The 71,864-nt window shown below is 36.6% G+C and overlaps 5 protein-coding genes across 8 annotated transcripts; all 5 read left to right on the forward strand.

The window, feature by feature from the left end:
- Positions 1–20,589: 20,589 nt before the first annotated feature.
- LOC149400819 (basic helix-loop-helix (bHLH) DNA-binding superfamily protein) lies at positions 20,590–25,192 on the forward strand. The gene is made up of 9 exons (XM_089611760.1): positions 20,590–21,224; positions 21,533–21,884; positions 22,279–22,356; positions 22,788–22,853; positions 23,243–23,308; positions 23,694–23,753; positions 23,946–23,990; positions 24,343–24,390; positions 24,634–25,192. The coding sequence occupies exons 1-9, from the start codon at positions 20,911–20,913 to the stop codon at positions 24,766–24,768; spliced, it is 1,164 nt and encodes a 387-aa protein (XP_089467886.1). The 5' UTR covers positions 20,590–20,910; the 3' UTR covers positions 24,769–25,192.
- Positions 25,193–33,661: 8,469 nt separating this feature from the next.
- LOC149400820 (uncharacterized) lies at positions 33,662–36,736 on the forward strand. Its single transcript, XM_089610517.1, has 7 exons — positions 33,662–33,926; positions 34,669–34,731; positions 35,085–35,182; positions 35,810–35,927; positions 36,046–36,159; positions 36,267–36,486; positions 36,598–36,736. Exons 1-6 carry the CDS (start codon positions 33,662–33,664, stop codon positions 36,428–36,430), a joined length of 822 nt encoding a protein of 273 aa, XP_089466643.1. The 3' UTR covers positions 36,431–36,486; positions 36,598–36,736.
- Positions 36,737–42,999: 6,263 nt separating this feature from the next.
- Positions 43,000–50,212, forward strand: LOC149400821 (Phosphorylase superfamily protein). The gene is made up of 5 exons (XM_089612254.1): positions 43,000–43,273; positions 43,383–43,450; positions 43,564–43,719; positions 43,798–44,037; positions 49,705–50,212. Exons 1-5 carry the CDS (start codon positions 43,048–43,050, stop codon positions 50,056–50,058), a joined length of 1,044 nt encoding a protein of 347 aa, XP_089468380.1. The 5' UTR covers positions 43,000–43,047; the 3' UTR covers positions 50,059–50,212.
- Positions 50,213–52,130: 1,918 nt separating this feature from the next.
- LOC149400822 (putative E3 ubiquitin-protein ligase LIN) lies at positions 52,131–57,849 on the forward strand. Of its 4 annotated transcripts, none has more exons than XM_089612920.1 (15): positions 52,132–52,705; positions 53,229–53,393; positions 53,512–53,597; positions 53,680–54,768; positions 54,882–55,026; positions 55,119–55,376; positions 55,569–55,878; positions 56,010–56,134; positions 56,225–56,341; positions 56,411–56,542; positions 56,631–56,753; positions 56,840–56,950; positions 57,033–57,179; positions 57,257–57,502; positions 57,655–57,849. In XM_089612920.1, exons 3-15 carry the CDS (start codon positions 53,527–53,529, stop codon positions 57,670–57,672), a joined length of 2,892 nt encoding a protein of 963 aa, XP_089469046.1. In that variant the 5' UTR covers positions 52,132–52,705; positions 53,229–53,393; positions 53,512–53,526; the 3' UTR covers positions 57,673–57,849. The 4 variants fall into 4 exon arrangements, 3 of the variants coding, with proteins under 3 accessions (XP_089469046.1, XP_089469048.1, XP_089469045.1); XM_089612922.1 differs by having other exon boundaries at positions 53,276–53,393; XM_089612919.1 differs by having other exon boundaries at positions 52,132–52,700.
- A 9,215-nt stretch (positions 57,850–67,064) lies between these two features.
- Positions 67,065–68,020, forward strand: LOC149400823 (uncharacterized). Its single transcript, XM_089610518.1, has 3 exons — positions 67,065–67,070; positions 67,112–67,156; positions 67,240–68,020. Exons 1-3 carry the CDS (start codon positions 67,065–67,067, stop codon positions 67,804–67,806), a joined length of 618 nt encoding a protein of 205 aa, XP_089466644.1. The 3' UTR covers positions 67,807–68,020.
- The last annotated feature ends 3,844 nt before the right edge of the window (positions 68,021–71,864 follow it).

Raw genomic sequence — 71,864 nt, forward strand, 5'->3', positions numbered from 1 at the left:
CACTATATTGTTATGTTTATTGATAATCATGTGGCTAAACACATATGAGGGATTTGATGTAGTTGAGGGATTTGATGTAGTTGGGTGATTTGATTCGGTTAGTATATTAGTCTAGGTTTGTGCTTGAATGTGGTTTATTTTTGGTTATCAAGAGAACTTGGGGTAGTTAATATCATTGCCTGGCTTGACAAACGTAATGAATCTCTAGACTTGTTGAGACATAAGAGGTGGTAATCGAGTGTGCTCAACTTGTTCTCTCTCATCCGCCTACCTAGATCTATAGAAAGACTAAGATGTTTGTGTAGTTGTTTGAATTCCTGTAGCATATTCTATTGTTTTTAATAGGACTCAAGCCGAGAGGTGTAAATTCGTCAACCAATTAGGCATGTTTCTACTTGACAGAGATTAATGATATTCAAGAGGGAATTAGATTAGGTTTGTCCAAACAATAACTGTTCATAAAATCCTTAGTACCGACCAAATCGAAGAACCCAACGAAGTCATACTCCTTCACTCTATTTGTCAAATCTTTATTTTATTGCTTTTGTTCAATTTTGCATTTTAAGTTCATTTCACTCAAAACCATCAAAAACTCCCACATTTTGCATTTTCATAACTCATTTAGATTTCTTAACTAATTAATATAAAAATTAGACAAGTTCCTAGTGGGATCGATATCAGTGCTCTAAACACATCTACTACTTGACGATACGTACGCTTGCGTCGTGTGAGATTTTCCTAGTTAAGGAAATCTACCATCAGTGGTACGATTAGTCTGGGAGTAGGTGAGGGTAATGGTGATGGATGAGAAGGTTATGTTGGAGGTGGTTTGTGGTTTAATGGATTGATATGGGGTATAGTGGAAAGGATGAGGGCTTTGAGATTGACCTTCGTGGCTGTATGTGAAGGTGACAAAAATAGAGATGTGTAGAGAATTGACTTTAATCAAATAGAACATTCCTAGAAATAATGATCTTGCCATCAGAGTTAAGGCACTTTTAGCCTTTATGGTTGATACTATAACACATGAATATACATAAATGGCCACATGCTTGGGAAGCATGCGCAACAATAAAATCTCAGAGTGAAGTAGTCCGGTGAAGGTTTGTATAGCACTTACATTGGACACTTTCCATGTAGAACATGTGTTGCAACCTGTTGATAAGAAACACAACTGTTCTAAATGCTTCATCCCATAAGTCAATAGGCATCGATGCACGTGCAAGTAGAGTGAGCCATGTCTCCACTATGTGCATGTGCTTGCACTCAACGAGTCCATTTTGTTGATGTGCATGAGGACATGAGACTCGATACTCAATTCCTGATAAGCGAGATAGGAAGTGAATGCTCACCACCCAATCCGTCTGTATAGCTTTGACTTTGTGTCCAGTTTGTAGCTCTACTTTGGTCTTAAAGTTGAGGAATGTTTGAAACGCCTCTGACTTGTTGTGGAGCAAGTATATCCAAGTGGACCTGGAATGATGATCAATGAAAGGGATATAGTAGCAATATCCATTTAATGACTCATTAGGAGAAGGGCCCATGAATTAGAGTGGATCAATTCTAGGAGATTGTTGTAGAGCTGTAGTAAGGTAAATTGTGAATTTTGCATTGACAACAAGCTACATAAAACATAGAGTCATCTTTATTGATTTTCTAAGTGCGTTTATTATAACTAGCCAAAACATATTTTACAATAGAGATAGCAAGGTGGCCAAGTATATCATGCCACATAGACAGAATGTTGATGTCGGTTGCAGTTTGTTGTGTATCTGTAGAGAAAGTTGGCGTAGCTGACTTATAATGTGTACATTGTGTAGAGAAAGCTGATGACTGAACTTGTAGAGGCTTGACAGCTCCAATGGGGAGTGCATAGAGGCCATTACTGAGCTTTCCTTCAAGAAGAACCTGTTTGGTGGCCTGATCCTTGACATAACACATAATTGGATGAAATTCAAAAAACACATAATTGTCATTTGTGAATCGAGAGACATTGAGTAAGATCTTTTTTATTAGAGGCACGCATAAGATATCGTCTAGTCTCAGCAATGTATTTGATCGTAGAGAATGTAAACAAGGGTTGCCGATAATAGAGATAGGAAGAGCAGCTCCACTACCGACAATCACTTTGTCTGAGCCTATTTATGTCACGTGGTTGCTGAGATTGGACGCACCAGGTGTGATGTAGGCAGTGACACCAGAGTCAGGGTACCACATTAGATTGTAGACCATCTCTGGCGTAGCGAGGTATGTATGAGGCATGGATGATGTGATCACAACATCTCTAGGTGTTGTGGAAGCTTGGACTTGGCCATAATACGCATGTGGAATGTTGCCTCGAAAAACACCAACTTGAGTACCAAGTGTTTGCGAAAATGGCTATGAGGCGTCGGTGAAACTCTGATCAAAACGATGTCAGCATTATGGAGCAATATGACCTGTTAGGCCACAGATTTGGCACTGAGGACGATTGTTGGAGTTCCACCTACGTCTACGGCCTCGACCGTTACGACCACCACGGGATTGACATATGTTGCCGGATAAATTAGGCGATGAGTTATTTAGGTGTGGACTCTGCAATCTGTTCTGAGAGTAATCAGTTGAGGCGAGATTTTCCATCTGTTGATTTGTTGTATCCAATTCGTTGTGGGGTTTGACAATTCTTCTTTCTTGACTGAGAGGCAAGGCTTCAACTTCTGCAACACTGTAGGAATCTTTTCTTGTTTCAATTGACGTGACAAAAGAATTGTAATCAGGCCCTAAACCTTCGAAGATTGCATCAACGTGACCATCTTCTTTGATTTCTTTGCCACTTGAGGCAAGGAGATCAATTGTGGTCTTGATCTGAAGAAGGTAATTGTTAATCGATTTTGAGTCTTTCTTTGTTGCAGATAGATCGCCACGAAGTTGCTTGATTCGCGCCTTTGTTGTGGCAGTGAAGTATTGATTCAATTTGGACCACACTTTGTGCGATTTATTGCCACCGATTATTCTTGCGAGGAGGCTCTCAGGCATGGATGAAAGAAGCCAGGAAAGCAACAATTGATCTTGTTGTTCATGCTCCATAAATTCGGCGTTCACAAATCCGTTTCTCCGATGAGCTTCAGAAAGAAATTCAGGAGGCTTGGACGAGCTCTTGATGAAGTGAAGGAGCGTGTGTCCTTTGATGGCAGCGAGGATTTGGTGACTCCATAGTAAAAAAAATGTCCTTGATGAGCTTGATTGAGAGCAAGTGTGAGAACACAACTAGTCCTGATCTTGTTGATGATGATCCGATCATCGCCGACGAGAAATTGTCCATTACCGGTGAGGAAAGCTTTGATACCATATTATAATCTCGGTGTGCGATCTAGAGAGAAAGAATCATTGAGAGAAGACATTACAGAGTATAAATACCGATTGACTCTAAAATAATTTCTAATTGACTAAGCCACATGGCATTACATGCTTGATATTATAAACATAATAATTTAGGCTTAGTGGACTATTAGTTGAGCTCTCTCATACTCTATGCAAGGTTGTGCCTTCCTACGCGCGTGTTATACCGTCATTTTTCTTATGGTAAAACGACATCTCAATTGCTAAAACGACGTTAAAAGGACAATTTAGTCAAACGGGCTAAAAATATGCTTGTTTAAAACCAAGCAACAAGCGACAAGCGACAAGCAAATTTGTAACAAGCGACAAGCGAATTTGAGACAAGCGACAAGCGAATTGAGACAAGCGACAAACGGATTTGCGATAAGCGACAAGCGGTATGTTTTCTCTATAAATAGCTCACTCACACAAATCAAAATAAATTGACTCGCAACTCAAAATCCTCTGAACTCAGAATCCTCTTAACTCTCATTTCCTCTCTCTACCCTGTAGAAACGAGATGAGAGCCCCCACCTCTGTTAATGTTGAGCGTCGGAGCGCGCGTCGGGAGAAAACCCTCTCCACGCCCCCTAGTTCATGTTTCTTGATTCTCAGGTTGAAGAACGCGAAGAACACGAAGGCCGACTAGTGACGAAGTGACGAGGAGCCGGAAACCACTTTCCGGCGAGGTAATGACGACGAGAATAAAATAACTTCACCACACCTAACCTACATGCGGTCATAGGGTCCAACCCTAGATCGAACCACGGACGGTTCTGAATGCTAATTCAAAAACGCGATTAACAGCACGTAATCGATGTACCTTGTCAAGTTCTAAAAAATCAGATATTGCCGCATCAAATTTAATTGAAACTGTTAGGTGATCAACGAAGATCATTTTATAGTTCAGAGAGGTGAAATTTTTAGTTTCTGTCCCAGTGCAAATTGAATTATATATTTATTATGTTTGTAAATTCTCCTCCATGAGACTTTATATATACTAATACACACGCAAACACAAGTCGTTTCTCTGTCCGTTTGAATCATTTGGTGTTTCAAGTAATTTAAATTAGTACTGAGTATCTTTTGTTTATTTTATTTTATATACTCAATAAGCTTACTATATATACTCACTACTTAGTCATGCACGTCTCCTTTTTTTTTTTTTTTTTTTTTTTTTTAATGTATCTAAATATATAATCATGCTCTCTTTTTAATTTTCCCTCTGATTTCTGTTATTGTGCCCTTAGAGTATATCATTCATGGATTTTTGTATTGTATCCTCAAAAGAGGAGAGAAAAAAAAAGCTTGAGGTGGGGTTGTATACTTGAAAAAAATATTATGGTTTGGTACAAACTCAAATGATTAATGGAACTCGTACGTGTGGATGAAGATGGACTATATATACACACAGAAGAGCTCCGTTCATATTGAACTTTCGCATTCAATATTATAAACAAACAAAGTGCAAATGCATGGCTATATATATATATATATATATATATATATATATATATATATATCACTACTACAAATACAGTTTTTCGGTGCAGATGACTTTTGGGTGCGACTTTTCGCACCTAAAAGTCGCACCAAAAAAGACTTTCAGGTGCAAAAAAAACGCATTCAAAAGACATTGAAGCAACTAAAAAATTTCGCTGATTTTTTTAAATTTGGGTGCGACTTGTTCATTAATACCTTTGGGTGCGACAAAGTCGCACCTAAAAATCAAGGTTAACTTTTGGGTGCGACTTTGTTGCACCCAAATTCTAGGTCTTCTTTAGGTGATTTATATCACTCAGCCGACTAAGGAAAACGCAAACCAGAAAAAAAAAAAAAAAAAAAAAAAAAAAAAAAAAAAAGAGAAGAAAGAAAGAAAGAAAGTAGAAGAAGAAAGGGGACGGGAGAGAGAGAGAGAGAGAGAGAGAGAGAGAGAGAGAGAGAGAGAGTGTGCGACGGAGCTTGAGCTCGCGGAGGCACGAGGAAGCCGAAGGGAAAAAAGAGGACGACCAGGGATCTCAGACCGAGACCCACCTCGCACGCGTGTTTCAGCCGAGAAGACGAGCACCACCGTGAGCCGCCGAGGACGCCGGACCGAGGGGAGAGAGCGCGGAGGCACGAGGAAGCCGAATGGAAAAAAGAGGACGACCAGGGATCTCAGACCGAGACCCACCTCGCGCGCGTGTTTCAGCCGAGAAGACGAGCACCACCGTGAGCCGCCGAGGACGCCGGACCGAGGGGAGAGAGCGCGGAGGCACAAGGAAGCCGAAGGGAAAAAGATGACGGCCAGGGATCTCAGACCGAGACCCACCTCGCGTGCGTGTTTCAGCCGAGAAGTCGAGCACCACCGTGAGCCGCCGAGGACGCCGGACCGAGGGGAGAGAGCGCCGAGGAGATGTGATTTCACAAACAAGGAGAGATATGATTTTTTCGATGATGATTTTAGGTGATTGAAATGAAGTGATTTGTTGCTGGGTTTAGTTGATGATGGATTATTTTCGGATTTGTGGATGATTTGGTTTCGGTTTTGGATTTGGCCGTGTGTGTAAATTCTGGCCGTGTGGCTGTGGATAATTGTCGCCATTTTTTTTTGTGACTTTTTAGATGCTACTTTAGGTGCTGAAAGTCGCACCTAAATGTCGCACCCGAAAGTCAAGACTTTTGGGTGTGACTTTTCGCACCCAAGACTTTTAGGTCCGGACTTTCGGGTGCGGAAAAGTCGCACCCAAAGTCACACCTAAAGGTATTATTGGGTGCGACTTTTGACTTTTAGGTGCGAAAAAAGTCGCACCCAATGCTATTTTTTGTACTAGTGTATCCCATGATTAATATGTTAGATAATATAACATGTATATAAAAAAAAAAAAAAAAAAAAAACGCATGCAATTATCATTGTTATGGTGTCACATCTAAAGACGTACTATATACACCATAATTAACTTTAAGCTGCAAAGAGAGTTAAAAGTTGAATAACAAGTAACGGTCTTACAGTAATAGCACAAGCATATTTACAATGTATACGTAAGCGCGCGCGCACACATATATAATTAAATTCATATAGACAATAATTTTTATTGTTCATATATGCTTGTCTGTGTTTATGTCCTTGTTTTTATCTGGCATGAGAATGACTTGGATTGATACAATTCCATAATGTAGCTAGTTTATAGTATGATACTAGGACAAAATATCTTCTTTTTTTGTAGATTAATTTAGGGGGAAAAACCCGGGTTTTTGGTCTTAGGGTTAAACGATCTAAAAAGCTGAATAGTTAGTGATTTTATTAATAAAAAACCATATTGGGATCATAAAGAGAGGTGGTAAAAAGGATAAATTTAGGGATATTTATTGAGGCATGTGATGGGGGAATCCAATGTTATTTTCAAGCATGACATTAATGAAACAAAAGAACACATCCTTTTAGGGTTATCTTTAATATTTTGAGTTAATCAAGAAAACTACGGGCCAAGTTTCAAAGTTGTTGATTATTTATTAAAGTAATTGTAAATAATGTTTATGCATTACATGCAGACATGAAAAGAGGTTTTAATAAAGTTTTTTTTTTTAATTGAAAAGGTATATATTGATACAAGTAAATAGCATGGGTAACTAGAAAATGTATTAACTTAATTTTTTTTTCTTAGAGAGATTAACTCAATTATTAAGACACCCATGAGATGATGGTGATACCGAGTTTGGTCTAATGGTATTTTCACACCATTTCAAAAATAGAGGTCGTAAGTTCAATCTTCACTGTCAACAAACGCTCATTAAAAAAAAAATAACAACGAGATGAAGGAAATGCATGCGATGGGTTGGACAATTACTATAGTTGCCGAAGAAGGTTGATTGATGAACTGATCATAACAATTGATCGTGTGGCTTAATACTCAAGAGGACTAAGCACATTCTATGAAATTGAGAGGCCATTTTTTAGTCTTACAAATTATGAGATTGTAAATTATTCAAATTGGATATCTTACAAATTTTTCAGTGACTTTTTTCCAAAGCTCCTTTTAATGTTCTTATAGGCTTTAAATATATTTGTGTTTGTAATTTTTCATTTTCTTGTATTCCGTTTACTTCTAGTAATAATGGTTACAATAGAACTAATTACGTTAGAATTTGTATCGATTGAATATCCCATGATGCGAATGATCCCTCCGCTATCTCGTGCCCTTGGCCATATTGCTGCTATAAGTATCATGGTTGAGATCTTTCTTAAAAAAAAATCATATCTAATATAATTCACTTATTGTACCGGTTGTATGGTGTGACAAAAACATTCAAGCTTCTCCGCTCAACCACTCTATTGCATCATTCGGTGATCAAACACGTAGAGATAGACGCGCATTTCATATGGGACATGGGGATGAGGAGTGAGCTCAAAATTTGGTACGTACCGACTGACGAGAAAATTTTTGTGGTCAACTTGATAACATTAATTTGTGTTCGTTGATGCACGTTACCAAGTGTATGATCGTCGAACCGTGGTCATCATATGGTCACAAAGCAAAGGAAGGTGTCTACCTATGACCAAAAGTCGTGTTTGATATACCAAATGAGGTGATGCGTTTTTTTACGTTTTTTTATTTTGTGAAGAATACGCTACTTGAGCGAGTGAGTTTGGCATTTATATAAGAAGAAAAATAATATAATACGTTTAGAGGGTCCTTTAACATTTTAGTAAATGAAAAAAAAATATTAATACTAATTGTACTCCTAATAATGAAATGGCGGGTGACACTAATGTGTGTGTGTGTGTGTGTGTGTGTGTGTGTGTGTGTGTGTGTGTGTGTGTGTGTGTGTGTGAGAGAGAGAGAGAGAGAGAGAGAGAGAGAGAGAGAGAATTTGTCATGATATTGTTGAAATATTATGCAGATGGCTGAAGAACAAAATTGTTGACTGGAATTATGTACTTGGCAGTTTCCGCAGAAAAGAAAATCTACATATGATGATGGAAGCTCCTACACAAAATTGCGCTCAATTTAAGTATAGTTACATACACCAATATATTATTAACTATATTTTGGTTGCTAGCATCTGTATTTATCATCTAACTATATATAAATAAAAGTTCTTTCCCTTTCGTAAAAAGTCCCGGTGGTAAGCAATTTAAAATAAATGACCATCACTTCTGTTTTTATAATACGACTGGACTGGAATAATAAACTGAAATACATGCAAATCATCTATCAGTATATTCTTTTAACCTTATATAGATATGTTCTTGTATGTGTATTAGCGCATATATTTATAAATTCATAAACAAACAAATTTGGACCACACGGTCATTATGCTCAAGATATAGTACTTTGTTTTTTTATACTGGACCAGTGAGGTATAACAAGAACTCATTCCCAACAAAAATAATTCTCATAAAATATTTTCCCAAAATTTTAGACATAGAGAGAAAGAATATGATGAACGAAGGTGAGGACAAGAGAGAAAATTTTGGGTTTTTCTTGTTTGTTTAATGACAAAGGCATGGGAGAGATCCATATATATATATATATATATATATATATATATATATATTATAAGAGAGTGAATGTGATCAGCGGAAAATTTAATTTAAAAAGTAAGGGTGTGCCAGAAAAGACACAGCGACCCAGACAAAGATATTGAATGTACGGACTATATATGCCATTATTATATATCTTTATGAATTAACGTGCCCAGAAAATAATAAGGTTATGTTTGGTAAGTTGAAGACACAGAATAAGGGTCAGGGAATTAGCTTGTTCGAGATTTAAGGCTTTTTACGTTTGTTTGTTTGCGGCTTTGAAATGCGGTTTAAGGAATGTGTGTCGTGATATAGGGAATATTAGCATTTGCTATTTTGTTTCTATATTATAAATAACATGCTTATGTGTTAACGATTTTCCATGAACACATTTTGTTGAAGTCATTGCCACGTCAAAGACTCAGGACCCACTGCTCTAGTCAGCCGAGGTCAAAAATGCTGACTAGGCGTGCAAGTGAACGAGTCGTTGAAGAAAGTTATTAGACGAATAATTAGGCGGTTAATATATTAGCATGAGTATACGTAATTAACCAATTGAACAAACTAATGAGAAAGAAATCGAATTTCAAATTCAAAAAAATTCATTCGTTTGATCTGTTTTCTCTTTCCCTAAATTTTCCAAATTTCGAAGGATCAGCCCAAGCCACAATTGAGTCTTTGAAGAAAGTTGTTAGACGGATGGTTAGGTAGTTAATATATTAGCATGAGTATAAATATAAAATTAACCAATTGAACAAACTAATGAGAAAGAAATCGAATTTCAAATTCAGAAAATTCATTCGTTTGATCTGTTTTCTCTTTCCCTAAATTCTCCAGATTTCGAAGGATCAGCCCAAGCCACAATTTAAACTTTCTCCAATCATCTTTCTGCAAACCATGAAATTCTTCATTGAAGTTTTGAATCCTTAAATTTGGAATTAAAGCTTTAAAATACCTTTGTTTTCTTGCTCTAGGGATCATATCACTTTTAGGCCTATAGTCAAACCTTGCACTTTGCGAATTGTGCTTACCTTGGTTGTGCATAATGGCTGGAGGATTCGAAAATCTCGACGTGAATAACGCCTTCCTCAATGGCGTCCTCTATGAAGCCGTGTTTATGTGGAAACCTGATGGTTTTGCAAGTGCACGTTATCCGAATCACATCCGTAAAATGAAGAAGGCTCTTTATGGCCTAAAACAGGCACCGGGGGCCTGGTTCGAACACCTCCGACTTGCTCCGGTCCACTAGGAGTTTCAAAGCTCAAAGGCAAACACATCCCTGTTCATCTACTCTAAGAATGGAATCTTCATTCTATTCTAAGTGTATGTTGATGATATTTTAGTTATCAGAAACAATGATGGTGCGATTTCGAAGTTGATATCTGACTTACATACTCAGTTTAGCCTAAAGCAACTTGGTGACCTCCATTACTTCCTAGGTGTTGAGGCTTTTCGTGACTCAACTGCCTTATACATGTCTCAATCAAATTACTTGGTGGATTTACTTACACGTTTCAACATGGGTAGCATCAAGCCCTACAACTCACCCTTGACACATTCGCAGATGTTGTCCAAGCTCGAGGGGGAAGCATTTGAAGATCCAACTCTGTACAAACGTGTGATCAGAGCGCTACATGATATCACCCTTACTCGACTAGATATCTCATATATCGTAAACAAGCTAAGCCAGTTTTTACAGTACCATACTACTATTCAATGGCTGGTTTGTAAAAGGGTATTGAGATGCCTAAAGCACACCGTCACTCGTGGTCTAAGCTTGAAATCAACACCACAGCTATCTTTGAATTGTTTTGCTGACGCGGAGTAGGCGAGTTATCCAGATGATAGATGTTCCACAAGCGCAAATTGTGTCTTCTTTGGTGGTTGTCTAGTGTCTTGGAGCTCGCGCAAGTAAGATGTCGTGCACGTTCAAGTACAGAAGCCGAGTATCGAGCCGTAGCACACATGGTTGCTGAAGTTGCATGGGTGAAGTCTGAAGTCATTGCTCAGCGATATGAAGATCAAGATTGCCACACTTCCAGTGATCTGGTGTGACAACCTTGGAGCAGTTGCTCTTGCTACAAATCCAGTTTATCATGCACGAATAAAGCACATTGAGATAGACGTGCACTTTGTTCGATACATGGTGTTGCGCAAGGAACTGGAAATACGATACCTCCTCTAGAAGAACGTACAGCTGATGTGATGAAAAATAGCCTTTCAACCACTCGTTTTCTCAACTCAGAGACAAGCTCAAAGTCACTGAGTCGTCGTTTTGCTTGAGGAAAAATGTTGAAATCATTTCCACGTTAAAGAGTCAGGACCCACTGCTCAAGTCAGCTGAGGTCAAAGATGCTGATTAGGCGTGCGAGTGGACGAGTCAAGTTGAAGAAAGTTGTTAGACGAGTGGTTAGGCACTTAATGTATTAGCATCAGTATAAATATGTAAATAACCAATTGAATAAACTAATGAGAAAGAAATCGAATATGAGATTAACCAATTGAATAAACTTTGAATATGTAAATAGAGATTATCAAAAAGAATATTTGCATTGTATTTGTAGTTTTGTACATGTTCTTAAGTTGGTCTTCGTGGGGGTCTCGTCGCAAGTTTTTATTTTTTATTTTTTATATCATTGATCAAGTATTGGCTAGATCGAAGTGTTTTAATTTGGTATTATTTGTTGGTTTAGTTGTGAACTCAAAAGAATATGATATACAATGATCATATTTTGGTACAACAATCACAAATAATTATTATTCTCGAGCGCCCATAATTGTGCAGAAAAAAGGTGTGAAAACCTATAGCATAATACATATAATATATTATATATATACATAAGATAAAAAAAATGTAAATAGACTTTGAGACACATCTTTAGTTAAGCGATGATCGAAAGGTTATTACATATTTTAAAAAACGGTATACTTATATGTAATAATCTTTGGACACTCCGACCACATTTTAAAAAAAATTCAAAGGTAATACATATTTTTTAGAAACTATGAAAAATTCCACGATTACACCACATTTTTTGTAATTCTTCGACCTGCTATATATTACTTTTTTTAGCATTGTTAATTTTTTAGTAGTCTCGATACTCAAATATGCTAACGACGACATTTAGACACGAAATTATGGTGAACACCCAGAAATCCCCTTTTAAAAAGACCAACGCCATAAAAAAGGAACGTTACAAAATCAGCTCTCGAGCTCGTTAAAAAGTGGATCTTGACGTGTAATCGGGTTGCTAGTGGAAGGGCTAGACCTCATTGCCCTTCCGAATAGGAGCATTGGGCCGATTTAACGTTCATGACCTAACCCGCATTAATCCTTGACTCAAGGGAAGATTAGTTGTGACTAGAGTCTCCAGCTGAGCTTGCATGGCATGCTAGAATTCTTCTTGTTGGTCGACATTCACGAAAATATAGTTCAATATCTCTTCCGACTTGGAGGGACTTTCGAGTTCGGTTTAGCTAGATCAGCAGAGGTAGTCGTTTTTCTCTTTGATTCGAGCTTAAGTCAATTTTCTAGATTTGGGAATATTTATATTTTCTCACAGACAGCTAAATTGCTGATGCAAAATCATTCTTAAAACGTTGTGATCTAGTTTGAGGACGTCGTTTTATATTTTTATGTGGATCTCAAGATTTCTATAAAATATATGAGAAGAAACTATGAAATGTAAATTATGAAGATGGGCGATGCGATATAAATAATAAATTCGATCTATTGATTGGGAAAAAAGTATAAATTAGTCAAGCTCTACAACTTGATAACGAAGAAGTCGAACTAAATGAATAAATATTGATGTGCTTATATAAAAATAATGTCCAATTTTATCTAAAATGAGTTGAATTTGTAGGCAACTGAGATCATTCTTCCTCTCGATGTTTTTGCGTGGCTAAATTGCCTTCTTTGATGGAGCATTAAAAAATGTAAGGTCGACAATTTTTATGGCTAATGTCGCGGCTAAAAACTAATTAGCCATGGGGGTTTCAACCTCTACATATTTCGCGGATGAAATCATTGTTTATTTTAGTATCATTTGGGTACACACCCAAATGGGAAGAGCCTTAAACGGCGTGAGTTTTTTCTTTTGGTCAACATGAAGCTCTACATTGGTCAAGATGCACCATTGTGTCGTCAACGAAAGGCCAACTTTTACGCTAGGGCTGTCAGACCTAACCAAAGTCAAGCCTTGACCTCATGGGCTTTTAGTCAAACTTGGGCCTTTGTCCTAATTGTTCTAGTTGAAGTAGAGAGGTTGATTCCCGCACCCACAACATTCACACTAGTTAGTGGTATAAGAATAATAGAGAATTTATCGTATAACAATATTTGATTTATTATATATAAACGTATCACTATTAAAAAAAATGGTGTTTTAATTTGGGTTTCTGGGCAATAAAAAGTGAACTATTATTTTTAATTTTTTTTATACAAATTAATATAAAACTGATAAGTACGTTTTATACATACTAATCTCTTTTCTGAGTGCGAATCTAGCAATTTCTCTAGTGCATTTGAGGTTATTTGGTGTTTTTAGAGTGAATTTCATGTTTTGGGTGCTTAATTGAGCTTCGAGACGTCGTGAGAGTCATTTAGAAGAAAATGGAAGCAAATCGGAGCTATACGACAATTTTTATGCAAAGTCAATGCTAGTCAAAGCATCAACGCGCTGCACTGAACAACCCGCCACAGATCGCGTAGAGCTTTATCAGAAAGATTTCCGCCATGGCGCGCCGTGCCATTCAAGTGAGCCCCTACACGCTCACTGAAGGCTCCGCTAGCTTCAGAATTACCTGATTTTACACGTTTTGGACATTTGGATCTAATCCAAAGGCTCATATTGCTCCGAAAATCACCCTAGACCTATTTTAGAAGTCATTAATACCTCAAAACACATCTTAGCTTCTGTTTTCGTTTCTCATATTGTGTTTGACTACTTTGGAGAGATTTTTTAATAGAGAAAAAATGCTCTTTGTTGGAATCGACGCCTCCAACGAATCTCTAGAACTCAAATCCAATTGTTCTTCTTTCTTCCTTTCTTTTTATCGTTAGTTGTTTTTAAATATTGTTGGGCATCGTTTAGATTAATATGAATTCTTTTTTCATTTCAGTATTTATTTTAATCCTTTCAATTATTCTACTATGTTTAGCGATAATCATGAACAACATTAGAGGCTAGGTTTCTTATGGGGTAGCGATATAGCCGAGATTGATAATAGTTGGAGGATTTGTTAGGGCCAGATAGTACTTGTTTGCTTCATTATTATGAATTTCTTGATATAAATTATGCTTAATTTTTTCTAGTGCTTGATCACCATTAGAACCATTATCTAGGATTGTTTACTGCTTGAGAAAGAGCGCGCGGAGAATCGTGCTTTTATTCATGTCTTCATCGTTGACCTAAGTTAGTGGAAAACTCTAGGCGATTGGTTAATCGATTGAACTCTTGTCGCATTGTGTGTAGTTGTTTCAATAGGACTAGAGTCCGAGAGGATAACAATTCGTCAACTACATAGGTTTGCTAGAACACTCGAAAGAGGCTAGTATACATAGGAGTAGATTTGGTTGTTCGAACCCGAAACCTCCAACGTAGTTAGTTCTGGTGAAATCGTGACCTCTACTTTTCCTTTATTGAAAACTCATGATTATTCTTACTTTTTTTTATTTAATTTTGTTATTTGTTTCAAAGCATCACCCGTTTACTTGAAATCAATTTGCAACAAATATGATTAAAACGTTAACTTTTCTAGTCCTCGTGGAATCGACACTTGTTTTTACATTCACTATATTACATGGGTTAGACGTATGCTTGCGTGAGTGATTTTATCACGGCAGAAACATATTTAAATCAATTTCAAATACTTTACAAATTATTTGATAGTATACCATGTTACTTGTAAATCATTCATGCTTAGCTGAAATAATTATTAGTGATAATTAACTCTGTAACATGATTAATATATAAGTTAATATCACTTTGCTAATTAATAAGCTAGGCATTTACCGAACCAAAGTCTTATAGTCTTCCAATTTTTCTCTCATGTTTTCATTATATTAGAGCTCACAATAGACTCTTAAATAGTGTCTCAGATTCAAGTCCTTATTCATCTCACTTCATTGTCTTCATTATACACTTGAGAAACTGCAATTTTGTTCAATCATTCACATCATCGTATGTCCGTCAAGCTCTCCAAGGATCTATCTAATTTGATATCAACATATAAATGTTGTGATTCGCGAATACATGCAAAGGCTTCATCAATGGATCAATCGTGTGTTCTTAAAAATGATTCATTCTAAATTATATAACACAAAAACATGAAAAATAAGTGTGAAATATAGAGTATGTCTTGTCGAGACTGGCTTCTTATTTGTTGGTTTATTTAATCATTGCAAGTGGAAGTTCTAACACAACGATTGATGCTTCGCATCTAGGAATGATAATTTTACCTATATATCCACCTATTCCCAAGATCCTATCCATCATGATTAGGGTCTTATATTGGCATTAATGGATAATGAATAGGGTATGGCTATTAGCTATTAAAATTTATATGAGTATCAATATGGTCCGGTTCTTAAGTACACTAATCAATACATTACTCATATCATAGCCGTTTAAAATAATTGCTATACGAAGACATATGTGCAATATATTGTTTTTATATATTATTGAGACTTTGAGTATACTTATTTTCAATTCTTACAAAAGATCACAAATTTATGAAATTTTAACAAATTTAGCGTACATGAATAGTTGTTCTAATCAGATAGTGGAATAATTTGTAGTGAGTATATGGAACATTGAGCACTATTTAGTTCGCTTAAACGAACCACAATAATAATACACATTCAAACTTCAGTTTGTTATAAGGAAAAAATCGCCTTATATACGATGATTTTATATTTTTAACAAAATATATACTCTGAAATAGAAATTTAAGTATTACCTACTACCCATTTACTCGCCCATTACTCGATCTAAGCACGTACTTATATCCGTTTAAAATGGTAACATATTGTAACGGGTATGTATATGTGTACATGGAATGCAGCTAACCCTAAATCCCTTAGCTTATTAATCCGACGTTAAAACCTTTTTATTTATTTAAATTTTTGACATAGATACATTCCTAATTTAATAAAATTATTTGTGTGTCGTAACTATTAATTCCAATTTACTTTAGTATTTTTTATTCTAACAGGATTTTGTTGCAACTAACTATTTCAATAATTTATTTTAAGATTTTAGTTCAAGTTTCATTTTATTAAAAAAATAGCCTAGCAGCCTGCAGTAAATTAAATTAACAAAAGAGTTAATTAATTAATGTTTTAGTTAATTTAATTTATTGTGGACAAGTAGGATTTTTTTTTTATAAAATAAAGCTTGAGCTAATTTTTAAAAGGACTATGAGCTATTGGGTCATTGCCCCTTATTTTAAAGGTTGGTGTAGCTAAATAGCCAATTTAAAATTATGAATTTGCAAAATAGCCAAGCTTTGTCTTAATTTAGTGAAATGGCCAAAATGTGCATTTTATCGTCAAAATACCACTGGTTTCAAATATTTTTTGACCCAAAGATTTTTTTTTTAAAAGTGATAAATTGCTTATAATAATCGTCAAGAAAATTAATCTTGGCTTTCTAAAATTTTTTGAAAACGTAAATTTGGCTATTTTGCTGAAAAGTTGAAACTTTGGCTATTTTACTAATCAATAAGTTTCAAACGGATATTTTGTACAATTTTTCCTATCTTAAATTGCATTAGCACTTTAAATTTGTAACTTTAATTGATATTTAGACATATTGATTGATTAATTTTGTTTCTTTATTTTTTTATTTAATATGTGAACAGGTTAACGAGTAGCATATACACAAATTATACACCTGCTACTTGATGGGTGTATCCGTTATCTAACCCGTTAAAGAAAACGGGTTAACATGTATTGTATTGATTACGGATATCATAATACCCGTAGAGTACCTGTACCTGTTCCCATTTGTACTTCGAATTACCTGCTCATAAATCTTAAAGGACCAAATGTATGTTATTACTCCAACTAAAATGTTTCAATATATATGTATATATGTACATGTATATATATATATATATATATATATATATATATATATATATATGTGTGTATATACATGATAAATAGAAGAATCAAAATTTATGTGAAATTTGTTATAACCAGCCAAGTTTACCATTTTTATTGGATGAATAGCCCAAGTTTCATTTTATCAAGAAAATAACTCATATTTTCGGCTCAGACCATAATGCCCTTGGTAAATTCGCGATAAGTTAATTGAATTAACCTACTGGAGTGAGTTAGGTTAATTAATTAACTGATTCATTTGAAATTCTAAAAAAATTTACAAAAATCATAACTTAAGTCAATTGATATTCAAAGCATTCAATTAATTAACCTAATTCCTAATTCAATCATTTAGTAAATTAAAATTACTCACAAAAAAGTTCAGAACCTAATCTAATTTTTTCAACCAATAAGTTAATTTAATTAACCTAACTCACTCCAATAGGTTAATTAAATTAACTTATCGCGAATTTGGGGGTTCTAGGGTTCGTTCCTGACAATTTCAACGCAGACCAAGTCAACCATGGCCAGAAAATCCCTAATGACGACGAAAAGCTGAAACGGCTGATTATTCGCCGCTGACGAAGCCTGGTAATTAACCTACTAAGTTTGGATCTTGTTTACGACTTTAGAGGAGAAAAAAAATGGAATCACGAAAGCTCGCGCTGATCGTCGTTTCAATGGCGATCATCGCTCTGTCGTCAGCTCAGAAGACGTCGCCGCCTCCGTCGCTGACTCCGACATCTCCGACGCCGACGTAGGAGTTCGTGAACTACGGAGCTCCTCAGCGTGGCCGGACCGTTCAAGATGTTCCTCGGCCACCTGATCTCGACGAAGGTCATCGAAACGCTACAGAACCAGGCCAACGACACGGAGGAGGGAGTGGCGATCTTCATCCCGAAGGACTCGGCGTTCTCGTCGCAGAAGAATATGCCGAAGAGAGAGAGAGAGAGAGAGAGAGAGAGAGAGAGAGAGAGTTTTGTGGAAGGGTAATTTAGGTAGTTTAGAAATAGTTGGGCTATTCTCTTAATTAAATGAAACTTTGGCTATTCTCTTAATATTAGTAGGTTGATTTGACTAGTTAGCAAAATAGTCCAAAATTTATTATATAGAAAAATATTTTTAAATGTATACAGAGAAAAAAACATGAAAAAGTTACGATATGCAAAGTTTCCGAATTAATTGTGTATCTTAAGGTAATTATGTACGTCTAAAATACACATATGTGACACGAACTACGTGAAGCATATATTAAGTATAAAGTATGGCGTACGATTTAAAACTTTCCCATTGTAGAGGATGATAAAACCCCGCAAGTTATGTAGAAGTACAGAAAATTAATAAGTCAAGCCATTTATATTTGATGACCAATTTCTCAGTCATCATGGCTTAATAGGGAACTTCATTTGTACACTTAATACTTGTTATGATTTCTTGGCTAATTAATACATTGCTAGAAATATAATGCATGTTTTTCTTTATCTTAATTTTTTTTAACTTAAAAATGAAAAGAGTTGATACTGTAGACTCTTGATCAATAAATACAAAATTAAATTGATCTTTATTTCACATAACCTAGAAAAGCTTTGAAAGCAATACAGAAACGGTTAAAAGGAATAGTACTAATTATCGTATCCTTACAGATATGTATTGTACTATTTAATTATGAGCAATATAGTAGATAAAATGAAATGAACAGTAGTATTTAATTATTTAATTAAAAAATACTGACATTAATATAAATAAAAGTAAATTGCTAAAAAAAAAAAAGAAATCGAATACTTTAAAATATAACCTTGTTTGGAATGTTGATTGCATTAAACATCGTAATCTAATTTGGAATATATAGTTTGTGAAATCCAATGGGTGTAAATTCCAATTTTTTTTCTATCTAAAAACATAGTACAGCATGACTTTTATGCTAAATAAATCAATATGTACGTGATCATAGCTATTTATAAGCTAGTACATTTCAAATAATATTAGCTTATCAGCGAATAAATATATATACACACACAAACATATAATTTGTTTCTATGTGGCATGAATTAATCTTGATTAACCTTTGTTTCAAATTCTTCTCATTTTTTTTTCTTTGGCCAATTAATTCCCTTGTTTAATTATTCTTAAGAATCCACTTATTTTCTTAATAATTTTAAATAAGCAATCATACCTAGTACATATGCACAAAGAGTACTGACAAAATAAATTGAATTATTGGGAGGTAGGCCATACATTTTATTTTACAATAGAATTTGAACTAACCCAATATATACTTCCACCTTTTTTATGGCAAAAAGCAAAAACTAACTAGCGGTCTAGGCACTATTACTGCCCGTATCGCCAATAATTTTATTTTTGTTCAGGTGATAAGAAGGAAAGTTATCTTTTAGTGGTCTAGTAATCGATGAATGGAAAATATCAACAGTATCTCTTTAATTCTCAATTTTCAAAAATATCAGATCATCAATTAATATAATGACATATATCTCTCCTAAATATATAATATATTGTAAATACCACTATTTTCGTTTATTTTTTACAAATTTTTTTTTCATTTTTCCAAATTATCCTTAATGAAATAACTTTTTATTTTATATCTTATATATAAAAAAATAAAATTAAAAATCTTCTTTATAAAAATTTAATGATTTTTATTTATAAAGAGAAGTTTTGATTTTTTTAATACATCAGTACATAAATATTTATTTTATTAAGGGTATTTGGAAAATTCAAATTATTTTTTGTAAAAAAATAAACGAATAGAGTAATATTTGCAATATAACATATTTTTAAGGGAGATATATGTCATTTATATTAAACTGAAAAATATGTATGATATTTTTAAAAATTGGAGGATATCGTGCATTTCGATTAAACTAAAAGAATACCTTTGATATTTTCTCATTAATGAATAAAGATAATAACCATATGACGGTGACGATTCAATATAATTGATTAGAACTAAACCAGAGATTTAATTTTGCACGATTTATTCCCTTTATTGAAAGACAAGGTTGACTATGCATGATGATTAGAGTATGTGTTGGGGTAATATCTCTAGATGTAACAAACTAGATATTTATGCTACACAAAAATAGAAAGCCTGATTTTCATTATTATCCTCACAAATTGCTAATTGGCTAGAAATCGGCCGGCATTAATTAAATCATGTATACTCGATTAGATACAAATTTTTTTCCATTATGTAAATAGAGGGAGAGAGAAAATAAATAAAGACAAAAAAAAAAAAAAAAAAAAGAGATAGGAAATAGATTATATATGAGAAAACTTAAATGGTCGTGACTCATGACCAGCATGACACATGCCTATGCCTAATTAAAAAAAGTAGAAGATTTATATGAATTTCATTTGTTACTTTAGCGAGACTCAAATACATAGTTTTTGTATTCTAAATTAATTGGAACTGCAATACTACCTTTTTCTGTCCCGCTTTGAGATAAAGCAAAAGCAGAGAGAGGGGAAAAAAGCAAAGAAGAAAAAAAAAGATTAAATAAATAAAACATTAAAGAAAGAAAAAAAAAGGAAGAGAAAATAAATAAATAAAAAAAGCAAAACCAATAAACAAAGGGGATATAGAGAGGGAAAGGGAGAGGAAATAGAAGACAAAGGTTCTCAACTCTCCATGATTACATTTCAAAACTCTCTCTCTCTCTCTCACGAATAGTAGTACCATACCCTAGCTCAACTTTCCCTTCTTACTATACTACTACTTATTCTAGTGTTTGAGGACCTCCCAAAGTTCTACAAAGAGTTGTGTTGTTGGCAAGTCCAACAAAGCCAAAAAAGAAAAGAAAGAAAAGAAGAGAGAGAGAGAGAGACAAAGAAGAGAAGGAAAAGTGGATCAAGAGAAGAAATTAGCTCCTTAGTAAAATTGTACATCACATATAGAATTATTAGGTATACATAAATAGGGATGAATAGAGGAGTTTTGCAAAACTCGCCGGTGCAACAAATGATGGCCGCGACTGGAAACCCTAATTGGTGGAACATAAACACCATGAGACCACCAAGCACTCATCACCACCATCACCAACAACACCCTCTCTCTTCTTCTTCTCCTAATTTCTTGCCTCCCCCAAATACCAACTCATACCCACAATTTGCTCCTAATAATTCCACAACTAGCTCCACTACTTCTGACTCTTCTACAACTAACCCTAATAACAATCTTCCCTCTTGGCTTGACAACCAAGAACACCTTCCTGAGTCTTGGAGCCAACTTCTCATGTATGCTATCTCTCTCTTTTCTTGATTTTAAAGCATTAAAATACTACACGACTTTGATTCTTATATAAATGTTATATAGTTTATTACCGATCTATCTCAAACCGTCTTTCTTTAGTGGGTTGTCAAAAAGTAAAAAAAAAAAAAAAAAAAAAAAAAGCTCTAATGATCAGTACTTAAAAGTTAGATCTCCTGATGGGGGTGGTTAATTTAACTTCTTCTCCTTTTTAAAAAAAAAAAAAAAAAATTATTTATGGGTATGTAATTTATACAAAGAAATGCATTAATGTTTTTGCTTTCTTTTTTTTAAGGGGTGGAATTGGAGATGGAGAGCAAAAGGGAAATATGATGATGAGCCATAATAATTTCCAAGGAGGCAATAAGAAGGTGATCGAGAATTGGGAAGAGCAGTTGTTGGCTGTGAAGCAAGAGCACAATAACTCGGTGGCCAACTTCGTGTACGCACAAACACCGTCCGATGAGTTTCAAGCCATATCAAAGCTCCTCAATAACCAAGCTCATCAAATGATGGCCAATTCTTCAACATCCTCTCCCAGATCTTGCGTCACAGCCAATTTCAGCAGCAACATGTTAGACTTCTCTAACAAGCCAGATCACCAGGCTGTTACACGGAGCGTTCCCGCACCGAATCGCTCCTCTGAGGTATTCATGATGATTTCTTTCCAAAAAAAAAAAAAAAAAAGGTATTCATGATTAGCTCGCTAGGGTTTCAAGAACTGTACGGTTTAATATATTATGAATTTTTTAACATTAATTTTCGTAAGAGTAAAGCTGAATATAGCCTAGCTAGCTGTTTATAGTGGAGTTTAAGATCACTATTATAAGTCAACAAACTTGGATTAGGAGTCTTATTATTTTAAAATAGAAACATTCTTTTTAGTCCACTCTTTTTTCTTTTTATATGTTTTATCGATATTTGCTATGCAAGAGATGATCAACATATATATTGAAATAACCGAACCAAATATATATTTCTACCGCACATACCTAAACATATTCTTTATCTCATACATTTTTATGCTTGCTTGTCTAAAAGTGTAACAGCACTGCAAATGGTGGGGCTCTCAAGAAAGCTAGGGTTAATCAAGCTTCTTCAACCCAGACCACTTTCAAGGTAATTTTAATCAACGTATAGTAATTTAGTAAATTCACAAGATTAATAATAATAATAAATAACAATGGTGCTCATAGTGTAGACAAACCCAACCCTCATCTCATCTCTATATATCTTCCCCAACCCTCATCTATTTGTCTTCTATATTCTCTTATTTTCTCCCCACCACGCGCCCACGCGCATACATATGCATACAAGCATATATATACATAATCAAGACGTGTATTGTGTGTACTATTATGAGAATTGTTGTCTTTCTTGCTTTGTCCATTTTTCTGGGCGGCAATGATTCTTTATGATACATCTCTCTCTCTCTCACTTTGTCCACATGGCATATCAAACCTACGATTGACCTCATATACATTTTTGTCTACTTTATTAAATCTTCTCCTAAATTAATTTTTTTTTATTTAAATATATTTGTGTAATAGGTGAGGAAGGAGAAATTAGGTGATCGAATTACTGCTCTTCACCAGCTAGTTTCTCCATTTGGAAAGGTAACAAATTGGACTATAATAACAATTGGATTTAGAAGGCATATATTTTGATTTTGTATAAAAAAAAAGGAAAAATGATAATTGAAACATACAGAACGTTGAGAATTTTTATTTTTCCCAAGTGTACTTTACTCTCTATGATGAAAAAGCCCATATAAAAATAACTTTTTTTTTTACCCCACATGATCAAAGATTCCACATTTCTTTGCTGAAATAAAGATTAATAAGTTTTTCCCCCTTCATGCAAGGGTACTTAGGTTTTCCCTTTAGGCATTTAAAGAAGACAACTAAATGTGACTTTGGAGTTATGTGTCTGTTTTTTGTTTTATTTCATTTTTATTAATTTTCTTCTTCTTTTTCCACGCTCTCACACTCTCTCTTTTTTGCAGACTGACACAGCCTCTGTCTTGTTAGAAGCTATTGGATACATTAGATTCCTTCAGAGTCAAATTGAGGTGATGGTTCTTATTATTCCTTTTCATATATTATTTTACAATTACTTTTTTGCTAACAACTATGAACAAAGCCATGACACATCGCTGCTAAAGTTTTCCATTCACTTACAAAAATGGTCCTCCAATATTCTTTTGACCAGAAAATATTTAAGTTCCCAAACATAATTGGATTATAATTCATGGAATGAAGAAAACAAAATAGCCCTCCAATGTTCAATAAAGCCATAATTTCATGCTTAAAAAAGACTAGTTATAAACTTATATTAACTTCATATTTTTGCATGAACCTTTTTTTAGTTTTAAAATAAAATTGGTACAATAGTTATCTAAATTTGATCAATATTTACAAAAAGAATAAATTTAATTTTAGTTCTTCCTCGTGCAGGCTCTCAGTTTACCTTACTTGGGCAGCGGATCTGGAAACATGCGACAGCAACAACAGTCTGTAAGAAAGCTATAAATAAACCCTATTTTCTATTTTCCCAATGCAAAGAAAGAATATCTCTTTTTATTTTTCCTTCTCTTTCTCCTATGGAAAGAGAAAGAGAAAATATGAGTAATATATATCTCTACATTTTTATGGTTAATAATTGTTCATTAATTAATTAATAATTGCAATTTTTTTTTCTCATGTTAGGTTAATGGAGAGATGAATTGCATGTTCCCTGAAGACCCTGGTCAGGTATGCTTTTTATTGGATCCATTGCTTAATCTAAAAAAGAGTTGTATTTGGGAAACTAAAACCTTTCATATCCATAAAGCCATTAGAATAAAGCTAATTTCACCATAATATTCTTTTTCTTTCTTTTAATTTACTACTATAAATGAGCAAAGTCTTTGAACGGCAATGGTATGATCAGCTTTTAAAGATTCTAATATAAAGTCCATGTACATTTTAAAACATAAAGACTATAGGTTTATTAAATATATATTGATTTAAAAACAAAAAGTAATACATGTTCTCATTAAAATATATATTTAGTACGTAAAATTCCAATAAGCTAATGATTTCATTGTTGCTTTGACTATTACAGCTTCTGAATGACAACTGCATGAAGAGGGTTGGAGCTTCTGCTCAGCAGGTTAGAATTTAATTATTTCCTTATTATAACTCTTTTTTCATCCAAATCTCTCACAAATATTAAAATAATAATCACACAAAAACACCGCGTCATTATCATTTTTTTTCCTTTCTCTAAAGGTATAATGGTTAAGAAATTCAGCCACTCTTATGGAGCTTTGATCTAGGGATAAATAGATTAACCAAATATATAATGTGGATTTCTTAGATTAATTAAGCTTTATATAATTATATTTTTTAATAGGAAAATTCGGTTGATGAGGCAAGGAAGGATCTGAGGAGTAGAGGCCTGTGCTTGGTGCCGGTTTCATGCACACTCCAAGTCGGGAGCGACAATGGGGCGGATTATTGGGCCCCGGCTCTCAGCGGTTTCAGATAAATAATATAATATTATTAGGACCGGTTAATTTGGTCGGGTTTTCGAATAGCATCGACGGCGCAGAGGAGAGTTTCATTGGGAACGATATAACATCATGAGCAGTCACTCTGCTAAGAAAAAAATTCCAAGGCTGATTGCTCATGATGCTATACAATCTTCAACCTCTTTTGTGCTGCTATCTAATTGATGCTACTTGGGATATATATATTTTTATATATGGTAATTGTAATCCTTTTTTTTATTATTAAGGATGGGAAGGGAAAAAAAAAAAAACTGATGTTCGGCTTTTAATTTGATCAAATTGTCTATGGTGTTTTTCATTTCTTATAAGTGCTGCCACAATTGTCATGTTCTTGTACATGCAGTTTTAATATTAGAAATGTACTAATGATTTCAAGTATCTAGTAAAATTCTTTTTATTTTACCTCCAATCACTTTGATTTTATTCATAAAAATATTATATATATACATATTATATATATATATACATATTATATATATATATATATATATATTCAATGTAAGAAATAATCTGAAGAAGTAAAATCATGCATGAATAATTGAACTTATGATAAAATATAGTGTATAACAATCACGTATATAACAATAATTTATAAGACATCTTACAAATACACATGTCTATGATTATGTTAATTAAATAACTTTCTCAAATTTTCTTCATCGTCCTATCTTGATTTTAAATGCATAAAGTTATATCAAAGTCTTGAACGTACGTACGTATATAGATTTAAAAAAAAAAAAGGTACTTTGATCACTAAATTAGGCCCTAATGAAGGCACTTTGATTACAAGCACAATTTTTTTTTGCACTGCCCAAGGTAAACGTTACTTTTTTTATCAAAGGAAAATTCTTATTAAAAGTTAGACTAGCCTTCAAATCTTTCTTTTAGAAAGTTTTGGCACATATAGAACAATCACTTTTTACGCATGAGGAACCTTGGAAAGCATTACTTCAATAGACATTGTACATAATAAATAAATAAAGTTAATAAAGGAAAGAAGATAAAGTGGCAAGTTTTTCCAATAATTAATATAGCTTGTTTAAAACTCGCACATTGGTTTGGCTAACCCTATAGTAGTATGTACCAAAATCTGAGTCACAATTCACAAATGACAAAACCTAGTCTGTTTAGAGTACCAAATCTTAATTGTCCATCTCTTGATTTATTAATTATAATCTGTAAATAAACAACTGTATATTTGGGATATATATTTTTAGGACAAAGTTTTAGATTGTAGCTTAGCTAGGTTTAGTCTCTTTATAGCTAGAGTATCACTCTGCATACCAAAATGAATACTTTGGTAGAAACTATCCGTATTGAAAGATCGAAAGAGACACGTGTCAAAAATCACATCGTACACGGTAAAGAGACAAGTGTCAAAACCACATCATACACTCTATGCTTTTTTTTTCATGAACATGCACAATATGATTAATAATAATAATCATACTATAGTGAATAAAAGCATGCATATATATAGCTAAGCTATTGACCATAAATAAACAAATGTGTGCACGCTTTGCTAAGTGATTCTGAAAAAGATGAACTTTTTTACGCTCATTATTCAAGTTTTACCCTTCCCGTAACTTATTTCTTTCTTTTACTTTTTTCTTGACAGATTATTAAAGTTGTCCATGAGAATATACTGATTAGACCATGAGTCTCTCTCGCGTTTGATGTAAGATTCTCGGGGAAAAGAAATTGTGTTAGTGAAATAGAAGGAAAGAAAGAAAGTGTGTTAGATAATGCAATTTACTCATGTCTCTCTTTTTTATTTATATTTCCGGAGATTAATCTACTTAATAAATTGAGAGCATGCGTTGCAAAAAAGTATAGAACACAGTTGTGTAAGAAGTACAGAGAAACTAAAATCCCACAATATATTTTGGACCAATGTACTCGATATTTCGTTTCGAAATTATACTCTCTTTTTTTTGGCTCAAAATTTCGAAATTAAATGGTGAAACGTGTCATCATTTAAGGCTGCCGTGTGGTACACTGCCCGATTAGCATGACGTGGAGCACTTGTCATCGTGACATAATATATAACAACTAATATTTGCAAAATACATAACCTGGTTTCCTATGCTGTACCTGTAGTACGAATTATTATCTGGGCCCATCGACAGCCCAACAGCAATTATTTGAATTTTTTTGTTTTTTGTTTTTATGCATGAAAGCATTTTTATACACTACTATTGAATTTCATTTTAAGTCTTTTTTTTTGTTTTTTTTTTTGTTACGAAAGTTCAAAAATATGACTTTTTTCTTTTGTTTTTCTGTAAATATTAGTCTATACTTTTTTTTTTCTTTGCTAATAATTGTTTGCACTATCATTTTTTTTGCTTGGCCCTGACCCTGAGCCATATATTACGCCTACGCTAATAAATTATATCTTGCTTTTCTCTGCGTTTTCTGAGTATATGTCTACAAGCTTGATGGGTCATTTAAATTCTCTTCGCCTCAAATTTTATGGTGTTTTCTCGAATTTCACGGTGTTTTCCCGAATTTCATGATATTTGCTCGAATTTGTTTGATTCACAATCTAATTTAGAGTTTTGTCTGTTATTAGTTTGATTAATACACGAATTTAAGGTTTTGTTTTAAATTTCTTTTTTTTCGGATGAAATTGATGTGAGATAAACTCAAAATCTAGGTTTTTGTTTGAAATTAGTGTGAGATATACTCGAAGTATAGGTTTTTGTTTTGATTTATATAGGAGAAGGTGAAATTAGTGTGATAATATGCTCGAATTATATGGTTTGTTTTGATTTTTGTAGTTGAGTTATGTTTCTTAATGCCGGTAAAAATACATATTGTTTTCGTGTACATCCATTTTGTTACTTAAACTTTTTTTAGGATGAAAAAACTACCTAATATCTTGTTTTTGTGTTGCCGTTACTACAAGCACCAATTTTATGGTCAAAATTTATCGGCTTTAAGTAGAGTGTATTTTGTAATTATTTATTTTTAAATAGAATGAGAAATTAAATAAATGAAAAACAAATAAATTGAATTAAAAGAGGGTTCGTATTAAAACAAAGAGCATAAAAACATCGACGAACATAAATTCCCAAATAAGAAATCCTAAATTCCCAAATTTCGACAATGGAGGAAGAGTCACAACCAGCCGACGTTGAAGATGTCGAGCTCGTAGAGGAAGAGTATCGCGACAAGGGAGAGCACGTAGATGATTTGCGGAACTTGAAGGACCCTCAACAATGATGGGCCGCCGTGAACTAGGTCTGTAACGACATCGGAGGTTAGAACTCTGATGGATATAGGGATGAGAGTGACCTTGAAAGCTTGCATAGCGACGACGACGAAGACGACGAGGACAAATTCTGATTAAGCAAATTCATCATACTATCCTAGTTCCAATTGAACATACTTGAAGCTTTTTAGTTCACAAAAGAAGCACACACATGATACCAAAAAACATACAAAACATCATCACACATGCTATCCTAGTTCCAACTACTTTCCATGTTATCCTAGTCGATACTTGTTCTGCGTGCTTCTACAATTCCAATTCCAGGTTGTCTAACGCTTGATATGTTTGCTTCTTCTCCAACAACTCATTTATATGTCTAAGTAGACCAGGAATTATCTGTTTCAATCGGTAGCACATTTCATGGTCAATCCAGAAAAACATAGTGCACCCACCTTCACTCTAACAAATTAAAAAATAGACCACCTTCAGTGTCAATCCAACCAGAAACGCCACAAGCACAAAATGATCATAAAAAAAACTTACATCTTTCTTGTAGCAGCTAATGAATCTCCTGCCGGGGTTCAAGTCAGTCCATGACATCCTCTGAACCAATGGAACACCACACTTGCAAGTCCCCTCGTCTCTGGACTGAAAAGTGGAATTCGTGAGAAATTGATCTCCTCTTTTCTCCAAGTCTTGTGGTCGACTCGATGCGCGATTCGAGCTTCTGCTGCTACTTGCAGACGATGACGAAAATTGATGTTCATTCATTATCGCGGCGAAGAAATTGAATCAGAAGAGAAAGTGAATCAGTTGAGAAAAACCTAAGGCTTTTTAAATATGGGAACAATTTAATTTGGGATTAATATTTAGTTTTCTTCCCATTATATAATTGAATTCTTTGTTTAAAATTTGACCCAATTCATTTCACTCGGATACACGTGGACTTCTGTTACACTAAGCGGTGCTTGTAGTAACGGTAACACAAAAACAAAAGAATAGGTATTTTTCCGTGGAAAAAAAAGTTTAGGTAGCAAAATGGATGTACACGAAAACAATAGGTATTTTTACAGGTATTTCCTATATATGTTTTGATAATATACTTGAGTTTATGAAATTATTAGACTTGTGAGTTATTGGAAAATAGACTTGTGAATGTGTTGGACTCATGTGTTAGACTTGTGAAATTCAATAGTTTTTTTTTATGTGAACTCGAATCGGTTAATAATTTTACACTTGTGAGTTTATATTTGTTAAACTTGTGAGTTTGAATATGTTAGAATTGTGCTTTGAATGGGTTGGAGAGTTTAATATTTTTATCTAAATTGAATTTGATTTAGCATTGAAAAAATAGTAGTTTGTTATGAAATTGAGTTTGAATTGTTTATTATTTTGTTCAATTAGGTGAAAGATGGGTTGAACAAAAACTCATGCAGGCACTGCGACAAACTCGACTATTCTAGAGTGGCACATACCAAAAGTCAATCCAAGCGGGCTCGTTAACCGGAACCCAAAGTGGATTATAGTGACCGAATTTTTACTAGCAAGGCCACTGAGTAACGCTACGACATTCTCTCGTTACGTAATCCAATCCTTGAGCATGGATTGAAGGTGAGCAAAAGTACCCAGATCGGAGGAAAATCCACAACACTATCGAAGACCATTCTTGGCATAAGTTTTGTGCCACATCCGAGCACAAAGCAAACATCAACTTCGTGTATGAGTTCTACGCGAATTTACCGGATAGCGTGAGAGATATTGTGACGGTTCGGGGCAAAAATTTCGACTTCAGCATTGGATCAATCAACGATTCCTATCGGCCCCAGATGTGGATTACGACAAAGAGGATTATCAGCGTTTGTTAAGAGATTGCAACCACGAGGAGGTGGTGAGGCTGTTGACGATTCCAAGAGAGAATTAGGTCACTGACAAAGGAAAGAGAGTACTCAAGCATGATCAACTCAACAGGTTAGATAAAATATGAATTTATTTTATTTGCGCTCGTCTTTTTCAAATCAAGCACTTCACCAGACTCGAGAAGGATCATGTCCACCTCTTGTATTGTCTTGTTCGAGGTTACTCTATCAATGTCAGTAGATTCATCTATAATTGGGTAAAGAGGATCGACTATGGTAATAAACGACATGAATCGTCGTATCCGTCAATCATTAACGGTCTTTGTCAAGAGGCTGGGGTAGGGCGCGCAAAATCGGACAAAATCAAGAAGGTTCAGGAGCCTATTAAAGATTCGACCATCGAGCGGTATAAGATTAAAGAGCCAAAAGAGGAGGAAGATGAACTACCACTTAACGAACCCGTATTGTGTTTACAAGCACTTTCTGTGATCAAACCCGCCAATGTCAACTACACTGCTCACGGCGTCCACTATCTCGTCAGCGGTTTTCAGAAAACACAACAATACATGCACCAACAAGCGCAATATGGCGCCCACATCGTCCAAATGAATGAACTCTACGCTTGATGAGACATCAAACAAGAGAATCGAGTGCAGTTTCCTCCATATCCTTATACTACGATTAATCCGTATCAACCACCACAATGGCCACCACATATGGTATCCCCTCAAAATATCTGGTGCCTCCACCACCACAATCGCCCGCGAATGATGATGACACAAATTTCGAGTGAAGTTTGTTTCTTTTTATGTTATAATTTTCAAGACTTGAATAATTTTTGTTAAGTCAATTTGTAAGTTATTAAGAGTTGTTCGTTTGAGACTTATTTTTTTATATTATATATTTTTCCTATTCATGTTATGAGATTGTTTGAAACTCGTTTGTTTGAGATTGCTTACGTATGTTATAATGTTTGAGATTGCTTATTTTCAATTCGTATGGTATAATGTTTGAGGTTTCTTTGTTGAAAACAGGTAAATGGATATTTTTGGTGGTACAAATTGGTTTCATGGTCACCAATCAATTTCTCGCCGCAACGATATATTTCTTTTCTGTGGCGAGATCACAAACATTTGTCTTTGTCTGATCTCGCCGCAGCGAGATTTTTACTTCAATGCTAAATATTTTCCTTTAATTTTTTTTTTTGTGTCCATCTCGTCGTAGTGAAGTAGAAATCTCACTGCGGCGGACCCTCATTTGACTCTGTCTGATCTCACCGCATCAAGATTTATGACTCGATGTGGCGAGATTTTCTGGAAATTTTTTGACATATCTCAAGAATATACACTTTCAAACTAAATAACATAAAATAGACCATAAGAATACATAAAATACATTGTCCTCGCTTTAATACAAAAATTGGATAATTATCCGAATGAAATAAATGAGAAACATCGTCACCATCGAAGTCATCGATCTCTTGATCAATAGGTGGTAGTCCGGATGTGAACAGCGGAATATTATATATGTCTTTGACTTCTTTGTCATCAATATTTATTGTTTTAATATGAATTATTAATGATAACTCTGGATTGATTGCATCTGAGACGAAATGTGAAATCTCGAAATAAGGTGTGTGATGTGTCTAATAATCATATATATAATAATACTATATAATATAATATATATGTACTTGGTATATGCTGATTATATATGTTATCATACCTAATATATAAAGTGTTATTTATATACATTCATGTGTATGTGTCTTTTTCTATATATATATATATATATATATATATATATATATATATATATATATATATAATAAATATGTTATGCGTGTTAGTTAGGAGTAGAACATTTCTCTTAGCTTTTATTCGGCAAGTTCTTATTTTATATATATATATATATATATATATATATATATATGTATATATGTATATATATATATATATATATATATATATATATACTCGTAATAAGAACAGAAAAAAGAATCTTTATAAGTTAGGGTTTTACCAAACAATTATAAATAGTTCTCTGTGTTGATTTTTTTTTTCTTTTTGGGACGCAATTTTCTTCCAGTGTCATAAAGTCTCAAGCCCTGCTATCACTCCATCTACTTTTTTGTTGAGCGATGCGGCTATCTAGCCTTTATTTAGTTTGAGTTTGACAAAACAGCCAAACTTTTCAAAGTTGAGGCAAAATAGCCTCAATGAAAAAAAATCCCCAAAATAGACTTACGCCCAAACAATACGACATTAAACCAGAATACACAAATCATTCATCGACGAAAAACCCTAAAAAAATCTCGATCGCCAAATCCTAGTTCGACTCACCAGAGTGATCGATCGCCATCACCATGATCATCGACGTCCATCGTGGTCCTCATCTTCATCGATAGCCGTCGCCATCTCCATCAAATATGAGCCCTAAATCGCCCTCGATTTCAAACATTTGAAAACTAGCCGACGACTTGCTTTCATCTTCGTCACGATCTCTGTCAAAGTCGCCGTAGAAGTCAGTCACAATCTCTGACATATTAGGTTAGTTTCATTCTCATGCAATTTTTCTTCTGAGCCTTCCTCTTTTTTTTTCTCTTTTTTTTTATGACTAGATTAATAATTCGGAAAGCCTAATTATACTTGTTTGTTATAGAATAGGGGATTAAACATTTTTAAATAACGATTAATTATTTTGACATTGTTATAGCAGTCTCGTGCAATTTTTCTTATGCTCCTTCTTTCTTTTCCTTTTTCTTTTTCTTTTTTATAAAGACTAGATTAATAATTTGGAAAGCATGATTATACTTGTATGTTATAGAATAAGCAGGGGCGGACCCAGGTGGTGAGCTCAAGTGGCCTAGGCCCCCCCTAAAAAAAAAAAAATTGGGCTAAATTTTTTTTTTTTTTTTTTTTTTTTTTACAGCCTAATTTCGGTTTTGCCCTCCCCCCCCTCCTTCCGAGTTTGGATCCGCCACTGAGAATAAGGATTAATATTTTTGAAATCATGTTTAAAAGTTTAGACATTGCTATAGAAGTTGGGCAGGGTAAAGACAACGGATGCGGGAAACAAAAAAAAAAGATGTTTGTAACAATAGCAGAGTCGGAACAAGGAAGTAGTTTGGCATTGTGTATTTACTGGATTAAAGTTTCTGAAGGCAATATTAAATTTATTTCCATTTTGTTGCCAGCTGGATTAACATTTGATTGGGATTCTAACTCGTTTGACTTCTAATAGATTAAATAATTGAAAATGTTTATTGTGTCTGACTTAAGGAGTTTTAGTATGTTAATACAAGATTAAAACAAATGAAGGCATCATAAAATCTTCTAAAAAATGTGCTGCCGTGTTTAGACAATGACATTAGTTTTAAAACAGCCATATAGAAAGTAGATTAAAATTTTTGAAAGCATGTTAAATTTATTGACACTGTTACATTATCGTGACAGTTGGCTCAAACAAAAAAAAAAAATTGTTGTAATAGAAGAGACAGACAGGCAAACTACCGTCACAGAGCATGTAATACATGTATGTAAATATTTATAATGTCAGATAATCTTTTGTAAATGTGAATCAATCTTATTTTCAATTTATCTTTTTGTGCACCCACTTATCGCACCAGATTTTCTCATCGGGCGAAAAACTTGGAATTGCAGCGCTAAAATCAATGTCCACACTCGACTTGATTTGATAAAAGCCATCAAATTAAAGCTAACAGAATGCCAGCGGGATGAGGTAAAGAAAGGGCCATTTGGTCGCATCTTGGAGATAGAAAATTTAGCATTCCCGGGAAGGATGGTGAAACAATTGCTTCTACGACAATTCCATTCTGCAAAAAATAACGAGCTGGCGTTCAACTTCAACGGACAGTTGGTCAGATCTGGCAAAACAATCGATGATGAAGACGAAATATCATTTGAAGAAGGGAGTCGTGGAGTATCCCTGGTTGACAAATTCCTTAATGGGAAAAAGGGCAAGATTACAGTTAACAGTCTTATCGCTATGTTCAATACCCCATTGGAAGCCACAGATGAAGAGAGGATGAAGCTTGCAAATCTGCGTAGCGTGTACATATAGATATTACATTGCCAACATTCAGTGTACTGCGATCCAATCCACTTAGAGATTATCGACAACGCTAAACATTTTGCGAAGCATCCTGGGGGGTTAAAAAGTTTACTGCTCTCTTGCACGACCTCAAATACCCGAGCGAAGATATCCATGCCGAAGAAGAAGAAAATGAAGACGAAGATACCGCTGCGTTAACAAGAATGTATTTTTTTGCTTTTTTTATTTTCAGTATGATATGCTCTTTTTACTCTCAGCCTAGATTTCATTATTCCCTTGGCTTGTCCTTTTATGACGAAAATAAGGAGTATTTTGTGGGTTGAGTGCCTTTTAATTCTTTTCAGTATGATATGCTCTTTTTACTCTCATCCTAGACTTCATTATTCCCTTGGCTTGTCCTTTTATGGCAAAAATAGGGAGTATTTTATGGCAAAACAATTTTGTTATGGTTGTTCGAGCGAAGCTGCAAGAAGATGTTCAGAACCGGATTACTTATGCTGCTTATTTTCCCGCGCGAACAGAATAGCAAATATTCTCGGATATTTGATTTCCGAGAATAACTTATTTGCCATAGATATTGTGATAACCTAATAAAGCTTCTTGTGGGGTCAAATTAGATTATACACTTGGTAAGTAAAGTGAATTCATGCCGCCTAAAATCTTTAACCGATCTCTCTACTTTGGAAATCTTCATCGACAACTAACTCTTCACTGTTACAAATACTGGCTTGCAGGAGAGTTCTCAAAATACTATCATGCAAACTACTTGGCTGTGGCGAAAAAGCGAGACTTTGATGGTTTGTACGACAAATAATTTATACGTCGTGCAATGTTAAAGTTTTATACCTTGCACGACATTTATGTAACTGTCGTACGACTTTCAGATGGATATTAGGATTGCAAGACAGTTCACGACTGTCGTACAAGCTATTTTGTGGGCGAGCCCCGTGAGGGTAAACCACGCCGCGGCTAGTCAAGAATTGTGCCTTCGCCCGAGCTGAAACGAATCAAGGCCGCGGTTAGACTCGGTACGACACTAATAAGAAGTGACCATATTTTCTTCGCTCAGAGGAAGAAACTCTTTCATTTTTTTCTTCCATATTTACTCGACGGCCATCATTCTATGATTTCTAGCTTTTCTTGTGGTGATCGAATGGGAAAGGGAAACAAAGACTCAAGTGGTGCTCGACGCGAATCAGTGCAACGCAAGAGGAATTAGATTATTTCGGTGCTCCTCTTCTTCTTGAGGTACTGAAACCTCAACTTTTTTTTTTTATTCCAACTTTTGACAGTAATTTTGCGTTTTTTTTTTTTGTTTTTTTTTTGTTCCTCTGAATTAATGATTTTTCCGATGATCGACCAGATCGACAGTAACAACAGAAAGCTCAAGTCTTGCACATTTCGATGAGTAAAGTAGAATAGTTGGACTTTTTTTATGACCCTTTAGTTGAGTTGGATCAATACTTGTCTCTGCTAGTGTTCTGGTGTTTCTAAGATAGATGGGGACATGGGGTTAAGTGAACTTTAAGATTGATATCTGCAGATTGATATTTTCGTGCTATTTATATAGCATATACTGCGTTTGGTTGAGTAAAGTGGAGTTGGATTTTCTGTAATCCCTTTAGTTTAGTTTGATCAATTGAAATTTCATTCCTTTGGCTGTTGATTATCTTTGGTAGTGAATTAGAATTTTATGGTAGAAAGGTTCGATTGATTTGTGACATTTATCCAAAATGGGTTGATAACTTTCTGCATTTAGAGCTCCCTGCGTTTTCAATTACTTAATCACATAGCATATACTTTTGCTAGTAATTCTGCTTGGGGTTATCCGAAAGCACTTGTTTTTTATTTTGTAAATTCTTTTTGATTTGTCAGGTTGCTGAAGAGGAGGACGATGACGACATGGATCTCTTTGGCGAAGAGACCGAAGAGGAAAAGAAAGCAGCAGAGGAGAGGGAAGCTGCTAAAAAGGCATCTTCAAAGAAGAAAGAGAGTACGTCCTAAAAAAAAACCTTGCACTTTCTATGACTATTAATTACAATGTGGAAATCAATATTATTGGATGAATGAATGCCTTGTCTCTTTGTGACACAACAACCGAATTTCTTTAGGTGGAAAGTCTTCCGTCCTTATGGACGTCAAGCCTTGGGACGATGAGACCGACATGAAGAAGCTCGAAGAGGCTGTTCGGAGTATCGAGCTTCCCGGGCTCTTGTGGGGAGCGTGTATGTTTTCCTTGACCTTTATAACTTTTTTTCCCCATAAAACATTAGTGTAATTTACTTGCTAATATCCAGGGGGTTCTTTTTTTTTTTGGATAAATTTGTTGCAGCAAAATTGGTTCCAGTGGGTTATGGAATCAAGAAATTGCACATCATGATGACCATCGTGGACGACCTCGTGTCCGTTGATGACCTCATCGAGGACCGTCTCACTGCAGAGCCCTGCAACGAGTACATCCAGAGCTGTGATATCGTTGCCTTCAACAAGATTTAAGTGCTTGCTGTATCATTAGCCTTGAAGGGTTCCGAGGCAAAGTGGTTAAAGATATGGTAATATTCTCTGCAACTCTTTGATATTTTGTTCTCAAGTGTTCGTGATTGAGTTACTGTCTGTGCTAGTCTTGATGTAGGGTTTTTTTTTTTTTTTTTTTCTGAATATAGAGATGGTCTTTCTGACTTGGTGGAAAAATTGGAGAGAGGAACTATGTTTTGATTATGTAGCTTGAACTGGTCGATAGTCATAGGCTCATGGCGAAAGTATTGCTTTCTTACTTTGTTTGAGATTTTTTTTTTTTTTTTTTTTTTTTTTTTTTTTTTTTTTTGGTTTAGGATTGAACTACCTCGCAGTTCGTATGTTTTTGGTGAAGAAAAAATTGCAACTTTTTAAATGCTCGGTATTGGGAGCAATTGAGAAAGAACGAGACTTAGATTGTGGCTTTTCAAGTTTTCTTTACTGGAACCGTATTAATGGAACTTAAATCGTTGGGTGAACATAGACGGGGACTGTTTGTTGTGTTTGCTTTTCATTCATTTGGTACTGTTGATTCAGGGATTACGATTTTTTTTTCTTTCTTCTAATTATTTGTTTACTCTAGAATAGATATGGTCTTTTCTGGTTAAGTTAAAAATAATGATCTGGCATTTAGGTGAGGATATAATATTATTTGCTTTAAGTTATGTGCAATGGGGACAAATTGAAGTAAGCTAGGATGCTTGGTCTTAGAGTGGGGTTGGGTAGTTAATAAGTATTCTGCCTGCCAAATGCCCAAGAGTTTTGAATTTTTATTTTTTATTTTTTGGTCGTCGCTACTTCTTTATAATAATAAAAAATGGTCTTATAGCTAAATAGTAATTTGATTTATTTTATTTCGTATAATAGTCAACATTTTGTAAATTTTCTGTGAATAACAACCTCTTCTTATTTACGGCACTCAAAATGACAAAAAAACTCTAAATAAACGGGAATGTTTTTGAGTATTTTTATTTTTTTAGTATCGTAAATAAGTTGAGGTGATTATTTATAAAAAACTTTACAAAAAGTTGACTATTTAACAATTCTTAGACTATCGGAGACTTATTTAGCTAATTGGACATATTTATTTTCTTCTATTTTCCATGCATTTTGTTGGTAGGAAATGCATACTTTTGATTTATTGACAGTATATAAATCGTTGTTTCGACAACCAGTCAAGCAAGCAAGATATTGATGAAGAGCTGGAGATACTCTGACCATAGCATTGGGGTCGTTGATATGCCAACTTCTAATTTAATAATTCTCGTGCGCTATTTTTTTAATTTGATCTTTTAGTACAGTTATTTGATATAAAAAATTTGAAAACAAGCTTGCATGTCCATACGTAACCCATCACTTGGGATTTGAATAATATATTGGATTTTAAGTTGATTTCAGATTTTTATGGTTTTATTATTTCTATTAGTAATTAATATTTTTTATGATTGTCAAGACTTGTACAACGGGTTAAAAAACGTTGTTCAATATCCTCGCGGCGGCAAGAAAAGATATTGATAATTTAATTTGTATCCAAAATTCTTGTAAATGAGATATATCAACTAAACACCTTAAAATCTCTATACAAATTTAAATAACGAGATAAATTTGGAAGAGTAAATAAACCTAAAAAATTGATTAAAACCTAAATAGAAATGTATATGATATAGGTGACGTGAAATCCATTCCGCTCCGCGTGATCATCTCCCAAAGACGAATACAAGAATCATAGAGAATATTAAACCAACTTGAAGCTCATCAAAAGTTAATTCGATAATCATTACTCGAGGAAGATATTATTAGAATCGAATATCTATCTTTCTTGAACCGCAAGCTCAATAAACCGGGCGCATAAGTTTCACCCATTAATATTAGAGAAAATGCACATTGTTTAATTTTGAGAAAAGTTTAAACAAACCCATAAGCATAATATCAAAAATACAAGAACTCGCACAAACTAAGATAAGTTTAGCTATCACTATCCGTAAATTAATATCCATATTTTTATAATCAACATAATCAACTCATATAATTCAAAGTTTTCAACCACCATTCTTGAGAAACTTGATATCCACGCAAAAATTATCGATAAGTATTTAAACACCGGTGACAATTCTCATGCATGGTAGATTTTACTAACTTACCATATTATTTTTTTTAGCTAAGTACTAACTTACCATATTAATAATTAATACTGTACGTAGTCTTAATTTTGGGTATTATATACAGCCTTTAAAATGGGGTCATTAAGTTAGTAATCCAATAATTCATCTTCATTCTAAAAAAAAGTTTAAGTTATATTTTATATTAAAAAAAATATCTCACAATACTCACAGTAAATTGAATTAAATAAAAAGTCATTTTACTATTTAATTAATTAAATTTACTGCAGATCTGGTGAACTTTTTTTTTATAAATAAAATGAAATTTTTGCTATAATTTTGAAAAGAATTAAGAGATTAGTTACTTGCAACAAATTCTTCATTAAAATGTTGAGATTGTGGATTTTAACCAATGTTTACTTCATAATTGTCCCGTGTTTTATTTTTATAGAATTTTAAACATATTTTCAGAACTTTAGCAATCATTCATGTTTTATATCTTTTAGCAATCATTTTTATATGCATGGAAGTCATATAATAGCTTAAAATTGTTTATGTTTGTATTGAATTTGAGATTTTTTTCCGATTTTTAATACATGGCCTATATTAGAATATAAAATATGTTTTCAACATAACTAATAAGTAGTCAAAATGGTTCCTATTATAGATTAGTTGATAATTTCACATCACCTTCAAAGTCGAGGTTGCGGGTTCAATCCTCACTCGCAGCAAAACTGCTTTAAAAAAAGTAGTCAAACAGCTTAGGTTTTAGTCTAAGTTTAAGGAAAGAATTTGTCTTGTGTTTTACAACTTTATGATTTTTGAACGAGTTATGATTTTTTATTATATTTTATATTTTCCCCTATTATTTTATTCATGAATGTGTAATTGTCTTTGAAAACAAATATATTTGTGTTTATCAAAGATTTTTCCTCCATTTTGTCCCCTTGCTTAAAACACAATATGACTTAAAAATTAACATACAATTCATAATTCTCCATTTTTTTTTGCTTAAATATAAAATAATTTTTGTGGTACTCAAATTTTTTTATTTATTTTTTAGAATGATCAACTAATAATTAGATATATGTATGTTGCATTACATAGTATTATAAGATTGTTCCTCCTTTCCTAACACCTTAAGCGTTTTTTTTCCCCTTTCTTTAGCTTCTTTCAAATTTAAGAACCATGCACGTCAATATTTTCATTAACACACAACTTTCACAGTTATTATCAGTTCTAATATGGTAAATTTTTTGTCTCCCGAAATGAAAGTTATTGCCTTCCGAAATTGAAGTTATTGTCTTCCGATGTAATAGTTATTATTATTCCAAAATGAGAGTTTTTTTCCAATTTTTTGACCATCCTCATTTGATAACGGGTTTCTTCGCTTCAAAATATTTTACAAATTTTCCAATAGGGGTAATTTTCTTTTCTTTATAAATAATGTGTCTTATCTTATTACTTATGTCTTTATTACCATTTCTATTGTCACAAGTTAACCACCAAAAAAAAGAACAATTTATTGGAGGGAATTTTTGTTTATATTTACTTGTTTCATTGTATCTCTTGGTTTATCCTTCATATGTTGTTTATTTTTATGTGGTTTATTTTACATTTTCACAGTGTATGTGATAGAGTATGAATTTTCATTTATAAAATTAAGAGCAATGAAATTAAGTTGGTTATGAATATGGGAGGTCCTGTTGGCAAACTGGAATGCTCCCTAATTCATTTAAGTTTATCTTGGCAGCCTCGACAAAACTTTGAGCCAAATTCGCAGCCAACGAAATTGAGAATATTGTTCTTTGTCTCAGTTCGTGGAGTTTGGATGTGAAGTTGTCTATCTACTTTGTGAAGTCAGATGCAAAGACGAAGTTTCAAGCTTTGAAAAGACACTCTTTTATACAGTTTTAGTCTTTGTCTTATATATCTAGTTTATTGTCTATTTTCATGGGTAAAGCTCGTGAGTTGGTTAATTAGACAACTCATGTCTTTAACAACTTAAGCTCTTTTCCTAGACAGTTAACTCATTTAGTTGGAGTTTGTAATATCAATGTGACCCATTATTTATAATATATAATCTATTTATAAAAAAAATCATGTATTATATTATTACAATCAATTTAAACAACAAAATTCACAAGTCTTACCATTGAATTTTTTATTAAACTAATTTAAAATAGATACAGAGAATGTTTTTATACATAAACTTGAGAAATAAATTCGCACGAGTCACAAATAAACTAATTAAATTAGTGAAAGCTTTCAAAGTTTAGAAAATGTAAATGGTGCCAAAAACAAAAAATGAATATACACTACACTCCCACAACTATAGTTCAATTACCACATGTAAAAATAAGCGTGATGCATAATGTTTGATTTAATAAAAGCTATGTTTGTTTGTTTGTTTATTTTATTTTATTTTTATTTATTTTAACTTCATCCTCTTATAATTACAATAGAATAGATCCCAGAGAGTTAGAGCAGATGCAATGCATTTCTTTTTATCTGTACAAGTCTTACATGGGACCATTTTCACTACGAGCTCCACGACATAATTATTTGAAAAAAAAAAAAAAATTTGAGGTGTGTTATGATAAACTTGGTGGCCTTTTTTAGAATATTAATGGTTGGCTTCTTGACTTCTTGCATGTTCACAGAAAGAAGCAGTAGTCAGACCAAGTAAGAACGCTGAATAGAGCTAACTCACGTGGAAAGTCATTATGAATGAACTCCAAGTTATATTCTTAGCATACTTACCAATTATATGGCGTACACAACCTCAGCTCCATTACTTCATGCAAAAAAGGGCATATATTGAGATAGATCTTCATTTGTGTTAGAATCTAGAGCCGCATCTAAAGATTCTTTTTAAACAGATGACTTGTTTGAGGAATTAAAAATTAATATTCGTTACACTAGTATAGACAATACGAAAATATTAAAATAATTACAGTTGTTATATGTGTTATTGACTTATTTTTTAAATCGGCAAATATTTTTTGGCAAGATATCTCTCAACTTATTATCCCAGTTTGATATTAGAGATCAAATATGTTTGTATGTGTCGTTTATGTCTATTAAACGATAAGTACGACATGTTGTTTTTCTTTTATTTTGTTTTTTAGAGAATGAAAGAAATGTATTGAATGAATTGAAAAGATACAAATGTATTTAACACTGATTAGCACAACTAACGAATCGAGAAAACAGGGAAAAGAGAAAGAAATAAAAGCTGACTCAACAGCTGACTAAACGAGATATAAGAGAATAAAACGACAGAAGAACTAGTGTCGTATTACTCCCCCTCAAGATGGAGGATAAATGTCTTTGAACGCCATCTTGGAAAGAAGTGAAGACAAATGTGGAGAAGCTAAAGGCTTAGAGAAGAGATCAGCCAGCTGGTGATTTGTCCTAACTGGTAAGAGCTTGATTGCACCAGACTTGAAATGTTCACGCACGAAGTGACAATCTATTTCAATGTGTTTAGTCTGTTCGTGAAAGGACGGATTCGACACAATTGTACTGCTGCTTGATTATCGCAGAAGAGTATAGCAGGCATCACTTCAGTCATGGACAAATCACGAAGAAGCTGCTGAAGCCACAGAATCTCTGACATCGATAAGCCAAGTGCTCGATACTCTGATTCCGCGGACGACCTAGACACGGTGGACTATTTCTTAACTTTCCAAGAAATGAGTGAATTTCGTAGAAAAACGCAGAACCCAGCCACTGAACGCCCCGTGTCTGAACAAGTCCCCCAGTCTGCATCGGAAAAAGCCCTGAAACAAAATAAAAGAAAAACAAAATGTCAAACTTATCGTTTAATAGACATAAATGACACATACAAACATATTTGATCTCTAATATTTGATGCGATTAGAATCGGCGATATCTTGGCCGTTGCGTTCTCACAAATCGGCCAGTTTCTCAATATGAAAATAATGCCAGCTTCACGTTGAGGCTATACCACTTCGCTTACTCTTAACAAATTTAAAATCAGAGTTTAAGCTCATCAATATCTAAGAGAGGCTTTTCGCTCTAGCACTATAACTCCCAAATATCTTCATTTTCCAAACTTTGTCTTGTTATATATTATAAAAACCCAATCAACGTGGTAACACATTTATTTTCCGTGATAAGCGTTTTAATCTATTAGCAGTAATATAATCACGTGGTAAGCTTAGCTTGTCCCTTTCATAGTGCCCATAACTTTGTCTTGGCAATAAATTATGCCACACATCTCAATTTCACAATAATATATGATTTGCTTACTTTTCTTAGTTACGTGCGTACTATATTATTTGAAATATATGTACTCGTTAGATGCCTTGAATGTTGAATAGTATAACAAATTAATTAGGATAACTACGAATAGGAATATATATGTTTAATAATATATTGAGACTTGCTATATAAATGAAGTAATAACATATGCCCATCATTAGTTGAAGAAAAACGAGTTTGGGGATCTCAACTTGCTTAAAGAAAGAAATCATGAAGAGTAGTTTGAGAGTTATGCAATTATGCTTTGTTGCCTTGGTGTTTGGGATTAGCACTGCAAATGGATTAGTTTCCTCGGTTATCATGAAAAAGATTAGTAAAATAAACCAGAAAGGTCCGTATTTGGGTATTGTGGTGCCAAATAATTTCGAGCTGGACCCTCTTTTGAGTTCTCCACGTTTTGTCGAAGATACGAAGTATCCTACCGTGGATTTTTCAGGTCTAATTAACCACTAAATTTTACAGAAATATTTATATCTGAGAAGTCTCTTTAGATCATATAATCATCTTCGTGATAATTAATATTCTGCTTTAATTGGTTTCAACAGGAAGAAGATTCCGAGTCGGCTTGCTGGAAAATCAGAAGGTTATAGTTGTCATGACAGGATTAGGGATGGTACGTATAAAACCCTAGTTTTCATGTTAATACGTAACAACTTGTAAATAATCATTGGCATGTATATATATATATATATATATATATATATATATATATATATATATATATAGCTTAATGCAGGTATAACAACACAGCTGTTGGTATCTCTATTCAAAGTAAAAGGTATTCTTCACTATGGAATCGCTGGGAATGCGAATCCAGATATGCAAATTGGTGACGTCACAATCCCAAAATACTGGGCTCATACAGGGCTCTGGAACTGGCAGGTGATAATATACTGTTTTGCTTGATTAGCAGATCATCAATTAATTAAATATAAACCCTAACCAAATGTTTTTTAATAGAGATTCGGAGACGGAGCGGATGATGAGCTGGCACTGGAATCATCTGGAGACTACACGAGAAAATACGGATACTTAGACTTCTCCGATTACAGCAACAAAACAAATGTTGACAACTTTCTCAACAATGTGTGGTATCAACCAGAAGAGGTTTTCCCAGTTTTTGGGTACCCTGAAGTTAGGCAACATGCGTTTTGGGTTCCCGTTGACTATAGCTACTTCCAAGCCGCCATGCAACTTGAGGTTGCTCTGACTTTTCTTTCATTTGCATTGATTGCCATGACACGTATATATATTCTGATCTGTTGACATTTGTTTAAAACTAATCTAACGGGTGATTTTCATTTTTAATTTCTTGGTTAAACAAAACTTCTAATAAATTAAGAAAACGTCAAAATAGTGTAATATATATATATATATATATATATATATATGTATATTACACTATTCATGCACCAGCTGTAACATGATTTTTCAACATAATTACGTATATTATCTATGGGGTTCATTATTTCCAGGATAAGTACATGTGAACAGCTTGTGCGTCATAGATTAGTGTAAAAATAAGTAACACACGAATATGGAATTGATTGCTATGTTTATTATTGATTCAGCCTTGAATATATATAGGCATATATGTACAACAGATTACACAAAATAATAGGAAACATAATAAACGCTACTAACAAATTAGCGTGATATACAAACTGATAGCAGATTATTAGGAAACTAATTAGGTACGTATATGGTGGAGTGAATATCGCTCAATACCCCCCCTCAAGGTGGAGCTGGTGGAGAGATATCGAAGACGCCCAACTTGTGTAGTAGACGGTGTAGTGTCTGGGCACCAAGTGGCTTGGTGAAGATGTCAGCAAGTTGATCGAAAGAACGTAAATAAGATGGCGAAATAAGTCCAGATAATATCTTCTCACGAACAAAATGGCAATCAATTTCAATGTGTTTCGTACGTTCATGAAACACGGGATTCTCAGAAATGTGAATTGCAGCTTTGTTGTCGCAATGAACAGTGATGGGTTGAGTTTGGGGAAAGCCAAGTTCCGACATGAGAGAGTGAAGCCACTGAAGTTCAGATGTAAGGGCAGCAAGAGCACGATACTCGGCCTCAGCAGAAGAACGTGAAACCGTTGGTTGTTTCTTGGTCTTCCAAGAAACAGGGCTTGAGCCGAGCATTGTGAGGTATCCTGTTGTGGAACGGCGAGTATTAGGACATCCCGCCCAATCAGAATCAGAATACCCGACAAGAGAGAGGTTACTAGAGGCAGGGAGGAGAATTCCATGGCCTATAGTACCTTTTAAGTAGCGAAGCACGCGGTGTGCCGCATCAAGATGAATAGAGTGGGGTTGTTGCATAAATTGACTGAGTGTATTGACAGCAAATTGAATGTCCGGACGAGTGACGGTCAGGTATAAGAGACGACCAATGAGGCGACGGAAGATGGATGGGTCCGGAAGGGGAGTTCCGTCAGTGGGGCGAAGTTTGAGGTTTTGTTCCATCGGGAATAAAGAGGGACGCGAACCAATCAGCCCGGAGTCAGTGAGAATATCAAGTGTATATTTTCGTTGACATAGAAATATACCCTTTTTGGAACGAGAAACTTCGATGCCAAGGAAATACCGGAGACGACCAAGGTCCTTAATTGAAAAGGAAGAAGCTAAGAGGTTTTTCGTTTTGTTTACAAAAACATCGTTGTTTCCTGTGACAATTATGTCATCAACATACACAAGAACGAATACAGATATTGTGCCACGAATATAGGTAAAAAGACTATAATCAGAAGTTGATTGACGAAAACCTCGAGAAATGAGGGTAGATGAAAGTTTGGAGAACTACTGACGAGATGCTTGTTTTAGACCATAAAGAGATTTATGCAGCTTACACACTCGAGTGTCACCTGTATGAGAAAGACCAGGTGGTAGTTTCATGAAGACTTCTTCATCCAAATCGCCTTGTAGGAAGGCATTATTAACATCAAGTTGATGGAGATGCCAATTTTGGATTGAGGCAATAGAGAGAAGAACGCGAACAGTGACTAATTTGGCAACTGGAGCAAAAGTATCATGATAATCAATACCTTCGACTTGAGTATATCCCTTGGCACATAAACGAGCTTTGTGACGTTCAATAGAACCATCGGGATTAAATTTGAGTTTAAATACCCATTTACATCCAATCGCGGTCTGTCCGGATGGTAAAGAACATAGTGTCCACGTGTTGTTGGTGTGGAGAGCGCGAAGTTCAGCGGTCATGGCGTCACGCCATGCAGGAGATTTAACCGCCTGAGAGTAAGTTTGAGGTTCGGAGTGAAGAAGAATATTCGTAACGAAGGCACGATGGGAGGAACTCAAGTGACCAAATGACATGTAATCTTGAAGAGGAAATTGAGTAGATGATGCAGAAGTGACATTACAAACATAATCACGTAGGTGTGGTGGGGGTTGACGAACACGATGAGGGTGATCATACCGATTTGTCGGGCACAAAGCTTGAGTCGATGAATTAATGATTGAAGAATCAATAAGTTCATCGCTGGTCGCAACGGAAGGTAATTCAGATGAGCTCGGGTCCGATTGAGAAATTGGTAATGAATCATCGTTATCATCGATGTGAGTGATGTTGAGATCGGTGGAAGGGTAGTTTGCCGAGATATCACGGTATGGAAATGTAGATTCATGAAAAGTAACATCTCGTGAAACATAGATTTGATGAGTAGATGGGTCATAAATACGATAGCCTTTCTGGCCGTATGGATAGCCAATAAAGATATATGGTTTGGCACGAGCATCAAACTTATGTTGAATATGCATGTTTTTGGCGAAACATAAGCAACCAAAAACACGGAGCGAAGAGTAAGATGGGACTTTCCCAACGAGAAGTTCATGTGGAGTTTTATAATTGAGCAGCGGAGTCGGCATTTTATTGATGAGATAGGCAGCGGTGAGAACACACTCGCCCCAAAAGGATAAGGGAAGGTGTGCTTGGAAGCGTAATGCGCGAGCGACTTCAAGAAGGTGACGATGTTTGCGCTCCACAACCCCGTTTTGTTGAGGAGTGTAGATGCAACTTCGTTGGTGAACGATCCCTTGAGTGTGAAACCAATGTTGAAATTTATTGGAGAGAAATTCAGTACCATTATCAGATCGAATGGTTTGAATTTGTGGAATGAAAATTCCTCCATCGCCTGTATTGATTTGGGAAACGGAGGATTGAAATTGACGTTGTATTTGATTTGTAAAATGGATGAACATATCAAAAGTTTGCGATTTTTGTTTTAACAGGTACACCCAAGTACAACGTGAATAGTCATCTACGATGGTGAGAAAGAAACGTGACCCATTTTTAGAACAAACCGAAAAAGGTCCCCAAATGTCGACATGTAATAATTCAAAACATTTCGAAGAACGAGTAACACTTAATGGAAATGAATTGCGCGATTGTTTTGCTTGAGGGCAAACATCGCAAATAAAATTCTTATTAGCAACAATATTGGGAAAATGCTTAACGAGGAAATGAAATCGAGAATGACAAGGGTGTCCAAGGCGTGAGTGCCAAAGATCAAATTTATTGGAGTGCTGAAATGAAAAAACGGAATTTATGAAATGAGAGACATCCAAGTAGTAGAGCCCTTGTTGCACGTTACCCCGACCAATCGTCGTGCTCTTCGCACGGTCCTGAAATAAACACGATGTGGAAGAAAATGTCACATCACAATTGAGTTGACGTGTTATTTGTGAGATTGACAATAAGTTGAATTTGAAGGATGGAATAAAGAACACATCCTTGAGAATAAGTGACGATGTACACTTGACGGTACCGATGTGAGTCACCGATGAGTACGAACCATCAGGTAATTGTACATAAATATTTTTACTTATAGAAGCATAAGAGGAAAATAGTGATAAAGATGTACATATATGATTAGATGCACCAGTGTCAATAATCCAGCAAGGAGATGTACACGAAAGCGATGTACCTGCTAAATGTGCCGAGTCGCTGTTGGAAGATTCTTTGGCCAAAAGTGACAGCAAACGGTTGTATTGGTCGGCTGTGAAAGAGGTTGCAGGTTGTACGGAGCTTCCGGGCGGTGGTCTCGAGTGCGTTGCAGGCGGTCCCGAGCTGCTTCGCTGCTGATTTTTGTCGGGGAAGCCATGGAGCTGGTAGCATGTCGCTTGAGTGTGGCCATGTCGGTTGCAGTGATCACAAAACGGCCTTTGGCGCTTTCCATGTGGGCGGTTGTATGGAGCGGGTTGCTTGGCGGCATGGAGGGCAGCAGAGTCGACGGAGACGGTGGAGCGAAGGTTGATTTCCTGCTGTTTCTCTTCTTGGCGCACAAGACTGTAGATGCGCTGGACGGACGGAAAAGGCTCCATCAGTAGGATTTGGCTCCGAACCGCCGAGTAGTTATCAGTGAGGCCTTGTAGAAACTCCATGGCCCTATCTTGATTTTGTTGATCGACTAGCCATTTCGCGTTACCACAAATGCACGGAGGCATCGAGACAATACTAGACAGTTCATCCCATAGGGATTTGAGTTGAGTAAAATAAAGAGAAACGGTCATACCGTCTTGCTTGAGCACAGAAATGGAGTGCTTGAGTTCATAGATCTTAGGAGCATTTGACTGCGAGAATCTCTCCTTAAGATCGACCCAAATCTGACTAGCCGTCTCAGCGTAGAGGATGCTAGGTCGTATCTCGGGAGAGACGGAGTTGAGGATCCAGCTGCTCACGAGGTCGTTGCAGCGTCCCCAATTGACAGCGGCGTTCGCATCGGTCGGCTTGGACGAAGAGCCATCGACGAAGCTGAATTTGCTTTTGGCCCGCAGTGCCATGGTGACAGCTCGGCTCCATGAACCGTAATTATCGCCAGTGAGGATGGGCGTGACGAGGACAGTGGACGGACTGTCGGAGTGGTGAATCGCATACATATTGGATTGATTCACAGATGGCTCAGCGGCGGTGGTTTCACTGGACATGTTTATGTCAGTAGTGTTGATTTCGCTAGACATATTGGATGACTGAGAAAAAAAAAACGTAGATATTAGACTGAGTAAAAAAAAACGTGTGATGAACTGATAAGAATATATTTCTTTCTGGACAAATTTTGAGTAACCAAAAAAAATATATGAGGAATAGCACTGATATGAAGATGATATCAGGAATAGCACTTAGTTGACTATAAATGCACAAAAATATTTGATTATATTAAAGACAAATTTCGCTGATATGATATGAATGTGTGATACTGATATGAGAATATGAGTAATAATGAATGCAATTACTGATAATAAAAGTAATGAGACATGCATTTATATGAATGACCGTGAAGAATCAATTCTGATGATAAAGCATATGCGCAGAGATGTGCAGCAGAAAAAGGGAAAGAAGAGACTGATATTTCTGCTCTGATACCATGTAAAAATAAGTAACACACGAATATGGAATTGATTGCTATGTTTATTATTGATTCAGCCTTGAATATATATAGGCATATATGTACAACAGATTACACAAAATAATAGGAAACATAATAAACGCTACTAACAAATTAGCGTGATATACAAACTGATAGCAGATTATTAGGAAACTAATTAGGTACGTATATGGTGGAGTGAATATCGCTCAATAATTAGTACTGACCGCTAATTAACATTACTGTCTATTATATTTATTATTAATTACCAACATTAATAAATATTACAATAAGTATATTGATTACCTATATTATGCTATCAAGAATGCTTCTAATAAATTAATCAAGGTTTCAAAGAGATAAGTTGATACGAAGTAAAATAAAATTGAATTGAGTTCACCCATGAGTTTGATATATGCTTGTGCCATTCATCTCTAACTATTTCATAAATTTATAACCATTTGAATGGTGTTGTGATTAGGGTTTGAAACTATTGAGATGTGTGAACGCAACAACATGCCTGGCGAGAGAGCCGAGGGTAGCGAGGGTGACTAGGGGCGTAAGCGCAAACATATTTGTGGACAACGCCGCGTACAGAGAGTTCTTGAGCGCCAAATTCAATGTCACCCCAATCGATATGGAGAGCGCGGCCGTGGCTCTCGTGTGTTTCCAACAAAAGACACCGTTCATCGCAATCAGGGCTCTCTCTGACTTGGCTGGCGGTGGATCCTCCGTCTCCAACGAGGCCTCTCTCTTCATTTCATTGGCGTCCCAGAACGCCTTCACCGTCCTTCTTAAAGCCGTTACGTTGCTCTCCAACCTACATTATTCTTGAAAAATCGCTTGTACTAAGATAAGAGAGACTAGTTCAATGTAATGGTAAACACTTTTAAATATCATTGGAGATGGGTTCTAGTAATAAGAGAAGAATGATAATATGTATAAGAAGTATTGTTGTGGAACCTTAATTAAGTTTGATTTTTGTTACATATATAGTCAATCCACATTTTCAGGCTTGATTTTGTTATAATGTGTTATCAATTATATATGCATGCTTGACCAGCAGTATATATATAGTAATTTATATATGGTAGGTAGAAGTGGAGAAAATGACTATCATATATTATAAATAAAGTCTTTTCTTAACAAACGCTATATATAAAAGGGAACAATGAATTCCATCCACAAATACTAATGTTATAAAATTATATTCAATTTCTGTCCCATAACTGTTGTTTCTTTATATATATATATATATACACACACACACATTGATGCCTACATTTTATTTTTTTGTATTATTAACTTTATATATATATATATATACACACATTGATGCCTACATTTTATTTTTTTGTATTATTAATGTCTACGTTAAATATGACCAAGATACAAAGTAGCTTGTAGTAAATTAAGAACTGTATACCCCCAGCGCTTCTTGATATAAGCGAGCTTTTTCCACGTAAAAATAAAATGTACGTAGTAGATATATAGACCGGCCAATTTGGACCACTAATTAATTACTACATCTATTCGTTTCAAACTTTGAAGTCATCAGAAAGCCAGCCAGCTATGACAACCTCATTGTTTTAAATCTTTCCCAGATGTTAATATAAAAAATCATATTGTCATTATTATATCATGAGCTTGCGTTATTCACTATTCAAGCATTTGATCCTCCAAATCTTTATATGAAAAAAAAACTCAGCGTTTACTCTGAAAATATTACAGGAAAGATGCTTTTAACGTAAAATATTTGTAAAATAGTTGTTATTTTAAATCTTTAAAAAAAATATAACGTACTTTTCCACTACACTCTGTTGACTTTTGGTACAACCCAACGTAGCTTTTAGCCCAAGTCTAGATCTTGTGGATCGGGCCCAAAATCGCTGAGCCTTTGAAGCGTCTTTTCTTAATGACACTAATGCTAGTCATATTTAGAGGCGGTATATATTTGCACCAAAGTCACTTCTTATGAACAAAATTGCATTTATGTCAACACCAAAAAATGTATCGCAAGTAAGTCATTTTTATTTATTATTAGACCAAAATACCCTTAAAGTAGAACCATACTTAAATATTTACAAAACAAAAATAGACTAGAAGAAAAAAGTACAACCACAGTTAAATATTTACAAAACAAAAGTAGACTAGAAGAAGGAAGTAGAACTACAGTTAAATATTTACAAAACAAAAGTAGACTAGAAGGCTGAATCTGTGATTCCGGCGAGAGCTCCTGCGAAGGTTACGACGGCGGTGGCCTCGTTGGAGTGGCGATCGGCACGATAATCAGAGCTTAAGCTAGAGAGATTAGGGTTTGAGAGGGAATTTGATGAGAGATTAGAGTTTGTGTGTGCCGGCCCTGGGCTAAGGCGGGCTAGGCCCAGGCCTAGGGCCCCATATGTGGATGACCCCAAAAAATTTACACTTTTTGCCTATTTTTAAGAAAATTTACATTTTTAACCCTAAAAATTTACACTTTTGGCCAATTTTTAAAAAAATTTACATTTTTACCCTGAAAATTTAAATTTTTATTAGTATTATAGGGCCCCAAAATATTGAATCGTCTAGAGCCCCGGTGAGTTTGGACCGGCCCTGGATATGAATTCTTGTTGGATATAATATAAAAGGATAATTAAAACATTGTATAAGTGACAAATATACAAAAAAAACACGAATACAATTTAGACTCATTTGTGATACAAATGAAATAATGTGCAGTTGTTGTGACTTCAACAACAAATTCCGCCTCTTCTTATACACCACTAATTTTGTTTTAAAAAAAAGTATTTATATTTTATAATTTGTATTCCTCTTAACCAGCACCGAATAATGCCAGTACTTACAGCTTGAGCTACTGGACATAAACTTATCTTCGAAGTCTCATGATTAAACTAGTTTCTCATAGTAAAACAGTAATTCCCTTAAAGACTAATTCAAAGAGTGTATATACAAATATACAATCACTGAATCACACATTCCCACTACTGTGTTTAATACGGGGATAAAAAAAATAAATTAACACGATTGCTTTGATATAAGTAAAAGTGTAAAACTGAAACCCGAAGTAAAGAAGGAAAAAAAGAAATAATGGTTGAGGGTACAGATGTAATTTCCAATAGCCGCCCAGTAGGTATTCGCGGGGAGCAATTAAACACCCCCAAAAAATCCAAATCCTTTCCCTCCAATTCCGATTTCCGAAACCTCAAAAACTCTTCTCTTCGCTTCCCTTTCTCCGGCGAGTTCTCTGTCGAAGGTAACTGCCAATCAGGCATCGGAGCTTATAAAGCTGGAGTGAGAGAGTACGAGGAGGTTCTGGATCTTGGCTGATCATTTCATAGAGGTTCTGAAGATCCATCGCGGTCAAAGTCGGAATCGTCATATCGAATCTCTGCCGTTGATTTTGAGGGGTTTTAGAGAAAGACTGAAACTGTTTGATGGTGGAATTAGTGAAGACGAGCGGAAAGTATAATTAATGTAAGGTACTATTATATGGTTTTTGAATGTTTATTATTTATGTGTACATTACGCCAAATATTAACTCTAACTCTAAGTCGTACCTTATATTAATAATTTTCTGATTTAAAAAATAAATAAAAAATTTACAACTTGAGCAAGTCTTTTCCTGCAAAGACTGGACTGTTATAAATTTGAGGTTATATCGATGACATAAATTTTGGCCAAACTCTTTCTTAAAAAAAAAAAAAAAAAAAATTGTTGGCCAAACTCTTTTTTTTATTTTTTATTTTTTTTTAATAACGGAACAACCCTAAATAGTTGTTAGGTATGATTATCTTAAGAAAAATATCTAAAATAAAAATAAAGCAAAAAAAGTATGATAAGAGACTCTAGCGGTATATTTTATTTTGGATTGTATCGCTCGTAATCTTTCAATTGCATGATCCACATAGTAATTATTGTTAACGAATAAGTTCGTAAAATCGATATTGATCATATAGTTTAATGGTAGTCAAAGTCAACGTGAGTTCCCATTCGCTTTCGCAGCCAAACTGGACTTAATCAGAGAAATCTGTTGAAATCTTCAACGATAGATATCAAGACCCCACCGATTCAGATGAGTCCGTACCGTTCCATCTTCAAAGAGTCTCTCCAGAAACATTTTCAGCCCAAAAGAAAGCCTACTCAACTTGAAACTCAGATAGATACTAGGTAAGCTCATTATTCAGAGGTGAACTATTAAATATTGATACAAACAATGAAACGCTCTGGTAATACTATGCAGGTTTATTTTACATTTTCCTTATTTATATCATTGTTTGTTACGTAGGGGAATAACAGAGAAATGGACTCGTTTGAAGCAAAACAAAGACAAACCCAGAAACAAGAACAACCGGTTTTAGCCAAGTCTAGTCTGTACGTAAATGAAGAAAACAAATTTTCTCTAGATCACACTCATTCTTGACTCATATATATATCCTCTTTTATCTGTTCTTAGTTCTTCACTTGACAGCACCGAATCAAACTGTGACAAGCATATGCCTCCGAAGGACTTTGTCTGTTCGATCACAAGCACCGTCTTCGTAGATCCTGTGACCCTCGAGACCGGTCAAACCTACGAGCGAAAAGCAATACAAGAATGGCTCGGAAGAGGAAACTCCACGTGTCCGATCACCCGCCAGAAGCTTCAAAACACCCAGCTTCCGAAAACAAACTATGTACTGAAGAGACTCATCGGAATCTGGAAAGAAGAGCACAACCCTGAATCTCTGCTACCAAAGTCTGATGAAGAAGGGGAAGAAGCTCCAAACACGATACCCGAGCTGAGACGAGCGATCTCAAACCTCTGCGGCTCTGAGGATCTAAAATACTCCGAGTCCTCCGTCCTCAGGGTCGAACGGCTATGGCGAAAAGTGGGCCCGCCGGAGGAAGACGAGATCGCAGTGATGCTATCGAATCCGGCCACGATCAACGGCCTCGTCGAAACCCTCTCCAACTCGGAAGATCCCAAAGTTCTCGGAGCCGCGATATATCTCTTAATCGAGCTCGGGTCGAGGGACAGAAGCGTGATCCAGACCCTCACGAGGTTCGAATCCAACGTGGAGGCAGTTGCCTTGCTGTTCAAGAAAGGTTTCGTCGAGGCCGTCGTGCTGATATACCTCGTGAGGGAATCGGTCCCCGCGGGCCTGGAATTAGTGGGCCCGCTCCTACAGCTGATCAAGACCGCCGCCGCGGGAGGCCCGGTGGGCCCCACGGCGAGGACGTTCGTGAGGCCCGAGACCGCTGCGATGGTGGTTCTCCGTCAGATTCTGGAGGAGGAGAACGGTACAGGCAGGGCCGCGAGAGCGGTGGTGGTGTCGGTAAAGGCCGTGGAGAGTGTGGTCTGGTTTTTGGGGTCTGGCTCGGCGCTAGAGAGGAACGCCGGGGTCAGGATTCTGGTCGAGTGTTTACGAGAAGACGGGAAATGTAGGAACGAGATTGCCGATACAGCCGAGCTCGGTCCGTTGCTCGAAAGCTTCGTCGGTTCTGGTGACAAAGAGCGGTTCGATATAGTTCGCTTCTTGTCTGAGCTGGTTAAGTTTAACAGGTAATGAATCATCAAGTATAATATATTTCCATTCTCATTCTGTGTTCCTTCAAGAGTAGTCCAGTAAAATGAAACAAAAAGTGGTGGTTCTGGTTTTTTGGTTGGATTTTTAGGAGGACATTGAATGAGAAAATCTTACAGAGGATAAAAGACGAAGGATCTGTGAGCACAATGCACAACCTTGTGTTTTATCTACAGACGGTGCGTGAGGACCGAATACCTCTCGTTGCTGGTCTCCTTCTCCAACTAGACCTTCTGGTCCGAAACTCTCGACCTTCCAGTTTGATTGAAGCTCAAACGAGTCGCGTCACTGAAACAGAAACTCAGCTGTGTTTTGCTTTGTTGTGTAGATAGAGCCGAGAGAGATGAGCATATTCCGAGAAGAGGCAATCGACAGCCTCGTAGCGTGCATCAGAAATTCGGATTCACTGGGCGTCCGAGTCGCCGCGGTGGAGACGATTGTATCGTTGCAAGGGAGGTTCACAATCTCTGGGAAGCCTCTCACGAGGCCTCACCTTCTAAAACGCGCCGGGCTTGGCAAGACATATGACAGCCTCATCCAAATCGATCGTTTAACCAGCTCTTCCGACGAAGACGATGATTCCTTTGTAAGTATTTTTTTTTAGTCATTGATACTGTTACGAAAACGATGGCAGCAAAGCAACAAAAATAACCATGGACGTGGATAAGAATTCAGTATGTCGACAAACTTGTTACAATTTGAAAGAGTGAAAAAATGAAAAAGGAAAAGTGACTAGATATCTTTCTTTCTTAGATGTTTGACTTGTTCGGCTGCGCAGAAGGAAGAAGAAAAAGCAGCAGAGAAGTGGGAGAGAAAAATGGCGTACGTGCTGGCGGGCCACGAGTTCGGTCTGTTGTTCGAGGCTCTGTCGGAAGGCATGAAGAGCGTAGATTCGGATCTTGGCTCGGCGTGCTTTGTGGCTGCCACGTGGCTGGTTGACATGCTCAAGACTCTTCCAGACACTGGGGTCCGAGGAGCGGCTCGGGTCTGCCTCTTGGAACGCTTCGTGTCGGTGTTCAAATCGTCAAGAGACGTTGAAGACAGAGCTCTTTCTCTGCTCGCGCTCAACAGCTTCGTCCAGGACCCAGGTAATGTTGTTAAAGTATGATGGAGAGCTTTCTGAGACTCTTGTATTTAATAGGGAGTCTTTTTCAATTATTTTTTGTTTGTTTGTTTCTTTTCTCATAATATCCTCGAACATTTTGTGGATTCTTTTTAGAGGGTGTTTCTCAACTTACACCCTGTTTGAGGGACATATCGAGAGGACTCAGAGAGCTCAAGAAATCGACTCCGCTGGCGACCGAAATGCTTAAATTTTTCTCCCAAAGCCAAGACTCTAGTGCTGTAAGTTTGTTACAATCTCACACAAAAAGGAAGAAAAAGAAGAAGGAAAGCCAAGTGGGTTGCTGAATGTTTGTCTGTGTCTTCCAACAGGAACTATGGTCTCATAAACAGTTAGTCGAGGTAGATTGCAGCGAGAACGGAGAGGTTTCAGCTGTCGTTTGCTTCAAAGATACGATCTTTTCAGGCCACTCGGATGGCACGATTAAGGTATAATTCTTCTACTGCAGCTCTACAGTTTTGGCTTCTAATAATGCCACTATTAACTTGATTCTTAAGGTGTGGACCGGGAAAGGAAGCGTTCTTCATCCGGTCGTAGAAATTCGCAAGCACACAAAGGCTGTCACGAGCTTGGTGATTTCGCCAGAGAAGGAGATAATTTACAGCGGTTCCCTCGATAGGACTATAAGGGTGAGACAACCTTTTTTCATATCTTTTTCATCGAAGCATTGTTAACTACATTTTGAATTAGCCTTGTTTGTTTCTCTGTGAAGAGCAGTTCTGGTCTGTTTCCGAAGGAGCATTCGATTGCATACAAGTCCATGATGTGAAAGATCAGGTCCAAAGCCTAGTTGGTCATGGCAACATTTGTTGTTTCATTCCACAAGGCAGTGGTGTCAAGGTACTAGATTAAATTGTTGAAGTTCTTTCGGGTTTCGTATGGAACTAAGCTTTTTTTTTTTTTTTTTTTTTACTATTCTTCATCAGGTTCAATTCTTAAATGGGATGCCCAAATTGCTGAACTCAACCAAATATGTGAAGTGCTTGGCTCTAGCTGAAAACAGATTATACTGTGGATGCCAAGATAACAGCATTCAAGTAACTAGTCTTTTTCTTTATTTATTTCTCTCTTGCAATCTCTTGCAATACGCTGATAATCAATCTTCGATAAAACCACTAGGAGATTAATTTGGAAACAGAGACACTCAGTACCATTCAAAGCGGTTCTAAGAAACTGCTTGCCAAAGCAAGCCCAGTTCAAGCCCTTCAAGCTCATGGTGGACTACTATACGCCGCGAGTTCTTCCTTGGATGGCACATCTATCAAGGTCCTTTTAGTCACATTATTAATATTATTATTATTATTATTATTATGAGGTGACTGAAATTGTTTTGCAATGGCAAGGTCTTGAGCACCTCAAATTACAGCATAGTTGGGTCACTGCATAGCGTATTGGAAGTACGAGCGATGGCAATGAGCTCGGAACTGGTTTACTTGGGTTGCAAGAAAGGGACAGTGGAGATTTGGAATAGAGAGAAACAGAACAAGATAGAAACACTGCGAACTGGTGTAAACGGTAGAATTCTTTGCTTGGCTCTTGGTGCAACCGAGGAAGTTTTGGTTATTGGAACTTCAAATGGCCTAATTCAGGTGAATGAATTTCTATTACTTTGATTTATGAGACATTACACTTTATACGCCAAGGTGCCAGAAAGAAAAGAATAATTATTTTATAATCAAACATAGAATTGATATATGCTCTTGGTCAATGAAGTATGTAGCTTTGGTTTCTTGATTTACAGGCTTGGGGACTGACCTAGAAAAGGAGGGTGTTGCAATTTTGTTTTCGAGATTCTATTTATATATTTATTTTATTCCTGGTTTGAAAGTTCAATTGAGCAAAATAGATTATTGTTTTTATGGCAAATTCATGTACAAATTAATAGGTTTGTAATCCTTAAGTGAACGGTCTCAATATAAAAGAGTAATCTCATGTAAATATATGTCTCAAAGCTGCGGCGAATGGGGTCCAATGGCTATCTACCCATATGAAACGTTAGAAATTTCGAAATAGCCAACGTTTCGTTAATTTTTTGTAAATAGTCACGTAAATCTATTTACGCTATAAAAATAACAAAAAACACAGAGTAAATTTCTAGTAAATATGGTTATTTACGAAATATTTACAACAGTTTTTGGCTATTTACGAAAAATTTACAAAACGTTGGCTAAAACGCAAACGCTTATGTTTATGTGGCTTATATTGCTAAATTTTTGTTATATATATAGATGGATCATAATTACAAAACATGTTTTATATTATTAAAAACATGCATGTCTATTCAAAGTTTCAAACCCAGGTTTCAACTTGGTTTCAAATGTCGTTTTCGATATCGTTTCGAATTTCTTGATTTACGGAAAATTGGCAAGTCAACAAAAAAATCAAATGGAAAAAATATAAAAAAAAAAGATAATTGATATGCCGTTTTTAGATATCATTTTTCATAGAAAATCGACAAGCCGATGGAAAACCGAACGGAAATATTGTTGCAGAAAATATTAAAAATATAATACATATATGCATATATATCTTTTAATTTTTAAATTTGTAAAATATATGATATTTAAGCTATAATAATATCTATAAATTTAATATATAGTCTATTTATGTGAGGGGATAATATACAGGTCTAGTTTCATGTACTTATTTCGTAATGTATTATGAATTAATAGTTAATATTTTGTGTTTTATTTTCTTTTCAATTTGTGGAATTTTTTCCTCATTTTGTGTGTGTAGTGTGTACACGTAACATTAATTATCATAATCAAAGAGATTTTAGTGTACTATAGCATTGCTTTTTCAGAGAATCATATTAAAAAATTGAATTAAAAGAGATTAGACCATTCACAATGCATCTTCATTATAGAGATAGAGATAGAGATAGAGATAGAGATGCAATGCATCTTCAAATATATATCCATTCTTCATTTATAGAGAAGAATGCAATAGTGTATCTCTAAATATAGAGATGCACTATTCCATCTCTATATTTGCCCAAAACTTATAAAAATTATATTAATAGCCAAAATTTAATTTATAACTACAATTTAATACTTATTTGTATCATGTATTTATTTGTAAATTAGTGTATTCTAAAAATTATTAATTAAAAAACAACTCATACTTGAAAAAAGAAAATAAAATTACTATGATGAAAATCACAATATTTTACATAGACAATTAAAAAAACAACAAGACATTTAAAAAAATTACATAATTAAAAAACTTAAGTCACAATACTACATGGACAAAAAAAGAAAAAGAAAAAAGATCAAGACATAAATAAAAACTTAAAGACACAATAAATAAAAACAAACTACTTAGACTTATATGAAAGTTTAATAGCTCGGAAAATCACTTCCAGAACCTCCAATATTATCAAATATCTCAAACACATTCATGGAATTAGAAGTACCAGATTGTTGTAGTTGTTCCTCATATATTTTATATGTAATACGTGTTAAGCCGTTTTTTGGATTTAACATTTGAGGACACGTGGCGTGCTTGAAATAGTCATGTGCCTAGTATTGGATCGGCCCAAATTACTTTTCGAGAGTCCAAAGGGCTCAAGGAAGTTCGGGGCAAAGCCCAAAGCGTCCAGGAGCTTCAGAGGATCTTAGAATCGTAAAGAGGGAAACAATGCTTTGCCTTCTTCTTCGTCGGGAATGCGTTCTTCGTCTTTAATTCCTGGCCTGGAGGTCGAGCTCGTCTGGAGGTTGAGCTCGCCTGGGGGGTCGAGCTTGTCTGGAGGTTGAGCTCGCCTGGGGGTCGAACCTGGCTGGAGGTCGAACTCGCCTGGAGGGTCGAACCTGGCTGGAGGTCGAGCTCGTCTGGAGGTCGAGCTCGCCTGGGGGTCTAGCTCGCCTGGTGGTCGAGCTCGTCTGGAGGTCGAGCTCGCCCGGGGGTCTAGCTCGCCTGGTGGTCGAGCTCGTCTGGAGGTCGAGCTCGTCTGGAGGTCGAGCTCGCCCGGGGGTCTAGCTCGCCTGGTGGTCGAGCTCGGTTTGGAGGTCGACCCTGGCTGGAGGTCGAGCTCGCCTAGGGGGGTCAAGCTCGCCTGGAGGTTGAGCTCGCCTGGGGGGTCGAGCGCTCCTGGAGGTCGCACCTGCCTGGAGGGTGAGCTCGCCTGGGGGGTCGAGTTCGCCTGGAGATCGCCCCTGCCTGGAGGTTGAGCTCGCCTGGGGGGTCGAGTCTGGCCTGGAGGTCGAGCTCGCCTGGAGGTCGCCCTGCCTGGAGGGAGCTCGACTGGGGGGGTCGAGCTCGCCTGGAGGTCGCCCCTGCCTGGAGGGAGCTCGCCTGGGGGGTCGAGCTCGCCTTGAGGTCGCCCCTGCCTAGAGGTTGAGCTCGCCTGGGGGTCGAGCTCGCCTGGAGGTCGAGTCTGGCCTGGAGGTCGAGCTCGCCTGGAGGTCGCCCTGCCTGGAGGTCGAGCTCGCCTGGAGGTCGAGTCTGGCCTGGAGGTTGAGCTCGCCTGGAGGTCGCCCTGCCTGGAGGGAGCTCGCCTGGGGGTCGAGCTCGCCTGGAGGTCGAGTCTGGCCTGGAGGTCAAGCTCGTTTGGAGGTCCACTACTACAAATTAACATATTAGGTGCGGAAGGGTATTAGGTGCGACATGTCGCACCTAAATGTCGCACCTAAGCACATATTAGGTGCGACATGTCGCACCAGATAGTCTTCCAAGCGACTAAAAATTTCGCTGATGATTAGTGCTATCCGGTGCGACTTTGTCGCACCCGATATGATATTGTCGCACCTAATACTATTAAGTGCGACTAGTGTCGCACCTAATGGGTTTAAAAATTTAAAACGGTCAGAAATTCCCCCCGAATATTTTGGGTTCTGGAATTTCACATTGGGTGCGACAGTGTCGCACCTAATAGTCATATTAGGTGCGACATATATGACTATTAGGTGCGACAGTGTCGCACCTAATAGTTTTAGGGTATGTTTTATACCCGAGTGTCTTCTTCTTCGCCCAAACTCACTCTATCACTCTATAACTCTCTCTTCTCTCTCTAACTCTCTCTCTCTCTCCGACGCTCGTCCCCGGCGCGACCAGCCCCGCCTCCAGCCCGCCACGCCGTGAAGCTCGCCACGCCGTGAAGCTCGCCGTCCTCCAGGTACGCCTCACTCTCTCTCTCTCTCTCTCTCTCTCTCTCTGTCTCACTCTCTCTCCGTCAATCTCACTCTGTCTCTCTCCGACCAGGCCCGACTCTCTCTCTCTTCGACGCTCGTCCCCGGCGCGACCAGCCCCGCCTCCAGCCCGCCACGCCGTGAAGCTCGCCGTCCTCCAGGTACGCCTCACACACTCTCTCTCTCCGTCAATCTCACTCTGTCTCTCTCCGACCAGGCCCGACCCACCCGAACATCCTCCGGCGAACTAGTCCTCACCTCGTACACCGCTCCGGCCTTGCTCCCCGGTACTTCACCACCTCGCTCCCTCCTCGACCACCACCACTTGAACGAAAATCTCAACGCCCCGGCCTTGTTTTTGTTTCTTTTCTTTTTTTGTTAGTTGGAAAATCTCAACTGCCACCACAACACAAGACTAAATTTCGTCATCGTCATTTTTTTTTGTCAATCTGTATTATTGTTGTAGCTTATAGGTAGAACGGTAATCTCGCAAATGTGACGTTTATGTACTTTACAATTACATACAGATTAGTTGGAGTTATATGAATAAAATTAACAATACTTTGCAGGTCGGAGCGCCGCCGCACAACAGCCCTCGAACGGCCTCAGCCCTCGCTCACGCACAACAGTCCTCGGCCCACCCTCGGCCCAGCCGTCGCCGCAGCCCCGTCGTCTCAGTGCCTCGTCGTCGCCTCGGAAAAACGTTAGTTATTTGTAATTATTAATATTTATAGATTATTTAATATTTTTAGATTATTTCATATAGATTAATTAGTAATATATATGAAAATATAACTTTGATTAGATGTTAACACGTTTAATTAATTAATTAATTAGTAACATGTTTAGTTAGATTAATTAGTAATATATATGAAAATAGTAACATGTTAGATTAAATGATAATATAACTTTGATAAAATAGTAGCATATAGTAATAGTCAATTTTTTTTTAATAATGTGTAACATGTTAGATTAGATTAATTAAATTAAAAGTAATATATTAAATTAATTAGTAACGTGTTTAGTGTAATTTAATGTAATTGTAACATGATTTGTTTAAGTTGATTGCAATTTGTTGAAAATTTGGTTAATTAATTAATTTAATACTTTTTTAGTTAGATTAATTAGTAATATATATGAATATATTTTAAAATGAATTAGTAACATGTTAAATTTAATTTAAAACTTATTGAAAATTTATTGCAATGGAGCTACGGAGGTTCAATTTAGTATTTAGTATGTTAATAAGATAGTCTTTGTTGGTTATATATGTGTTTTTTTTTTTAATTGCAGATTTTGGTTAGTCAATATTTTAGGGGAAACTCTGCCGAATTTTCGGTAGAATAAAACGTATTTGTCAAGAAAATTAACTCTTTTGATAATATATTTTAACGAATTAACTAATTTGTCGAAATTGGTTAACTCGTTAATGAAATCAGTAGTGAATTTGTATATATTAACGAATTCTAACCACTTTTCAAAATTAATACATGTCAATCACAATTTCTCTTTCATTCTTACAAATTCGCTCTCGAATCTTTCAAATATTAACGATCCACTATCAATTTCCTAACAATTCATCACTCTCAATTTCATAATAATTCACTCTAAATTTCAAATATTAACGATTCACTCTCAATTTTACCTCTCAATTTCCTAATAATTCATTCTTACAAAATGAATTCTAACGATTCAGTTTTATCTCCCAATTTCCCGTCTCATTCAGAAGAATGTCAAATCCAAGTAGGGACTGGATTACCGAGAACAATCGGTTGAGTTTGCAATATAAAACAGGGGTTAACGAGTTTATCCGCGTTGCAAGCAGACTCCCGAACGAAAACGGTCATTATCGTTGTCCTTGTAAGTCTTGCAATAACGTGAGATGTCTGGACATCGGGGTCGTAAAGAATCACCTTTTGAACAAGGGGTTTACTCCGGGATACACTGAATGGTATCATCACGGCGAACGTCGAATGGTAGAAGATGCCAGGGAGACTAACCAAAGATGAGTCGGTGGATTGCACGATGCTCTCCATGATATAATGGATCACGAGGACTTCGACGATTTTACGGATCCGACTCCGAGTGAAGTGCGTGCAGATGAGCAAGTGGAAGATTTGTTCGCTGAGTTGGAAGCAGAATTGTACCCTGGGTGCAAAGAGTTTTCGTCTTTGTCGTTCTTGGTTTCGTTGATGCACATCAAAGTCACGAACCATTGGACGAACAAGTCGTTTACAGAATTGTTGCAGCTCTTGAGGACGTCTCACCCAATTGGTAATCGAATTCCGGAAAAACACTACGAGGCAAAGGCGAAGCTGAAGCGTTTCGGCATGGGATACGATATGATTGACGCGTGCATCAACAATTGTGTGTTATTTTGAAAAGATCTCGAGAAAGCTGAAGTGTGCCCAATTTGCAATGAGAGCAGATGGAAGCCAACCGGGAAGATGTATCACAAAAGATATTACGATACTTTCCCTTGAAAGATCGATTGAAGCGATTGTACGCTTCTCGACACACGTCGCTTGAGATGCAGTGGCATGAACGAGATCGCGTCAAAGAAGAAGGCGTTTTGCGACATCCTGCAGATGGTTCGACGTGGAAGAATCTAGATGAGAGACACCCAAATTTCGCTGCAGAGCCTCGTAACGTACGTCTGGGACTAGCTTCTGATGGGTTCAACCCGTTTGGGGAAGTGAGTCTAGCGTATAGTATGTGGCCCGTGGTACTAACTGCGTACAACTTGCCACCTTGGTTGTGCATGAAAAAAGAGTACTTGATGCTAACGCTTTTGATACCTGGACCGAGCTCACCTGGAAAAGACATGGACGTGTTTTTAGAACCACTAGTTGAAGAGCTGAAAGAATTGTGGGATAATGGATTCCAAGTGCGAGACGGGGCGAACGATGAATTGTTTCGGTTGCGTGCCGCGCTTCTATGGACGATAAACGACTTTCCGGCTCGATCGTATTTGTCGGGATGAAGTGGCCAAGGGTATCTTGCTTGCCCCACGTGCAACATTGAGACGCCATCTATGAAAATTAGAAACAGGATTGTCTACTATGACCATCGTCGATTCTTGCCTACGCCTCACCGATTGAGGAAAAGCACTGATCACTACGTAAATCGTCACGAGAAGCGCCTGAAACCTGTCAAGTTGACTGCGCAAGACATACTCGATCAGTTGACTAGTGTGTCTTCCACGACAACCGGCAAGCATATCGGTAAACGAAAACGTGCTAAGTGCGAATTGAATTGGACCAAAAAGAGCATATTTTATAAGTTGTCTTACTGGTCAGAATTGGAGTTGAAGCACAACATGGACGTCATGCATATAGAGAAGAACGTGTGCGAGAATCTTCTCGGGACGATGCTCAGCTTGGAAAAGAAGAACTACGATACGGAGAAGTCGAGATTTGACTTGATGGACTTGAAAATCAAGTCTTCTCTGCACTTGAGACAACAAAGGAATGGGTGGTACAAACCGCCAGCAGCGTACACGTTAACGCTTGAGCAGAGACATCGGTTTACCGAGTTCCTCCAATCTGTTAAATTCCCAGACGGGCTCGCTGGAAATTTGAAGAAAAATGTAACTGCTGATGGGAAGCTCACAGGTTTGAAGTCGCACGATTGTCACGTGATCATGCTGAGGCTGTTGGCTGATGGTATTCGCCCTTTTGTGCCAAAACCGATACAAGAGACGATCTCAGAGCTCTGCAACTTTTTCAAGTTGATCAGTTCTAGAACCCTGAGAGTGGACGATCTCGAAAAAGCGCAAGATTCAATCATTGAGATATTGTGTAAGCTTGAGATGATATTTCCGCCAGCTTTTTTCACGATCATGGTTCACGTGACAATTCATCTACCAGATGAAGCGTTGTGTGGCGGTCCGGTGCATATGCGATGGATGTACCCAATTGAGAGATACCTTGGAACGTTAAAATAATTTGTCAGAAATAGAGCTAGACCCGAAGGCTCCATTGCGGAAGCGTACGTTGTAGAAGAGGCATTGACATTTGTTGCAAGGTATCTCGAAGATAAGAAAACTGTCGATGAAGTTCAAGTGCGGGAACTTAGTGTTTTTCGATCTGAAAACTGTGTGCCTTACGGGATGATGAAGTCGATAGTTTTAGACGACGACCAAAAAGAGAAGGCGGAGTGGCACATTTTTACCAATTGTCAAGAAATCGATCCGTATTTGATGTAAGGGAATCTTTCATTTAAATATGTACATAATCTAGCTCATTGATTTACATCTAATTACGTAATGTTAACAGTGAGCATTTGGAACTTATACAAAATAACTCTGAAGCGGGAACTGCAGATTCTGATCTCGAAGCAATGCACAGAAAAGAATTCAAAATTTGGTTTGCGAAAAAGGTAAACCGAAAGGATTCATTTGCTGAAAGCATACTAAAATTGCTAATGACATCATCTTAATTTGTATATTCCAGATTTATGACATGAAAGTTAGTGGTTCCGACGTGTCTGAAGAACTTTACGCATTGTCTACGGGATCTATGCAAATTGCTCATCAGTATCCGAGTTGCTTTGTGAATGGCGTGAAGTTCATCACTCGTCGTCGTGATAACCAACGAATCACCCAGAATAGCGGTGTTTGTGTGCCCCTGAACGACTTCAACTTTTACGGTCGAATGGAAGACGTAATCGTGCTGAACTATACACATAACTGTCGTGTCGTACTGTTCAAATGCATATGGTATGGTGACAAGTACAATGCAGGACGTATAGTGCACGTTGATAAGACCACCGGAGCAACGAGTTCGTATACCGCCAAAGAGTGGTTTACAGAAGAGCCGTTTATACTCGCGACTCAAGCGAAACAAGTGTTTTACATCCAAGATCTCGTTAAGGGTCGCGAATGGGAAATCGTTCAGGAATGCAATCAACGTGGGATACGGGACATTCCTGAAGTTGATCTGACCACTTTAGCATCGATTCCATTGACAATAGAATTATCAAATATCGACCGTCTTAATCATCGACACGAAACTGCTACGGCCGAGCTTGTTAATGTCGTTGAAGATGATGAAGAATTGGATGAAGAAGATGAGGCGCTTGCCGTTTTTTAGGGAGACGATGTTGATGTCGATACTAACATTACATCGAGTAACAACGATGAATGACTAACACCATGTAATAACCGTAGTCGTCGAATAGTAATTACATAGTAATTAAAAATACTAAATACAATTCATTTTGCAGGATGTCTACTTCAGGTCAGGACCCATCAGGAGGAGAGCGTGACCCCCCGCAGATACCGAGGAAGAAGCGGGGACCAACGACTGGTGTCGTTTCTGCGAGAGCTCGTGTTGGGACCCCTGGAGCGAAAACAGTTCACTACGATCAGAATGCGCAGGCGTTCTACCAAGACGTCAGGGAGCAAAATCCGTTGATCGGGACGTTCCAAAACCGATTAGGAAACCTGATCAAGAGTACCATTCCAGTCGACCTCCCAGACTGGAATCATGTGCCTGCGCAGAGTGTGGCGGCTCTTATGAACTCGATTCATAACGAGTATAACTTCGTTTATGAACATCCCGAGAGTGGTGAGCTTGTGCCTGCAGATCCTATTCGCAACGAGATTGATATGGCTATCATTCGCGATGCGAAGAGGATGCGCCGTGGCCAGAAGTCGAGGTTGTCGTAGCTCTTCTTCAAGACATTTTGCGGGAGTAAGGATCTCGCTAAAAATGAAACTCCCGATGGCTACAACCAGGAAGCCTGGTTGAAAGCAATAGAGACGTTCGACTCGCCGGAGCATAAGGTATGAGTTGAACTTCCGATGATTATTCGAATTTCTTAAAATTAAACTTCACGTATTTATGTCTTGCAGGCGAAATCTCTCCGCAACCGGGAAAATTCGAAGATGAAGAAGACGAAGGCGAGGCAAGGCTCGCTTAGTTTTTTTGGTCATCGCTCGAGGAACGTAAGTCTCTTAAAATTAATATGTAATATATATGTGATTCATATTTTAATGTTGAAAAATTACAGCGAAGAGAAGATGAGAGTATAGGCTCGGCTTTAGCGATATGGCTAGAAAAACACCAGGACGCTAAGGGATCGTGGACGACGGACTTCGCGAAGACGCAATACGTAAGTTAATTTTTTTTTATTTACTATATTTAATTACTTTATTTCTTCTTATCTGATAAGTTTTTTGTGGTTTTATTTTGAAGGATCAAGTCACCGCCCAGACGATAGATATTTTGCGGCAAGCGGAGGAGCAAAACATCGTGATCTCCCAAGAAGATGCGGAGATGTACGCGATGCGCGATGTTTTGGGAGTGCGCAGAGACTGGGAAGTCGGTTTAGGGCCTTCGATCCCAAGGTCATCGTTGGGTGTTGCCCAAACGCTAGATGGAGGCTCGTCAAGTTCGTCATCTCAGACCGATCCATTGGTTGCCGAGATGCGAGCTCAGATGGATGCCCAACAAGCCGAGCTGCAAGTGATGCGGCAACAGATCGCCTTCCTCAGCCAGCAGCACAACCAGCCTCCCACGACTCCTCAACCTCCGCCTGCATCGCAACCAGGTGGGACGGATCAGCAGACGCCAGGTTCCACGCCGGGTTCTACGCCTGGTTCTATGGATTACTTGCGAGACCGTCCTTACGGAAGCGGCGGAACGAGCGGCAGCGCGTCAGGCAGCGGTGGACGAGGACGCGGAAGCGGTTCTCGAAGTTCTGGCAACTTATTCGGTAGAGGAAATTCTACTATCGATAAGTTTTATAAGAAAAAAAAATAGGAATTCATTTTTTTCGCTTTTTTTGGAAAGAATTTGTATTTTTAATTAAGAATTCTATTTTCAGAATATTATTTCTAATTCATTTAGAATTTTGTTTAATTAATATTATTTGAATTTTTATTTCATTTAGAATGATGTAATTCATTTTTATTTTGTTAATTTACTTTTTTAATTTTTTTTTTAATTGAAAAAACATATTCGGTGCGACATTGTCGCACCGAATACCATGGCGCGAACATATTCGGTGCGACATGTCGCACCCGATATGCATTTACCCGCCAATTCTATAAAATTTGGCAGGAAAATAACTTGGGCATTCGGTGCGACATGTCGCACCTGAAAGTGTCGCACCTAAAGGGGGACTTATTAGGTGCAACATGTCGCACCCAATACCTTCTGCGACGGGTTATCCGGTGCGACTCTGTCGCACCTAATGTCGCACCTAATAAACTTTTAGGTGCGACATTTGAAGCATTGGGTGCGACATTCGTCGCACCGGATAACGTATTTTGTCCTAGTGGTCGCCCTGCCTGGAGGTCGAGCTTGCCTGGAGGTCGCCCTGCCTGGAGGGAGCTCGCCTGGGGGGTCGAGCTCGCCTGGAAGTCGCCCCTGCCTGGAGGGAGCTCGCCTGGGGGGCGTGACCGTGCTCTTCGTGAGCTGCCTACGTACCCGCTTTGCGGGATCAGGTCATGACGTAGTTCAGGGGATTCTCGGTTCAGACTCTATTCCAGAGTTGAGAGTGGAATTTTTTGGGGTTTAGTGTATTTTGAGTTCGGTGTGAATCCTGGACCTTTCTCTCCTTTAGTTCGGAATGAGTTCTGAGTTCGGAGTCCTCTTGAGTTGGGAGAGTATTTGGCTGAGTAAATTCTGGGGTTGAGAGTCTCTGGGGTTTAGAGAGTTTTTTTTTAGTTCGGGGGATTCTCTTCCGTTTTTTTTTTTGTCCCTTTGAGTTGAGAATGAGTGAATTATTTATAGGAAAAGAAACCGGTGCTTGATGCTTGGTTGGCGCTTGGTTGATGCTTGGTTGGCGCTTGGTTGATGCTTGGTTGGTGCTTGGTTGAAGCTTGGTTGATGCTTGGTTGAAGCTTGGTGCTTGGTGTTAATTCGCTTGTTTGTAGTCATGCATATTTTTGGCATTTGACTAAATTGTCCTTTTATATTGTAACGTCGTTTTTTGCAGTTGAGACGTCGTTTTTACCATAAGAAAAAGACGGCATAACAATACGTGCTTGTTCTTGAATAATATAAGCACGTCGGCGTGGATTAGAAATAGTATTTGGGTCTTGTATCATGATTTTGATCTCCATATCTTTCTTTCTGAGCTCTATGTCTTCCGCTTTCATTTCCAAGCGACGACGTGCAATTTTCATCTGTTGCTGCTGAGCTTCTAATTGTGTTTGCTTTTGATGGCTGCTCTGTTTCAATAACTCTTTTAGTTCGTCATCACGTTCTCTTTGTAATTTTTCACTAGCTAAAGTCTCTTGGTGTAATTTTCTCTTAAGTTTTGCCTTTTTCACCCCAATTGGTCGAGTTGACGAACCACCAGATGTGTCTTCATCTAAGTTAATTGAAAAAGAGGAAATTCCCGGACTTGCTGCTGGAGATTGAGTATCAGACTGTGATGACTCACTAACATTAGGGGTTGGATTATCGGACTGAGATGACTCATTTAAATTGACATGTTGCCTACGTACATTTCTAGCAGTAGGTACATTATCAGTTAAATTAATAAAGTCTTTAACTATATTCCAAGTATGATCAAACTTAAAACCTTTTATATTCCCAGGAGTCTCCATAAACAGTTTTTTTAGCTTGAGTCATCTGCAAATCAATATATACAATCTCAATAACGTAAATGAATAAATATCAATAAATAAAAATCATAAGAATATGAAAATATAAAACTCACGATATCGGCCTCTGAAGCACCACTTGGATTCATATTCTCGACTTGTCTCACATAACTTTTCAATTTTTTCACCGCAGCAATTATAATATGCATTCGGCATCTAAGAGAGTCAGGGGTACGATACTCCATAGATTCACAAAAAATTTATTGGATGCGACCCCATAAACGTTCGGCATTATTAAACCTATCGGATATAGGGTCTTGTGAAATTTCTAAGTAGGCCATACAAATGGATATATCTTCTGAAGTAGAATAACCAGAACCTCGACCTTCCATTTTTAGGACGGAAGACAAGTGTTTGAAATGGAAGTGAATTTTTTGAGACGAGCTTGTATTTCAGAATGGAAGTGAATGTTATGAAAAAGCTTGTATTTCTGAATGGAAGTGAATGTTATGAAATGGCTTGTATTTATAGAAAAAGTATGAAGTGGACAAACGAATCTCGTTCTTTGGATTAGATATCATTATCTCAACTATCACCATTGGATTGGATTTTCTTATCTAATCCATGAATTATTTTCTGACGGCTACAGTACACATATTTAGTCTTTCCTTCTCTAAAACTAGATAATCTTTTCCTTCTCATAAGCATATCACATTTTAAAGTACCCCTTTATGATAAATCTCATCTCATACACATATTTAGTCTTTCCTTCTCTAAAAATGAATCAGAGTTCATCTTCCGATGATGATGATTACATTTTCTCCACCATTGATATGGCTGAGTTTGATGTTTCACAACAATTGATTCTTGGTCTGATTGATAGAAACACCAATTCTACCAATCATTACTCCAACCAAAATATCCCATGAACTCATGTGTACATCAATCGTGACCGCGAAGCTGCCGATCGTATTTTGTTCGACGACTACTTTGCCGACAACCCTCGATTCAATGGTGGTATGTTTCGTAGACGATTTCGAATGTCTTGTCCTTTATTTCTCTGTATCGTTGATGCAGTCAAAGATCATGATGACTATTTCATCCAACGACGTGATGGACTTGGTAGGGCTGGCTTTTCAACACTTCAAAAAGCGACAGTTGTGCTTCGTATCCTGGCATATGATTTACCCGCTGATGCCACTGATGAGTACGTTAAAATTGGTGAGACAACGGCATTGGAGTGCTTGAGAAGATTTTGTCGAGCTGTTATCGAGATTTTTGCAGAAAGGTACTTACGAGAGCCTAATGCCATTGATATTGCAAGATTGCTATATGTTGGGGAGAAATGAGACTTTCCAGGAATGTTAGGAAGTCTAGATTGTAAGCATTGGCGTTGGAAGAATTGCTCGACCTCTTGGGCGGGACAATACTCTGGGCGTAGTGGAGCACCAAGTATTATTCTTGAAGCCGTAGCCGACTATGATTTATGGATATGGCATGCATATTTTGGAATGCCGGGTAGCAATAACGACATCAACGTGCTAGAGACATCTCGACTCTTTTCTAATCTTACTCAAGGTATTATTCCTCCCGCTAATTATGTGATCCAAGGAAAAGAGTATAACATGGGTTATTATTTAGCGGATGGCATTTATCCAAAATGGTCAACTATTGTGCAAACTATTCGGCACCCGCAAGGTCATAAGAAAAATATTTCGCCACGCAACAAGAGGCATGTAGGAAAGACGTTGAGCGTGCATTTGGAGTTCTTCAATCGCGGTTTGCTATTATTGTAAGACCGGTACGTTTTTGGTGCAAAGGAATATTGCATGACATAATGACAACTTGCATCATTTTGCATAATATGATAATCAAAGACGAGCGTGATTTAAGTGTTCTAATCGAAGAAGTGACTTCACCGCCTCCAGAAGTTGAAATGGTAGTTGATGAAGATGTTCGGTTTCAACAATTTATGAGTAGATACAGACAAATCAGCGACAAAGATGCACATTTTGCCCTAAGTAATGCACTAATAGACCATCTGTGGGAGAGATATTCAAATTATTAAGTCTATATTTATGTAGTTGTTAATCAATTAATATCTTAAGGTGTGTTTTATTTATTTTTATAAATGAAATGCATTTACTTATGTTGTGGTGTGTTTTATTTTATTTTATTATGAAATGTTATATTTTAATTTATGTACTCTATTTTCAATTGATATATTGTAATATTTGTGCAATTAATGAATAATTTTTTTTTTAA

The sequence above is a fragment of the Urtica dioica genome, chromosome 4, assembly GCF_054948205.1.
Source record: "Urtica dioica subsp. dioica isolate 48M chromosome 4, U.dioica_male_clone48M_v1_H2, whole genome shotgun sequence".
Lineage (NCBI taxonomy): Eukaryota > Viridiplantae > Streptophyta > Magnoliopsida > Rosales > Urticaceae > Urtica > Urtica dioica.

Bases quoted from the DNA above. Each gene is read 5' to 3' on its own strand.
- LOC149400819 (XM_089611760.1), top strand. From the start codon at position 20,911: ATGAATAGAGGAGTTTTGCAAAACTCGCCGGTGCAACAAATGATGGCC. The intron at 21,225-21,532 runs GTATGCTATCTC...CTTTTTTTTAAG, and splicing joins TCTTGGAGCCAACTTCTCAT to GGGTGGAATTGGAGATGGAG. The intron at 24,391-24,633 runs GTTAGAATTTAA...ATTTTTTAATAG, and splicing joins TTGGAGCTTCTGCTCAGCAG to GAAAATTCGGTTGATGAGGC.
- LOC149400820 (XM_089610517.1), top strand. From the start codon at position 33,662: ATGGTGAAACAATTGCTTCTACGACAATTCCATTCTGCAAAAAATAAC. The intron at 33,927-34,668 runs GTAGCGTGTACA...ACTGGCTTGCAG, and splicing joins GATGAAGCTTGCAAATCTGC to GAGAGTTCTCAAAATACTAT. The intron at 35,928-36,045 runs GTACGTCCTAAA...GAATTTCTTTAG, and splicing joins ATCTTCAAAGAAGAAAGAGA to GTGGAAAGTCTTCCGTCCTT.
- LOC149400821 (XM_089612254.1), top strand. From the start codon at position 43,048: ATGAAGAGTAGTTTGAGAGTTATGCAATTATGCTTTGTTGCCTTGGTG. The intron at 43,451-43,563 runs GTACGTATAAAA...ATATATATATAG, and splicing joins TCATGACAGGATTAGGGATG to CTTAATGCAGGTATAACAAC. The intron at 43,720-43,797 runs GTGATAATATAC...GTTTTTTAATAG, and splicing joins CAGGGCTCTGGAACTGGCAG to AGATTCGGAGACGGAGCGGA.
- LOC149400822 (XM_089612920.1), top strand. From the start codon at position 53,527: ATGGACTCGTTTGAAGCAAAACAAAGACAAACCCAGAAACAAGAACAA. The intron at 53,598-53,679 runs GTACGTAAATGA...ATCTGTTCTTAG, and splicing joins GTTTTAGCCAAGTCTAGTCT to TTCTTCACTTGACAGCACCG. The intron at 55,027-55,118 runs GTCCGAAACTCT...TTTGTTGTGTAG, and splicing joins TTCTCCAACTAGACCTTCTG to ATAGAGCCGAGAGAGATGAG.
- LOC149400823 (XM_089610518.1), top strand. The intron at 67,157-67,239 runs GTAAGTTAATTT...TTTATTTTGAAG, and splicing joins ACTTCGCGAAGACGCAATAC to GATCAAGTCACCGCCCAGAC.